Source organism: Megascapheus bottae, chromosome X, assembly GCF_031878675.1.
Source record: "Megascapheus bottae isolate mThoBot1 chromosome X, mThoBot2.hap1, whole genome shotgun sequence".
NCBI lineage: Eukaryota > Metazoa > Chordata > Mammalia > Rodentia > Geomyidae > Megascapheus > Megascapheus bottae.
In genome coordinates, this window is record NC_143547.1 from 80534846 (window position 1) to 80593588 (window position 58743).

Sequence of the window (58743 nt, forward strand, 5' to 3'; positions counted from 1 at the left end):
TGCCACTCCAGGTTTTCTGGTGGTTAATTGGAGAGAAGAGTCACACAGACTTTAGTGCCAGGGCTTTGAACCTTGATCCTTTCAGATCTCAGCCTCTTGAGTAGCTAGGATTACAGGCATGAGCCAAGGGTGCTTGGCTTTGACTCATATTTTTTTTGCCAGTTCTGAGGCTTGAACTCAGGGCCTGAGCACTGTCCTTGAGCTTTTTCCTTAAGGCTAGCACTCTGCCAAATGAGCGACAGCACCATTTCTGGCTTTTTCTATGCATGTGGTACCAAGGAATTGAACCAGGGTCTTCGTGCGTGCTAAGCAAGCATTCTACCACTAGGCTAAACTCCTGGACCCTCCACTCACATTTTTTTTTGTGCCAGTCCTGGGCTTGAGCTCAGGGCTTGAGCACTGTCCTTGGACTTTCTCAAGGCTAGAGCTCTACCACTTGAGCCTCAGCACCATTTCGGGCTTTTTTCTATGTATGTGGTACCAAGGAATCGAACCCGGGTCTTCGTGCATGCTAGGCAAGCACTTTAACCACTAGGCCAAACTCCCGGCCCCTCCACTCACATTTTTAAGCAGGCAAAAAACGTAGAAATTTATAGCCAGAAAGTACATGAGAAGATGGTCAACATCACTAATCACAAAGGGAAATGCAAAGATGATTTTGACACTCCTAGTAGGGTGGCTACAATCATCACTCAGAAAATAATACGTATTAGTGAGTTTGAGGGATTGGAAAGTTTATGTCTTATAGATAGAAATATCAGATTGAGCTCACACCTGTAATCCTAGCTACTCATGAGGCTGATATCTGATGATGATGGTTCAAACGCTGCTTGGGCAGCAAAGTCCATGAGACTCTTATCTTCAATTAACCACCAGAAAACTGGAAGTGGCTGTTATGGCTCAAAGTTATAGAATGCTAGCCTTGAGGAAAAGAGTTTAAGGATAGCCCCCAGGCACTGAGTTCAAGCCCCACAACCAATAAAAAAAGGAAGATATGAAATTGGGTACGATAGGCCCAGAGAGACAACGGATGCATGTCTTCTCTCATATGTGGGGGGCAGGGCCAAGGGGATGGGGTAGACAAATGAAGAAAAAAGGAGTATGAGAATTGAGTCATAAAATTTTTCCTCTTCCAACTTCCCTCTCCCCCAAGTTAATTTGCAACATAGTGTCTCGTGAGCACAAATTGACTCTTACCTCCAATTAAGCACCAAAATTACAAAGAAACAGAGGTGTGGTGCAAACGGCAGAGCAATAGCTCAGAGACAGTGCCCTGGCCTTGAGGTCAAGCCCTAAGACTGGCACAATAAAAAGGTTGATACGTAGACATGAATGCATGTATGTATTTTTGTTGTTTGTTCAACATATATGGAGTAAGATAAACTCAACAATGAAACTCAATTTTTAAAATTTTTACTCATGGGCAAGGAGTTTGGCCTAGTGGAAGAGTGCTTGCCTAGCATGCATGAAGACCTGTGTTCAATTCCTCAGTACCATATACATACAAAAAAGCCAGAAGTAGGGGTCGGGAGTTTGGCCTAGTGGTTAAAGGGCTTGCCTAGCATGCATGAAGACCCGGGTTCGATTCCTTGGTACCACATATAGAAAAAAAGCCGGAAGTGGTGCTGAGGCTCAAGTGGTAGAGCTCTAGCCTTGAGAAAGTCCAAGGACAGTGCTCAAGCCCCGGACTGGCAAAAAAAAAGCCAGAAGTAGTGGTGTGGCTCAAGTACTAGAGCTCTAGCCTTGAGAAAGTCCAAGGACAGTGCTCAGTCTCCAACTTCAAGCTCCAGAACTCGCAAAAACTTTCTTTTTTTTTCCTGTAAATTTCAAGATAATCTTTTTTCATTTATTTAAGAATAATTTTTATATAATTTTTTATTGTGATTAATAGAAGGGTTACATTATATTCACCAGATAGAAGGTGCATAACTTCACAAACATTGATACCATTTCTCATGACATGGTCCCCATTTTCCTCCCACCCTCCCCCCCGCAAAAAGTTTCTTATTCATGACAAGCTGGTCCATCTTAACACTTGATCTCATTGCTACTTGGGAAGCAGAGTCTAAGTAATAAAATGAAAATTTTATTTATTGAAAATAAAGATGCATTGTATTCACAAAATGCTTTGCTGTATGACAAATCCTTCGTATAACTACTTAAAGTCAGTAAAAATATAATTAAAAATAATAAAAGGTATCTAAAGTTGGGTTGTCACTAGGATAAAGGGTTTGGAGCTTCCTCAAAACATTAACTATAAAATTGTCATGTGACCCAGTGAATCTGGACTTAATTAGGTATTTGTCCACCATGTTCACTGCAGCATTATTCTCAAGATCCACAAAGCAAACACAGCCTAGATTTCTCTCCACAGACCATGGATAAAAGCTGACATGTTACAGTCATGCTGTGGACTAATGACACTCTTTCACATTCAGTTGGCTGTGGTTCCTTTTTGCTCTAATCCTATCAACTAGGAGGCAAAACCAGAAAGATCATGAATTTTGAGCACAGCCCTAGAAAAGTGGCCAAGAGCCTATTTCAAAAGCGAAAAAAAAACCCCAGGAAAGTATGAGGACATGGCTCAAATGATTTTCTAGCATATGCAAGGTCCAGGTATCAATTTTCAGTAGTGCAAAATTAGAAATAAATGGGGGACACAGAAATCAAGGGATAGGCCGGGAGTTTGGCCTAGTGGTAGAGTGCTTGCCTAGCATGCACGAAGACCTGGGTTCGATTCCTTGGTACCACATACATAGAAAAAAGCCGGAAGTGGTGCTGAGGCTCAAGTGGTAGAGCTCTAGCCTTGAGAAAGTCCAAGGACAGTGCTCAGGCCCTGAGCTCAAGCCCAGGACTGGCAAAAAAAAAAGAAATCAAGGGATAACAGGGCAAACAAATGCTGCAGTGGTATTCCCTAGACCTTGTTGAAAATGAACTATATAACTTGTGAGTGGGGACCAGAGGGAGAAACTAGGAGAGAGTGAGGGAAGGGATAACAATGTCCCAAAAGAAATGTACTCACTACCTCATTTATGTAAATATAACTCATCTGTGCATCACCTTTACAATAGTAATAAAAACATTTTTTCAAGAAGATGTAAAACTTATCAGTTTACAACTGATACAAAATGTCAGGCCATTATGTTTAGTGAAGCGATTCTGTCACAAAAAGCACAGATACTATGGGACTCCTCATATGTGAGGTACTTAAAATTCAAAGAATGAAAATGTGATTGATGATTGTCAGGGACTGAGGTAGAGTTTGAGAAAGGGCTTAGTGTTAATGGGCATGGGGTCTTTGATCGGAAAAATGAAGAGAATTATGGAAACCTGATCTCCAACATGAAAACATTTTATGGTAGCAAGTTCCATGCTTCAAAAGTTGTTTACAGACTACCATTCTTTCTCCAGACTTTATCTTCACCAATACTTCAGGAAAAGATTGACTTTGAACCCATAAGTATATTCCCTGCCCACCTCATACCAGCCCATCATCCCCTCAATGATGGGGAACCAGAGGAGGAGGGACCTGAAGACAGGAAAAGGTACCAAGAAGTGGGCCTCAACTCATGGAGGTCACAAACCTTCTAAAACAACCACTGACCTTGTGTGACAATCAGGGTATTGAGTTTCCTGGAAAACACGTTCCAATTCTTCTAGCTGCCAAGGTACCAGCTTGTATCGGATGCATTATGACTTGGGCTTGCCCTGTAGCCTCTGCATCTCTTTGGGCAAGCAATCTGGCTTCTGAGGCTGCTGTTGTCTAGGTTTTTGGTGTTTCAGCTGTACAGGCTTTTGTGTCTGTTGGTGTCCAGGATCTTGAGACTGTAGCTCTTCAGGTCTTGAGACAGCAGCTGATCAGGCACTTGTGGAAGCAGATATTCACGTTCTTGATAGAGCAAGTGTTCCGGCTTTTGATCCAGGAGGAGTTCTAGTTCTTGAGCCTGCAGTTGTTCAGGCTCTTGAGGCAGCAGCTGTCTAGGCACTTGTGGCAGCAGCTATTCAAGCTCTGGATACAGCTGTTGTCATGGCTCTTGACACAGCTGCTCTTCCAGCTCTTGAAATAGCAGCTGTTCAAGTATTTGTGCTATCAGCTGTTCCAGATCTTGCCACAGCAGGTGTCCAGGCTCTTGAGAGAGTAGCTGGTCAAACTCTCGATTTAACAGGTGTTCAGACTCTTGTAGCTGCAGCTGTTCAGCCTTCTGTGGCTCCAGCTGTCCGGGCACTTGGAGCAGCAACTGCCCAGGCTGCTGCAGTGTGCCATGACCTACATGGTTCTCCTCAACATCATTGTGGTTCTCTTTGTATACTTGCGTCATATCACCTTCATAGCCCGGTTCACCTATGAGCCTCAGGTCACCCATGAGGCCTAGAACGCCTTCGAGAAAATGAGCACCTGCAGCTATTCCTTGTCCACATTGAATAGTCAACTCGACTTCCTTTACCAGCAGGAGGTAGAACTGAGAGTCAAAATGGAGATATCAGTCCTCCATGACTGAAACTTTACAGCTTCTGCAGACACTGTGTTGTCTGAGGACAGGCAACAGATGTAGCTCTGATTCTAGAACATGACAATAATCAGAGGTTTATGACATGAACCCCACTATGACGCAATTAGATGTCAGCCTGCAGTGCTTGAGTTGCAGTGGGCAGGGCTTGGTTAGTGTGTAAGTAAAGGGGTGTGGCCAACATGATCAAGGGAGGGTCTGGTGGAGACGTTTTTTGCCAGTAAGGGGCGGGGCAAATAAAGACCGCGTGTCCCAGAAAGGTACTTCTAGCAAGTGTACGCAGCATGGAACTAAACTTGAACCTGAAGCAACTACTCTACGAAAAGCCCAGTGAGGACTCTAAGAAATGAGCTGTTCCTTTTAGGGGACTGACTGCAAGTGGATAGTGGAGAGTGTGGGAGGGGGCGAGTCTTCATGAGAAAGCTACGATCTCTTGTGTGAACAAGCAGAAAACTTCTCTACATAGTATGGACTGGGAATTAAGTTGACCTGATTAGCTGGGAGCATAAGGGGACCTTGGATTTGTTTGCACAGCATTCTGAGTAGACATTCCCATTATTCAATAAATCCAATGTCACCCTTGAAAATCTGGTTTTTAGTAATGAAACCAGTCTAGTGTCCAAGAATAAAACCCTATCCAGGTCTTATGAAATCTCAGAATGCTGATCCTAGGCATGATTCTTCCCCCCTCATGTAGGGGTAGATGAAATCTTCAGAAACTATGATTGCTGTGCTAGTGTTTGGACCCAGAGCCTTGTGTAGGACACGAAGACACTCTTCTAGAAGCTATATCCCTACCCCCAGAAACTATTATGAATAATAGATTCCATGATTATTTCGTTAATCATACATAGTGTTTTTTTTTTCCCTGGACAAAATGTTAAAACAGCCTCACGTATCCATGACCTCAATAAGTCCCATCACAGGGTCTGTAGGCCCTGGGAAACACTTAAATTCCTTTGAGTTTCAAAACCAATTTCCATTTGAATTCTGAGTTAGCACCAATCTCCCATGGAATGTATGAATAAAATATGTCCAAGACAGGTGTAGCAGTTCCTTGAGGGTTCTGAACAACAAATTTAACAAGGAAATTGAGAAGAATGCCAGATTTTGATAAGATGCTATAGTGGTGAGTTGACCATTTTGTTTTCCTCTTATATCTCCCATCCTGATCGTAAGATAGAATAAACTATGAAATTGGGAATCAGCACAATGAAAACGCTCAAACAGAAGGTCTGACATGAAGGTGAGGAAAGGAGATGTCTGGTGCTTAGAGTAAGAGGAATGGGAATAATTGTTCTTTTTAAAAATATAAATTGTTTTCGGGTGGGGGGTGTGGGGGGGGAGGGAAATGGGTACCAAGACATGTGAAAGGGTATCAATGTATGTGAATTAATGCACCTTCTATCTGGCAAATATCATGTAACCCTTTTACTAATTACAATAAAACAATTTAATAAAAAAAATAATAAAAAAAGATTAAAAATGTGCATGTGAACAATAAACATAAAAAATATATAAATCGTTTTTTTGTTTGTATTTTCTTCTTTTCCCCTGGTAATCCACAGTAGAGGTCGAGATATTAGGAAGCCACAGTTACATACAATCCGAGGGAGGACAAAGTTTTCTAATAAGAGTAGCTGTGGTCCTGAGGTATGTTAACACCTGTTGATATTTTATATGTTTTTTTCTCCTTCTAGCTCTCCCTTTGGTTCCTTACTCAGATGAAATTGTGGGAAGTAGGAATCAAAACAAACCAAGCAAGTGAAAGTTCCATTTTTCTGGTGAATTGCAGAGAAGATAAACTGAATTATGATATGAGTAATATTTTAAATTATTATAAAAAACTGAAATCCAAGAAAATAGTCATGTAAAAGATACCATTGTCTTGTGCCTTTAATCCTAGCTACATAGTGTTATACCCTGAGACAGGGTCCCCAAAGAAAACCACCGAGGTAGAGGTGTCCGAAATGCAAAAGCAAGGTTTATTGTGGGTTACAAGCCAGGCAGGGAACTCGTCCAGGGGCACCCAACGCAGTGAGGTGGGAGGTGGAGTTGTTAATCAGGGTTTACAGTCTTTTTAAAGGCAAAAATCATAGGTTTACACCCAGCCCGGGAGTTTCCCGGGCTGATGAAAACTGACGGAAAGTTCTCACACCACCTGCGTCCCATTCAACTGCCAAAGAGTAGTTTTATAGTTTGGGAAACAAATGCTTCTAATTTTGACACAAAATAGGTTAGTTCCTAGAGCTTATGGACACCTGTGTGAACAATGGCTGACTAGGGTTCAGAAGTTCCTGTGTGGGTCTGGGGGTCGTTATCTCTACACATAGTAGGTTGAGCTATGAGGATTATGGTTCAAAGTCAGTCCAAGCAGGAAAGTCTATGACACTTTTAGCACCAATTAACCACCCAAAAGTGGACAGTAGATCTGTGGCTCAAGTGGTAGCTTTTTATTTTTGCCAGTCTTGGAGCTTGAGCTCAGGGCCTGGGCACTGTCCTTGCACTTTTTCTTCAAGGCTAGATCTCTACCAGTTGAGCCAAGCACCATTTCTGAATTTTATGTCTATGTGGTACTAACGAATTGAACCTTCGTCTTCATGCATGCTATGCAAGCACTCTACCACTAGGCCAAACTCCCAGCCCAAGTGGTAGCTTTTAGGGTAAAAGAAAGGCTAAAAGACAGAACTTGGGCCCCCAGTTCAAGTTTCAGTACACACAAAGAGAGAGAGAGAGAGAGAGAGAGAGAGAGAGAGAGAGAGAGAGAGAGAGAGAGAGAGAGAGAGAGAGAGAGAGAGAAAGAGAGAGACTAAGCTTTAAAAATGTACTAACATTGTAGTACTCAGTTACAAAGCAGAACCTGAGAAGGGATGTATAGCACTTTGCTTCACCCCTAGAGAAGTGTTCCTTTGAGTCTGGCTTACTTCATTTAATATGATCTTTTCTAAGTCTTTCCATTTCGTTACAAATGGGGCAATGACATTCTTTCTGACAGCAGCATAGAATTTCATTGTGTATAAATACCACATCTTGTTGATCCACTCATCAACTGAGGGACATCTGGGTTGGTTCCATATCTTTGCTATGGTAAATAGTGCTGCAATGAACATTGTTGTGGCAGTGGATTTAGTATGTCCTTGTTTCTGGACGATTGGGTACATGCCAAGTAGTGGAATTGCTGGGTCATAGGGGAGCTCTATGTTTAGTCTTTTGAGGAACTGCCATACTGCTTTCCATAGTGGTTGAATGAGTTTGCACTCCCACCAACAGTGTAGTGGTGATCCCTCCTGGCCACATCCCCTCCAGCATCTCTTGTTATTAGATTTCTTGATCCTGGTCATTCTAACTGGAGTGAGGTGGAATCTTAGAGTTGTTTTGATTTGCATTTCTTTTATGGCCAGATATTGTCGAGCATTCCTTCATGTGTCTATAGGCCATTCTTATTTCTTCTTCAGAGAAGACTCCTTTAAGTCTTTGGCCCATCTTTTTATGGGATGGTTTCTTTGGTGATTAGTTTGGGAGTGATTCAATTTTTGAGCTGTTGATATATTTTAGATATGAGGCCTTTGTCCGTTGTATGGTTAATGAAGATCTTCTCTCACTCTGTAGGCTTTCTAGTTAATTTACTAGCTATGTCCTATGCCATACAGAAGCTCTGCAGTTTAATGCAGTCCCACTTACCCAGACTTTCTCTGATTTGTTGTGTTTCTTGGTCCTTATTGAGAAAGTTTCGACCTGTGACAAGGAGACATAGTGTATTTCCTATTCTTTCTTGTAAAGTTTTCATACTAATACCTATTTTTGGTGAACCAAGTACCTTGATATAAGACCTGAAACCTTGAAACTACTACAGAAAAGGATTGAGAAACACTAGAACTTACGGTTTTGGTAAGGAGCTTCTTGAGTAGAAATCTAAGGGTTCAACAAATAAGACAGAAATGACAATGAAAATGCATCTAGGTAAAAAAGCTTCTGCACAATAAAGGACATGGTCATTGAACTTTTTGATAGCTTGCATAATGTAAAAGTATTAATAATACATGTGACAAAGACCTTATTATCAGAATATACAAGGAACTAAAAAACTGAACTCCCATTTTAACAAAGGAACAAAGGGGCTAAACAAAAGGGAAGAAAAATGAATGCAAATGGCTAATAACACATGAAAAGCTGTTGAATATCCCTGTCCATAGAAGAAATGTAAATTATGACATTGAGATTCTGTCTCACTCCAGTGAAAATGTTCATCATCAAGTACACAATAGCAACCAATGCCTCTGAGTTTGCTGGGAAAAAGGCACCATAATATACTATTGGTAGAAATGTAAACTAGTGCATCCACTATGGAAGGCTGCATGGAGATTCTCTAAAAACCAAACATAGAATTAGTCTATTATTGAGTTTTATCCAGTGATATCAGACTCAAATATTTATCTTTTTTATATATTTTTATTGTAATTAATAGAAGGGTTACATGATATTTGCCAGATAGATGGTACATTAATTCCAATACATTGATACCCTTTCACATGTCTTGGTTCCCAGTTCCTTACCCCACACCCTCAAATATTTTTTTAAATATTTTTATTGTATTTAATAAAAGGGTTACATGATATTTGCCAGATAGAAGGTGCATTAATTCACATCCATTGATACCCTTCCACATGTCTTGGTCCCCATTACCCTCCCCCCCCACCCCCCCTCTTGGTTTTCCCCCCTTCCCTGTCCAATTTCAAGTAACCAAATACAAATGTATCCAATATATCAGATAACAAAGTGAGATATTGTGACAATATGAGATAACAAAGGAACAGCAAAAGAGATGAGAGATAACATAGTATATTAAAGACAACAATCATTCATTGTATGGCTTTTGTTTCAATATCCTAGAGGTCCATTCAATTAGCTTCATACTATATGGCCTTATGTATCAAGTTTTTGCTCTATTGCAAATCTTTGCTATTAGAGCCCAAGGTTTCTACTGGTTATGATGAATGACCCTCAAATATTTATCTTAAAGACTGAATGTCCTGATACAACAAAGGCACACACGCACTCATTTATTGCAGCAAATTGCCCCATAATAGATGAATGGATTTAAAAAAATGAGATAATAGAATTTTATGGGGCCATCAGGCAGAAATAGAATTATGTCATTTGCTGTGGATGGTAACTACATTGAGCAAAGTAAGCCAGACCAAGAAAGTGTTATTTCTCATATGTAGATCTTAGATCCCAAAATACAACCCCCCAAATAATCACCCATGGAGACACATGCTCATGAATGCCTCAAGTTGAAAAGTGTTAGTGGAAAAGGGGTGAATGAAAAAGGGAACAGGGGACAAAAACAGTAAGAATACTTAATGTACATATCTGATAAAGGAAGAGGGAAATGTGAGATGAGTCTGGAGGGACAGAACTAGAGGGAGGAAAACGATGTAAGAAGTGACATGGAACAAGAAGTAATGGGCACTTCTATGGACTTGTTTAATTGTAACTGCCTTATACAACATTTTAAGCTCAAAAAATTAAATAAATAAAAACCAGCTTTACAGTCTTATGCTGTACTAATTTTTTTTCTGAGCTTTTAGCAATTGGTATTGGGTACTGAAAGCTGTACTATTTCTGGCTGGAAGTACTTGCACCAAAGGGAAAGTCAATAAAAATGACCTGTTTCATAATGATAACAATGACAATGATATATAAACATTATGTTGCGCCTATTACAGGCTCTTTATAGACCTCATTTATTTCTTACAGTACTGTGTGGCGCAAATACTTTTATTATCCTCATTTCCATCTTATCAATTGGAAACCCTGAATTTACAGGGATTCAATAAGACCTCCATGTAGTAAGTAGAAACTACTGGACCATATCTACAAAATGTTGAGAGATGAAGAGGAAAGGAGTTTTTTAAATGGCAAGATTATAGCGCTAGTGCCCGGTACATTCTGTATTCCTGAGCATGTATTGGAGGTGTTTCCGGAGGAAGAAGCATGACACCTGAAACTGACTAGTAGTGATGGGCACTCTATGCGCCTGCGCCTTTGTTCTCTGCGACCCCTCCCCCTACATTTCCCCTCCTTCATCCTATGTTGGATGCCTCCACCCAATAGCACTTCGTCCCTCCCAACATGCCCCTCAAGCCACGCCCACTACAGGGTTAGCACCCAGGGCAGACCCCATGGCGGAATGCTTGGTAAGTAGGTTCTCTTTGAAGCTACTCTTTAGGCAAACCTTATTTCAGACCCTTCGCCGAAAAGAGGGCAATACCGGGGTGAGGTGGTGGGAATTAAGGGTCCCCTAACAACAAGCACTCCGGGCTTTAATCCTCAGCTCATGGCAAAGGCCAGACATTAAAACACCCGTGGGCCTTCAGTAATCCGGAGACTGGAGGAGCCTCCTGGGGAACTAGGGGGTATCAAATGGTCACTTCTGTTGGTCCTTGATTCCTCTCTCTTAAGTAACTATCTAAGAGGGAGCCCTCAACCTCATGCTTTAGGCCACACTCTCATCCTCTTCCTCCCTCTGGGTTTCCTCCCATATAGCTTCTAGGATGACCGTTAAACGGCCCTCAGCCTGCCCATGCTCTTCTCCCAGCTAGACGTGGGCCCCGTGGGCTTGGCTCTCCCATGCTGTCTTCATGTTGTCTACCTGCCATCTTTGGGCTTATGTTGGCTTAATGTTCTCCTTTAGAAGCTTGCTTCTCTCTCTCTCTCTCTCTCTCTCTCTCTCTCTCTCTCTCTCTCTCTCTCTCTATCTCTCTCTCTCTCTCTCTCTCTCTTTTCTCTTTCTTTCTTTTATTCTTTCTTTCTTCTCTCTCTTCCTTTTTCTCTCCTCTTTTCTTTCTTCTCTTCTCTTTCTTCTTCTTTCTTTTTTCTTTCTTTCTTTTTGGTTGATAGTACGGCTTGAACTCTGGGCCTGGGCACTGTCCCTGAGCTCTTCAGCTCAAGGCTACCATCCTACCCCCTTGAGCCACAGCCCCACTTCCCATTTTCTAGAGGTTAATTGGAATTAAGAGTCTCATGGAATTTTCTGCCGGAGCTGGCTTTGAACCTTGATCCTCAGTTCTCAGCCTCCTGAGTAGCTAGGATTACAGGCGTGGGCCACCAGTGCATGGCTTTCCTTATAAAAAAACTTTTGAAAAGAAAAGAAACTTCCATTAGTGGCATATTAAGATTATATACATGTTATTAATAATTTTTTTCTTCTGCAGGGCTGAAGCAAAGTGTTACACATCCCTTCTCAAGTTGGGCTTTGTAGCTGGGCGCTACAATGTTATCACAACGGGTTAGAGAAAGGTATACTAATATATGTGCTTTAAATGAACATTAGTATTCTTGTTTTAAAATATTTCACTTTCATTCTTGTTTGTTTTCTATACTTTCTTTTCCTTTTATGTTCCTAATAGAATAAGAGAATCCTATCATTTTTATAACTAAAATCTAAGATGACAATGATTAGCATGTGTTTAAACTACATGTTTGAAAATTTATTGGGATGATTAGTTTATAATTATAGTTTATGACTTTATGTTCTAAATACTGTTTTTTTCTCATGCATTTTTTGTTATAATAAAGTTGATGTACAGAGGGGTTAAAGTTATAGAAGTCAGATGAAGAAAACATTTGTTTACCTTTTCCTTTTCTCTTCTTTCTTTCTCTCACTTTCTCTCTCTTGTTCTTTCTCTTTCTTTTTCTTTCTTTCTGGGTCCTTCAGTCTCTCTCAGTATTCTTCTCCCACCCCACCCAAAAGTTGTACAGAACATTTTCAATAAAATGTCTAGTGAGTATGACCATTGTAAATACTATTTCTTTTTATATAAAATTGTTTTGAACAATATAGTGAAAGACAATAATCTAAATGCTATTTTATACACTCAAAGAGTTATTTGGTTGCAGAAAATTTGTACTGAAATGTGTTATAAAATCCAAATTTCTTTGCACTTTTCCCTATTTCCTTAAATATAAATAAGGAGAACAAGCAACACATTCTACAGCCGGGTGCTTTTAAGTCGGCAAGGACCATTGGCTAAAGTATGGCTTGCAGCTCATTGGTTCAAGAAACTCAGAAAGTCTGATGCATTAGAATGTAATCTGGAGACAGCAGTTGCAAGAATTATTGCACCTCAGGTATATTATGGGTTAGAAAACAATACTAAATGTTAGCCATGACTTCTGGAAGGAAAGCAATTAGAATACATGTATACTATGAAATAATATTTCCAAGACAATTTTAATTGTGAAGTGACTTCTTTTAATTCTGATGTATTTTGCCATCTGATTATTACATGTAAATACATGTATATTATTAATAACAAATATTGAAAATAACAAATATTAATAATCAGTGAATAAGAAACACCAATAATTATTGCATATATTAATAAAATAGAAAATGTTCCATGTATTTATGAAAATAGATTGGTCTCTGAGGGATGAAGACTATGTTTTATATTTTTTAACATTTCTTTATTCGCTAACACAATACTATATACATACTACCTACCTAATAAGCATTCTTTAGGAATAAATAAGGGAGTGAATGAATGAGTGAGAACAGAAACTATGAAGGATGATTATATCTAAAATAGTATGGAAAGATCTTATAAACAGTAAAATAGTACTATAAAAGTTATTAGAGTTTGAATTAAGTATTAATATTTTTAAAGGTATAGCATCTATTATTTCTATTTGAACTGAAAGGCTGCTATGTGTTTGTCACTAGGCTAGACTTTATATTTGCTATTTTATTTAATTTTCATAACTAGGCCCAGAAATAAACGCTTTTAGACTCAATGAAGTGTGGGTAGCTATTAGGAACCTTTGAGTTGGTAAAATTTATATTTAGTTGTTCATTAGTTAATAGTTGTGTTACTTTGGGCATACCATTTAACATAACTGTGTCTAGGTTTTTTTCTCCTGTAAATAGATGTTGCCAAAATTAAATACATTAATGTATGAAAAGCTCTTTGGACAATGGCTAGCATCAAGTAAGTATGTAACAAATTGTAGCCATTTTCATTAAGATAAAGTTAAGGGTGGTTGTGTTAAATCACAATAAGCAAATGAGCCAAGGCTTTAACCCAGGTTTGTCTGACATCAGAGCCTTGCGTTTTTTCCATAATACTGGCAATAACACACTTCACTTAAGTGCTGTATGAGATTACTTTTGGTCAATAGGCTAATAAATGTTTATTATTTTACAATGTCAGGTAAATGCAACTGAGTTTAAGAATATGATGCTTTTTAGAGAGAAGAAAATGTTACAATTTTCAAACAGGACTAACAAATCTAATTTTTATTTTAATATTTTGAAACTTTTGAAAAGGCGAAAATTGCACTTCGAACTTATGGACATCTTCTTTTGGGAATTGTTCGAATCTATAGCAGGAAGGTCAAGTACCTTTTGGCAGACTGCCAAAAGGCATATATTTCGGTGAATGTGACATTTCGTGCAGGTAAACTTGCAACTTTATTTCCTCCTTCTTAGTTCCCTCTGTAATTTTTATTTGGGATGAGCTCTATTAACTGTCAGCATGCTGTACTTCTACATGATAAAGTGAATGTAAGCTTCAAGTTGATGAAATGTCACCATAGTTAAGGATAAATTATATTCTCTCACTTGTTCCTTTCTTGTGTTTGTACAAGATTTTATTGTCCCAAAACTTGCAGTATTCTTGTTTTATGTAAGAAATATACCTAAGCCCACCACATATATAAGAAACTAGTATTCTGTTTTCTAATGGTTACTCTAGTTTGTCATATATTTTTGCATTCATGAGAGAAATTAGAAATAGTGTGACAGGCTGTAAGTACCAGAAATGTCATTGTCTTGAAAATTCTGTATATTCAAAGTTGCCTCCTATTTATGAAACATTATCAGAATTCCTAAGCTTTCCAAAATATGTGAGTTTTCCATGTACAGTGTCTTCAAATTTTAATTTACACAGCATTTGTTCAACATTGAAGATAATCATTATCTAGTGGAAAGGTCATTTAAAGTCAGGTCACAAGCTTAGCGAATAAGGCATCTTTGTCATTGCCATTTTCTGAATTACTTTTTTTTGCCAGTCCTGGGTTTGAACTCAGGGCCTTAGCACTGTCCTTGGACTTTCTCAAGGCTAGAGCTCTACCACTTGAGCCTCAGCACCACTTTTGGCTTTTATCTATGTATGTGGTACCGAGGAATCAAACCCAGGTCTTGGTGCATGCTAGGCAAGCACTCTACCACTAGGCCAAACTCCTGGCCTGAATTACTTTTTTTGTGTGTGCTTATTCTGGGATTTGAAGCCAGGGCTTGGACACTTTTCCTAAACCTTTTTGCTTAAGGTTAGCTCTCTACCACTTGAGGCACAGCTCCATTTTTTGGTAACTAATAGGAGATGACTTCCCTGCATAGGCTGGCTCCAAACCATAATCTTGAGAGTTCAGCCTCTTGAGTAAGCTAAAATTACAGACAAGAGCCACCTGTGCCTGGGTAAAATCATTTATTGTTTTGGAAGTTTTGGAGTTTGAACTATGGATCTCCTGTTGGCTAGATGGGGATTTTACCACTGAGGTTTGCCTCCAGCCATGTCTACACAGATTATTTTAGAGACAGTCTACCTGTCTGCCTAGTCATGTTCCTGCACTGCAGTCCACCTATTTTAGGCTTCACATAATACTTTAGATGGTAGGTACCCACTGCCATAGCAAGCTTCCTTCTATTGGGATGGAGTCTCTTGGGTGTTTTGCCCTGGGGTGCTTCGGACTACAGTTCTCTCAGTCTCAGATTTCTGTGAAACTAAGATGATAGGTACGTCCCACCACACCAAACTGTCTGTTAAGAATGCATCTTGTGAACGTTTCTTCTACCAAGGCTAGCCTTGAAACTCAACCTTCTTAATCTCAGCCTTCCAAATTACTTAGCATTATCCAATCATACCAATCTTATTTTCTGAATCTCTTACAATACCTGTGTAATACCTTACATATGAATACCTTAAACACATTTGGCCAAGCAGGACTGATATTTTTATATTATTTGCTTACAACATTTATAGAGGCCCCATGTAGATTTATACTCAGTTCAAGTGTGGCTCAGAGATAGACTTATTATTTCATTTCTATATTGCACAAATAATTATTGTTCTTATAGTGTGTGCCAACCATATTAGACTGTGGGACAAAAGAACACACAGGGAAGAAAGTTTCCATTCACTTGGATTAGAAATCAAACTATGCAAATGTTCTAGAACTTATTACAAAAATTGTTCAGTAAAGGAAAACAAATATGTTTCTGCAACACAAAATAATAGACAAGTTAATTTTAGGTAGGATCTGTAGGAAAAAACCTTTGGGAGAAGAAAGAATTCAAGTTCAGACTTGAAAAAGGAAAAGTATTCAGCTTCAAAATTGTCCCTGGGGGAATGGAATAATAGATGAACTTGCAAGAGAAAATCTCTTAGGATGAAAAACATGGGATTCTTTGAGGTAAGAAAAATTCTAGTTGTGTGGAATATAATGAGTGAAGAAGACCGTGTCCTTACATAACTCCTGCTCTTCTGGTAGGACTTAAAGGAGACTCAAACTTTTTGCTTCAAATTACATGTGTGAAAGAAATTGCTAAGTCATTTTAAACTGCATAGTTTTCTCATCTGTTTGCTTTACTTTTCAGAATATTTTTTATTAACTTTAAGAAGTTCGTACAAAGGAATTGCTATTCCTCAAAGTAGTTTATGAATATAATGCATCTTGATCAATGTAACCACTTTCAACATTCTGTCCAACCCCTCTGAACTTACCCCTTCCCTTACTTTTATAAAGCTTATGCCACTTGCTTTATAGACAATGGACTATAGAGGGCAAGGGGTGGATATAGGGAAACCAGCTAAAGAGAGTAAGCAGCAGTCTAGTGAGGGACAGTAAATATTTATTTGAGAAACTCTTATTTTATGTAGCATCTCTTTATAGAATATATTTTTGTATACTTTTCAGAATTGATTGACCTCCCAAGACAGCAGTTTGAAGCACAATATGATTCTATCACATTAAGAGAAGAATTTCATGATTTTGAATTTGAGAACATAAAGTAAATTACATTATTTCCTTTGATTTTTCTTAATGTTTTGCTGTTTTCATGTTCAAATTTCTTTCAGGTAAGGGGAATTTAGGTTCTGAACAGGTATGTAAATACATCTGTATTTCTGCATATATTTATACAGCTGACAAAGATTTAAAGTTAGTGTGGAATGTCAGATTACAGAAATAAAATGCATCATTGTAATTTGCAATATGAACAGTATACTTAAGAATTCATTCATAAGTGTTCACTGGATACTTTTCCTGTGCCAGGCACTCTTTCAGGAACCGAAGACAAATCATGAATAAAACACAGCTCCTGTATTCATGGATTAAATTTAGTTATTTGGATTACACTGACGAAAATCAAAGAAGTTTATATATAATATTCCAGGAGGGTATTAAGAAGTATTGTAAAATACAAATGCCTAAACTAAGTATTAGGGTGATTAGGAGAGAATGCCTTTGCTTATCTCTCTCTTTCTCTTTCTTTCTTTCTTTCCTTCTTTCTTTCTTTCTTTCTTTCTGTCAGTGATAGGGCTTGAACTCAGAGCCTTGGTGCTGTCCCTGAGCTCCTTTGGCTCAAGGCTGGTAATTTACCACATCGAGTCACAGCTCCACTTCTGGATTTTGATTGATTGATTGGATATAAGAATCTCACAGAGTTTTCTGCCTGGACTGGTTTCAAACTGTCATCCTCAGATCTCAGCATCCTGAGTAGCTAGGATTACAGGTGTGAGCCACCAGTGCCTATCAGTGAAAGAATTTTATGATTAGTTAAGGACACATCATTCAGTAAGGTCAAGAAAAAAATGCACCAGGCAGAACAAATGACAATGGTCCTAAGTGAGAATGCATGTAATATCGGGGTGGAGAAGAAAGGCTAGCTGGTAGAGAAATGTGGTCAGAGAGATAACAGGAAGTCCAGGTCATGTGGGATGTTGCAGATACAGTTACACTTTTATTAAATAAGGAAACATGGGTTTTGAATAGAGAATCGAAGCCTAACAAGATCTGACTTGAGCTCACATGCACCCCGTCGCTTACTGTGAGAGCAAGGAGATAGAGAACCTATGAGAAGATTATTGTAGCAAGAGGACCAACTGAAAGAAGATAGTATCTGTGATCAATTCTCAGTCTTCATCTTAGGAAAGTTGTAGCAGTCAAATTCTGGATATGTGTAAAATGGCAGAGCCCTCAGTAGTTGCTGATGAATTGAACAAGGCTCTGAGAGAAGCAAGTAAAGGAAGATTCTGATTTGGGGCATGAAGATCAGGTTACCATCTAATAAAATTAGGACCCCCAGGGAATGCTAAATTCAGAAAGAGGAGAAACAAGTTAGGTTTTAGCTAATATATGACTTTGCTTTGAGTGTGTATGTTAGATTTCATATGTTGAAACATAATCCCTAATGTAATGGTCTTAAAAAATGGGGATTTGGATGATAATTAAATTCAGAAGGCCTTTGTGGCTGAGATCAGTGCTTTTGTTAAAGATGCCTAAAGCATATCCATTTCCACCTTCCATCACTTAAGAATATAACAAGAAGGTGCCTGTATTTGGAACTGGCCCTCCGTAGACATTGAATCATCTGGCAGCTTGATCTTGAATTTCCCCATGTCCAGAATAATGAGCTTAAGTAGTTTCTGATGCTTATAAATTATTCAGTGCAATGTATTTTGTTACAATATCTTCAAGTTTAGGAAGGCAATTTTCTAGGCTCCAGCAATTAGGGTCCAGTGAGGTTATGCTTCCTGGCTCACAGGTGGCACATTTTTCCTCATGTCGTTCCATGGTGAAAGGAAGGGAGACAGTAGTGGGAAGCCCTGTCAGGGCAGTAATACCATTTGTGAAACCACAGCCCTCATGACTTGGTCACCTGGCAAAAACCTAATAGCATCATTTTGGTGATTAGGATTCACATGGATTTGGAGAAAACACCTATTAAAGCTGTAGTGCTATGGCTTGAACAACAGGTTCAGCGCTGAGAATCAGCAGTGGGTTTGGCAGCCTGGAAATGATTTGTGAATATCATCTATGAAAACTTGGCATTACAAAAAGTGTTTAGGCCAGGGACTGATGGCTCATGCCTGTAATCCTAACTACTCAGGAGGCTGAGATGTGAGGATCATGGTTCAAAGCTCAGCATGAAAGTCTGTGAGAATCTTATCTCCAATTAACCACCAGAAAGCCAGAAGTAGTGCTGGGGCTCAAGTGGAAGAATTGCTAACCTTGAGCTGAAGAGCTCAGGAACAACATCCAGGCCCAGAGTTCAATCCCCACCACTGAAAAAAAGTGTTTAAACTCTCCTGTGTCTTTATTATAAATCTTGGCTTGTTTTAATTTTTTTCTTTTTATATGCTTTCCTCAAACTTATATTTTTCTTTAGTGAACTGGATGTTTTAGAATGCTTATCTCACCACCAAAGCAGACCCGAAGAAATTACCCTTAAAGAAGATTATGATTGTGTTCTATATTTTAAGGCTGACAGCTTTGGTGAGCAGAAATGAAAATTATATCATAATCATTTTTAGCTGTATTTTTATGTTGAAACAGCCAGTAGAAATCTCTATAGAGTAGACATTTGATTTTTAAAGTACAAACCCCAATAAAACTTTTCTTGCTATTTTTTTAAAGCAAGGATATCAATGTTAGGTCTTAAGATGTTCTTCCCATCTTTGTATACAGGACTTTAATGAATTCCTACTGTATGTTAAAGGCTGTCATAGACATCCATATTACAGTTTTAAGGGGCAGTACCTGACCTCAGGGATCTCCAGACTTGGAAGAAAAACAAACAGATGCTTAGTTAATTGATGTAAAAGGATTTCTTGCTGTGCTACACAAAATAGCTTCAAATATCATATTTCTTCTGTTATTTGATGTTTATCAGGTGTAAAATACAGATGTTGGTTGACTTGAGGATCAGCAGGACAAAATAATCATCACATGTTTATGAAACAACATTGGACTTTTTATGTGTTTTTTTTTCCTGTGATACTGGGATTTGTTTGAACTCAGAGCCATTTCTAGCTAGACAGGGTATGACCCCTTTTGTTAAATATACAGCCCCTGCTGCTTTGGTTACTTTCTTTTTTGCTCTCAGTCCTGAGGCTTGAACTCAAGGCCTGGACACTCTCCCACAGCTTTTGTGCTCAAGGCTAGCACTCTACCATCTGAACTGCAGCTACCATTCTGGCTGTTTGGGAGATTTCTTTTGGTTTTCTGCCTGGCTTGGACTCTCAGATCACTCAGCCACTCAAGACAAGTAGCTAGGATTACAGATGTGAGGCACCAGTGCCTGGAATGCTTTGATTACTTTTGGTCCCTGAAAGGGTCTTGGGTTTTCTTTTATAAAACATGTGAATGAATTTTTGAGCTATTATTTTGTTGCAAGTTTCCTATGGCGTTACTTCTAGAATGTTCTATTTCACATGTCCCCATCATTAATGCATTTTGTCTTTTAATAGTGCAGATATCCTTACCAATTTCTTCTTTTGTTTTTCTTAATTGTCATGGTGATGTATAGAGGGGTTATAGTTACATTCATCAGGTAATGGGTACATTACTTTTCTTTCACTTTTAATCTCTGTTTCATTTGCCTTTTCGACTGTTGTCAATATCTGACATTTTATGCTCTATTTTAAAAAATAAGTTCCTGGTGAGTCTTTCTATTTTATTTTTCATCTTCAGGACTTAATTTTTGAGGAGTATTTCTATTTCTTTAGTGAAATTCTTTTTTCCATATATTTTTATTGTAACTAATAGGAAGGCTACAGTATCGTCACCAGATAGAAGGAGCATTACTTCACATACTTTGACACCCTTTCTCATGTCTTGGGTCCCCATTTCCCTCCCCCTACCCTAGCCCCTCATCTTGTTTTCCCCCCTTCCCTATCCGATTTCAAATAACCAAATATACATGTACAAAATATATCAGATAGCAAGGTGAAATACTGTAACAATATGAGATAACCAAGGCACAGCAAAAGAGATGAGAGATAACATATTACATTAAGGACAACAGTCACTCATTATATTGCTTTTGTTTCTATATCCTGGAGGTCCTTTCATTTAGTGTCCTACTATATGGCCTTATGCATCTAGGTTTTCCTCTATTGTAAATCTCTGCTAGGAGAGCCCAGGGTTTCTACTGATTATGACAAATGAAGGAAACCATAGAGCCTATGATCCTTTGAGTATGGCTGACTTCACTTAATATGATTTTTTTTCTAAGTCTTTCCATTTCCTTACAAATGGGGCGATGCCATTATTTCTGACAGCAGCATAGAATTCCATTGTGTATAAATACCACATCTTGTTGATCCACTCATCAACTGAGGGGCATCTGGGTTGGTTCCATATCTTTGCTGTAGTAAATAGTGCTGCGATGACCATTGTTGTGCTAGTGGATTTAGTCTGTCCTTGTTTCTAGATGATTGGGTAAATGCCAAGTAGTGAAATTGCTGGGTCATAGGGGAGCTCTATGTTTAGTCTTTTGAGGAACTGCTATACTGCTTTCCATACTGGTTGAATGAGTTTGCACTCCCACCAACAGTGTAGTAGTGATCCCTCCTGGCCACATCCCCTCCAGCATCTCTTGTTATTAGATTAGTTGATCCTGGTCATTCTCACTGGAGTGAGGTGGAATCCCAGAGCTGTTTTGGTTTGCATATCTTTTATGGCCATAGATGTTGAGCATTTCTTCATGTGTCTATGGGCCTTTCTTATTTCTTCTTCAGAGAAGACTCTAAGTCTTTGGCCCATGTTTTAATGGGATGGTTGTTTCTTTGGAGATTAGTTTGGGAGTGATTCAATATTTTTAGCTGTTGATATATTTTAGATATGAGGCTTTTGTCTGTTGTATGGTTAGTGAAGATCTTCTCCCACTCTGTAGGCTTTCTAGTTAGTATGCTAGTATGTCCTTTGCCATGCAGAAGCTCTGCAATTTAATGCAGTCCCACTTATCCAAACTTTCTCTAATTTGTTGTTTCTGGGTCATTATTAATAAAGTTTCGACCTAGTGTATCTCCTATTTCTTCTTGTAAAGTTTTCAGTGTATTTGCTTTTACCTCCAGGTCTTTGATCCATTTGCAGTTAATCCTGGTGCAGGGTGACAAAGAAGATCCAACTTTAGTTTTCTGCATGTGCTTAACCAGTTCTACCAGCACCACTTGTTGAAGAGGCTGACTTTTTTCCATTCTATTTTTTGGCTCCCTTATCAAAGATTAGGTGGCCATACGTCTGTGGGTTAATATCTTAGTCCTCAGTTCTATTCCAGTGGTCTTCAGGCCTGTTCTTGTGCCAGTACCAAGCTGTTTTTGTCACTATAGCCCTGTAATAGGGCCTAAAGTTTGGCATTGAAGTTCCTCCTGCACTGCTATTCTTTTTTTTTTTACCAGTCCTGGGCTTGAGCTCAGGGCCTGAGCACTGTCCTTGGACTTTCTCAAGGCTAGAGCTCTACCACTTGAGCCTCAGCACCACTTCTGGCTTTTTTGTATGTATGTGGTACCAAGGAATCGAACCCGGGTCTTTGTGCATGCGAGCCAAGCACTTTAACCACTAGGCCAAACTCCCAGCCCTGCACTGCTCTTCTGCTGATAATTGTTTTTTTTTTAATATATAGGGTCTTTTGTTATTCCATATGAAGTTTTGAATTGCCTCTTTCTTTAGTGAAATTCTTTTTGCACTGACTTTATGTGCATCTTTGAGGTCTATTAAGCATTTAGTAGTTTTGTCTTTGAGGTCATTCAGCTACTCATTTCTATTTTCTTGGTAATCATTTTTTTTTGAGGTGAGGGGAATCAGTTGTGTGGCTTGAACTCTGGGCCTGGGCGCTGTCCCTGAACTCTAGTGCTAGTGCTAGTGCTAGTGCTAGTGTTTTACCACTTTGAGTCATAGCACCACTTCTGGTTTCCTGGTAGTTAATTGCCTGGGCTGGGTTTGAACCCAGATCCTCAAATTTCAGCCTACTGAGTAGCTAGGATTACAGGCATGAGCCACTGGCGCTCGGCTTTGGTATTCATGTTTAAATCCATATTCTTGTTGGATTTTGGTTTTTAGTTGTTGTCTCTTTGTGTTTATGTATTTTCTTTTTAGTTGGTTTATGTCAGTTACCCAGTTGAACAGATTTCATTGTTTTATCAGCACACATTTTCATTGCATTGCAATCAGTTTCATCCCCTTTGTCACACTCACATTCCCTCTAAGGAAAAGCATCTCCAGTAGGTTTCTTTGCTGTTTTCTAATCTATTTTAACCCTATTGGGTCTTCTTTATCCTCCTCTCAGGCATTCCTTACTCCTAGTAATCCCCACGCATACAGAGCCTATTTCTTTTCCTTCCCCTCCTATTTCCCTGTTTTTTAAATTGTCAGGGTTATATGTAGAGGGGTTACAGTTACATTTATCTGGTAGTGGGTATATTACTCCTTGAACCTTGATACCCCTTCCTGTGCTTTTTTCCCACATTCTCTCTCCCTACCCCTCCCAATCATCTTGTTTTTCCCCCTTCCCTTCCCTATTTGAAATAAAGAAATGTATATACACTATATCAGGTACCAAAATCAGATACAGTAACAACAAGTTATAAACCATGAGGGGGAAATAAAGAGAAAAGAAATAATTTCACCTAGTACATTAAAAACAACCACCACCAAGATAAATTTCTTGTTTCCATATCCTGGAGTTCATTTTGCTCACCTTCTTCCTATGTGGCTATATGCACATAGCTTTTGAGCTATTGTATCCTCTCCTAGGAAAATCCTAGACGTGTACAAATTATTACATAGGACCCTCCTATTGATAATCAGGTTTTGTGACATTTCTCTGTGCTATTCTCATATACGCTTGCAGTAAGTTACATTTCCGCTCTCTCTTTCCTGAATGCTCTCCTAACTAACTTGATTCAGGGTTTATGTTTAGCCATGTAAGTTATTATGTATATATTTAGTCTTACATACATGAGCATGAAAATCCTTTAGATCTAGCTATCACATATAAGTGAAACCACTGAGATTTCATTTTTTTTGCTTGTCTTGTCTTGCTCAGTAGGATATCCTCTACTTGCATCCCATTTTCTGCAAATGAAATGGTTTCATTTTTCTTTATGGATGCAGACTATTCCATCATATTTATGTACCATATCTTAACCCACACATCTATTGTTGGGCATCTCAGGTGATTTCCTCATTTGGTTACTGTGAACAGTGTTGCAATAAACATGGATATGTTTTTTTTTTTATTTTTTGGCCAGTCCTGGGCTTGAGCTCAGGGCCTGAGCACTGTCCTTGGACTTTCTCAAGGCTAGAGCTCTACCACTTGAGCCTCAGCACACTTCCGGCTTTTTTCTATGTATGTAGTACTGAGGAATTGAACCCGGGTCTTCGTGCATGCTAGGCAAGCACTCTACCACTAGGCCAAATTCCCAGGGATATGTTATTTTAAGATACTAATATAGTCTCCTTCACAATTAAGCCTGGAAGTGATATGGTGGGGATCAGGTGAAAAATCTATTTTTAGAGTTTTGAGGCATTTTCATACTAATGTCCACAGAGGAATCACTAGTTTACATTTCCAACAACAGTATATGCAGGATTCTTGTTGTCAACATGCTGTCTAGCACTTTCTTCCTTGGTGGCTTTGATTCTGGCTGAAGTGTTGTAAAAATATTAGTGTTGTTTTGATTTCAATTTTGTTTTTTTAATAATTTTTTATTGTGATTAATAGAAGGGTTACATTATATTCCCCATATAGAAGGTGCATAACTTCACAAACATTGATACCCTTTCTCATGACTGATTTCAATTTCTTTATGGTTAAAGATGTTGAATATTTTTCCATGTATGTGCTCATTATTTGCATTTTTCTGAGACATCTCTTCAGTTCACTTGCCATTTGTTGATAGGATTGCATGTTCTTTGATCAAATTTCTTGAGTTTTGCTGCATATTTTGGATACAGATGTTGAATAGCTAGCAAAGATTTCTCTCCCATTCTGTTTGGTTCAGACGGCTATTGCTTTGTTGTACAGAAACTCATTCATTTATTTTTTGCCAGTCCTGGGATTGAACTCAAGGCCTGAGCACTGTCCTTGGGCTTTCTCAAGGATAGAGCTCTACCACTAGAGCCACAGAACCACTTCCAGCTTTTTTTTTCTATGTATGTGGTACCGAGGAATTGAACCAGGGTCTTCGTGAGTGGTAGGTAAGCACTCTACCACTAGGCCAAACTCCTGGCCCCAAAACTCATTTATTTGATACATTCCCACTTCTCAACACTAGTTCTATCCTCTTGTATTGCTATTTAGAAATAATTTAATATGTCTTTATCTTCCAGCATTTTCCCGTAATAGATTTAAACTTTTAGATATTACTTTGAGGTTCATGAACCAACTAGAATTAATTTTCCGTACAGAGACATAGAGAGCTAATTTCAGTCTATTGCAAATGGATACCAATTTTTTCCAGGAAAATTTGTTGAAAAGAATGTCTTTTTTACTTCATATATTTTTTGGTTCATTTGACAAAAATTAGTTGGCTGTGTGTGACTTTATTTCTGGATAATTTTTGCTGTTAAATTGTTCTTTGTGTCTGTTTTGGGCCAGTACCATGCTGATGTTTTATAAAAATGATGGCTCTGTAGTATAATTTGAAGTCTGGTACTCTGATACCTCCAGTGGTTCTCTAATTGCTGAGAATTGACTTTGTTACTTGGGTCTTTTTTTGCCTCTAGACAATCTTTTGTATTGATTTCTGTAATTTTGTGAGGAATGATAATGACATTTATTTTTGTAACAGTTCTGGGGATTTAAATCAGGGCCTGGATGCTATTTCCTGAGCTTTTATGGGCACTGCATTGATTTGTATATTGCTTTTGGGTCTATGGCCATTTTCACAATATTAATTCTGCAAATCTAGGCAATCCTGCAAATCTTCTTGCATTCTCTTCCCCATAAATGTATATATATATATATATATATATGTATTTGTGTGCATCTCCAAGAGCAATTATTTTCTCAAAAAATTTTGTTGTAGGGAGTTATAGCAGGGTTATAGTTACATGCATATATGGGTACATTACTTCTTTTTCCATATATTTTTATTGAGTAATAGAGGGGTTACATTATATCCACCAGAGAGAGGGTGCATTAATCCACAACATTGATACCCTTTCTCATGTCTTGGTCCATATTTCCCTCCCCTCACTGGTACATTACTTCTTTTTTCCCATATATATTTTTATTATAATTAATAGAAGGGTTACATTATATTCACCAGATAGAAGGTGCATTACTTCACATACTTTGATACCCTTTATCATGTCTTCCCCATTTCCCCCTCCACCCACCCCACCCCTCATCTTGTTTTCCCCCTTCCCTATCCAATTTCAAATAACCAAATAAGCATACATACAATATATCAGATAACAAGGTGAAATACTGTAACAATATGAGATAACTAAGGGACAGCAAAAGATATGAGAGATTACATGGTACATTAAGGAGAACAATCACTCATTTTATGGCTTTTGTTTCTATATCCTTGAGGTCCTTTCATTTAGTGTCCTACTATATGGCCTTGTGTATCTAGGTTTTACTCTATTGTAAATCTCTGCTAGGAGAGCCCAGGGTTCCTACTGAGGACAAATGAGGGAAACCATAGAGCCTATGTTCCTTTGAGTATGGCTGACTTCACTTAATATGATTTTTTCTGTCTTTCCATTTCCTTACAAATGGGGCGATGCCATTATTTCTGACAGCAGCATAGAATTCCATTGTGTATAAGTACCACATCTTGTTGATCCATTCATCAACTGAGGGACATCTAGGTTGGTTCCATATCTTTGCTATGGTGAATAGAGATGCAATGACCATTGTTGTGCTAGTGGATTTAGTCTGTCCTTGTTTCTGGACGATTGGGTAAATGCCAAGTAGTGAAATTGCTGGGTCATAGGGGAGCTCTATGTTTAGTCTTTTGAGGAACTGCTATACTGCTTTCCATAGTGGCTGAACAAGTTTGCACTTCCACCAACAGTGTAGTAGTGATCCCTCCTGGCCACATCCCCTCCAGCATCTGTTGTTATTAGATTAGTTGATCCTGGTCATTCTTACTGGAGTGAGGTGGAATCCCAGAGCTGTTTTGGTTTACATATCTTTTATGGCCATAGATGTTGAGCATTTCTTCATGTGTCTATGGGCCATTCTTATTTGTTCTTCAGAGAAGACTCTAAGTCTTTGGCCCATGTTTTAATGGGATGGTTGTTTCTTTGGAGATTAGTTTGGGAGTGATTCAATGTTTCTAGCTGTTGATAGCTTTTGTCTGTTGTATGGTTAGTGAAGATCTTCTCCCACTCTGTAGGTTTTCTAGTTAGTATGGGAGCTATGTCCTTTGCCATACAGAAGCTCTGCAATTTAATGCAGACTCACTTTGCCAGACGTTCTCTGGTTTGTTGTGTTTCTGGGTCCTTATTAAGAATGTTTCGACCTGTAAAAAAAAAAAAAAAAAAAAAAGAATGTTTCGACCTGTGCCAAGGAGACCTAGTGTATTGCCTATTCCTTCTTGTGAAGTTTTCAGTGTATTTTATTTTACCTCCAGGTCTTTGATCCATTTGGAGTTAATCCTGGTGCAGGGTGAGAAAGAAAGATGCAACTTTAGTTGTCTGCAGGTGCTTAACCAGTTCTACCAGCACCACTTGTTGTAGAGGTTGTCATTCTTATATTCTACATTTTGGCTCCCTTATCAAAGATTAGGTGGCCATAGGTCTGTGGGTTAATATCTTAGTCCTCAGTATTTCTATTCCTGTGGTATTCAGGCCTGTTCTTGTGCCAGTACCAAGCTGTTTTGATTATTATAGCTCTGTAATAGAGTCTCAAGTTTGGTATTGAAAAATTCCTCCTGCGCTCTTCTTTCTGCTAAGAAGTGTTTTTGGTATACGGGGTCTTTTATTATTCCATATGAAATTTTGGATTGCCTCTTCTATTTCTTTAAAGAATGACATTGGGATATTGATGAGTATTGTGTTGAATTTGTAGATAGCCCTTGGCAAGATTGCCTTTTTCACGATGTTAATTCTTCCAATCCAGGAATATGGGAGGTTTTTCCATTTCCTCAACTTCGCTTTAATTTCCTTTTTCAGGGTTTTAAAGTTTTCATCAAAAAGGTCCTTTACATTCTTAGTTAATTCCTAGGTACTGTATTTTCTTTGAGGCTATTGCAAAAGGAGTTGCTTTCTTGATTGTTGCCTCATTCCTCTCATTATTGGCATATAGGAAGGCAGTTGATTTTTGAGGGTTAATTTTATACCCTGCTACCTTGCCACACTTTTGAATCAGCTCAAGTAGCTTGGTAATGGAGTCTATAGGCTTCTTTAAATACAGAATCATGGCATCTGCAAAGAGGGAAAGTTTCACTTCCTTTTTCCTGTTTGGATCCCCTTTATTCTTGCTTCTTGCATTATTCCTCTGGCTAGGAATTCTAATACTATGTTAAAGAGGAGTGGAAAGAGTGGGCATCCTTTTCTCATTCCTGATTTTAGAGGAAATGGTTTTAGCTTTTCGCCATTAAGTATAATGCTAGCTGTGAGTTTGTCATACACAGCTTTTATTATACTGAGGAATGTTCCATGGATTCCTGGTTTGTCCAGTGCTTTTAGCATAAAGGGGTGTTGGGTCTTGTCAAATGCCTTTTCTGCATCTATTGAGACAATCATGTGATTTTTGTCCTTGCTCCTGTTGATGTGTTGAATTATATTAATTGACTTGCATATGTTGAACCAGCTTTGCCTCCCTGTGATGAATCCTGTTTGATCATAGTGTATAATTTTTTGATGAGTTGCTGAAGACGGTTGGCCAGTATTTTGTTGAGCAGTTTTGCATCAATATTCATCAAAGAAATAGGTCTATAGTTCTCTTTCTTTGATGAATCTGTCTGGTTTTGGGATGAGGGTTATACTGGCTTCACAGAATGAGTTTGGCAAAGAGCCTTCATTTTCAATTCATTGAAGATATTGAGGAGTATTGGTGTGAGCTCTGCTTTGAAGACCTTATAAAATTCAGCTCTGAATCCATCTGGCCCTGGGCTTTTCTTGGGTGGAAGGTCTCTTACTGCCATTTCTATTTCAGTGCTTGAAATAGTTCTGTTTAGTTGAATTAGGTCTTCTTGGTTCAGTGTGGGTATGTTAATATTGCCTGGGAATTCATCCATTTCTTCTAGATTCTCAAATTTGTTGGCATAAATGTTTGAAAAGCATTTCCTCACGATCCTCTGGATCTCGATAATTCTGTCATGATATTACATTTCTCATCTGTGATTTTATTTATTTGGGTGTGCTCCCTACTTTTTTTTGGTAAGATTTGCTAAGGGTCTCTCAATTTTGTTAATTTTTTCAAAGAACCAACTCCTTGTTTTGTTGATTCTTTCTATAGTTTTTTTTTACTCCAATTCATTTAATTCTGCTTTGATTTTAATAATATGCATCTTTCTAATGGGATTAGGGTTGGGTTTTTGCTCTTTTTCTAAGAGCTTAAGGTGCGACATTAAATTGTTGGCTTGCGAATTTTCCTATCTGTTAATGTAAGCACTTTAAATTTTCCTTTGAGTACTGCCTTTGCTGTATCCCAAAGGAGCTCGTATTTTGTGTATTTCTTTTTGTTAAATTTCATAAACTGTTGAATTTCTGTTCTGATCTCCTCGATGACCCATTGGTGATTCAACAATGTGTTGTTCAGTCTCCATGATTTACAGGATTTTTGTTGGTGGAGACTGGTGTTCAGTTCCAATTTGATGCCCTTGTGGTCTGAGAGAATGCAGGGAATAATTTCAGTGTTTCTGAATCTGCTCAGGTTTGCTTTATGCCCTAAAATGTGGTCAATTTTGGAAAACATTCCATGTGTGACTGAAAAAAAACATATATTGTGATGTTTCTGGGTGAAATAATTTGCAATGTCTTTTAGATCGAGTTGGTCTATATAGTTCTTCAATTCTGAGGTTTATCTGTTGAGATTTTGCCTGGTTGATCTGTCCATAGGTGAGAGTGATGTGTTAAAGTCACCAACAATCACTGTGTTTTGATCTATGTGTGGTTTTAGTGAAAGTTAAGTTTACTTGATGAAGTTCGGTGCTCTGGATTCAGGTGTGTAGATATTTAGGATGGTTATGTCCTCCTGGAGGAGATTGCTTTATTAGTATGCAATAACTTTCTTGTCTTTTCTAACTAATTTTAGTTTAAAGTCTATTTTATCTGATATGAGGATGGCAACTCCAGCCTGTTTATGGGGGCTGTTAGCTTGATAAACTTTATTCCAACTTCTCACTTTCAAAAAATATTTTTTGGGTAAGATGTGTCTCTTGAAGACAGCAGAACGATGGATCTTGCTTTTAGATCCAACTAGACAGTCTATGCCATTTAATTGGAGAGTTAAGTCCATTGATATTGAGAGTTAGGATTGAAAAATATTTACTAGTTCCTGCCATTTTTAAAAGCTTTCATTAGGTCCTGTGGCTTGACAGTTCTTGCGGTACTTAGCTGGTATGATTTTTAAGTGCCATTTTTTTTTATGTCAGTGTCACATTTGTGTTGGTTTTCAATGTGAAGAACATCTTTGAGAATTTTCTGCATTGGTGGTTCGGTTGCTATGTAATGTGGCAAATTTTCCTTGGAATGGAAGGTTTTTATTGTTCCCTCAGTTATGAATGAGAGCTTAGCTTGGTACAGTATTCTTGGTTGGTAGTTATTTGTCTTATTTATCTTTCCAATCTCTTCTTGCTTGCATGGTCTCTGCTGAAAAGTCTGTGGTTATTCTGATTGGTTTTCCTTAGTAGGTGATTTTTCTCTTCTCCCTGGTTGCTTTTAGGATCCTTTCTTTGGTCTCTATTGATCCTGTACAGATTATAATGTGGTGGTCGGATGTCCTTCTCTGGTCAGGTCTGTTTGGGGTTCTAAAAGCTTCTTGTATCTGGATGGGCCTGCCCTTCTGGATATTTGGGAAGTTCTCTGAGATGATTCCCTGAAGTATATTTCCAATACCATTGACCTCTTTCTCCAGGCCTTCTTCAATACCAATTAGCCTTAAATTAGGTTTCTTAATTGTATCTTGGACTTCCTGAAGTGTTCTCTCCTATTTCCTATATTTGGTTTCACTCATTTTCTGTTCTTTCTGTATAACAAGTAGAGTGTCTTCAACCTTGGAGATTCTTTCTTCTTCATTGTCTAACCTGCTATCAATACTTTCTACTTTATTCTTCATCTGCCTTGCTTCCAATTGCTCATTTTTGATTCCTCGAATCTCTTGTTTTAGATTGTGTATGGACTTTTTTAACTCCTTGTTTTCCATTTGAGTTATTAGCTCAGCAGCTTTACTCTCATTGGAGATTTGTTGGAGTTTTTTCAGCTTTTTGTTGCAAATTCTATGAATTCATCCATTTTTCTATGTAAATCCGTTATTATGGCCTCCTTTATGGCTTCCTCACATTCATGTATCACCTTCTTTATGGTTTCATCTCATTTAGGTATGGCTTCCTCATGTATCTCTTTCTGTATGTTTTCAAACTTTTCATTAATCATGTTTATCAACTGCATTCGTATAGCATTTAGAGGACTCTCCTCTAGTTTTGCCATTGACTGCTCCATTGCCTGTTTATATTGGGTGGAAGATACTATTGCTTAATTTCCCATTTTTCTTGAGTTTCTTGTTCTACCCATTTGAAAATGGGAACAAGATTAATACTGCACAAGATTACAATTTTTAAGACAGAACCAACCTAGAGCTCTTTAGCTGGCCAGACAATAGATGTTCATAATTTTAAATTGGTATTATCACTCTCTCTCTTTTTGTGCAGTAATAGACAAATCTAATACCTCCACTACTCAGCATTTTATGACCAAAAAAACCCTCCTCAATCCAATCTCTATTGTATTTAAGTCCCTCTGGACCTATATTATAATTGAACACCTAGATATACAGTATTGCTTAACAACCATCAACTGTAAATCCATTATAAAAGTTGAAGGATGAACAGAGGACTAGATATAGAAAAATAGTATGGAAGACAAGAGGGGAGGTAAGAAAATAGTAATGTAAGAGTGTAAGATTAATATAGTAATGAAGGAAAGGGATAGCATAAGGATAACTGACCTAAGGTGATAGTAAGGTAAAATAGTTGAGTACAGTTTGTACCCGTGCTGTCACTATGTTTCTGGGAATGACCACAATGACAAAAGGAAAGCAGGGGAAAAAAAGAAAAAAAAATTGAAAAAATAATAATATAATAATATAATAAAAAAGTTGGAGGTAAAATGGCAAAAAAATAAGAATACATAAAAATGCAAATGAAAATAGGTAGAAACAAAAGAAAAATGCGGGTATTCTTCAGTTTGTGAGTGTGTGGGTGTGGGTGGGTGTTGGTGTGGGGGATGGGGTATGAAACTTGTGTCTCCACTAAATTTGGGATCCAAACACTTCAAAAAGTCCTTTTCTCTTGTGATTCGGCTTTGTGGTTTTTATGATCAGTTTGCTTGATTAGGCAGAAAAAAACCAGTGGGGTCCCGAGCGGGTTTGTTTCCCAGGAGTGTGGCCCCGCCCAGCAGGAGGAACTTCCGCTTGCGCCATGGGCGGACATCCGGCTAAGCTGCCTCTGGGAAATCCTTTGCCCTTTTGAATGATGGCGCTGCAGGCACCACTCCTCAGGCTCCAGTTGGTTTGGCAGGGTCTTTGACAGCAGTCAAGATGGCGCTGCTCTCGGCTGGTGGGGGAGGGGATTCCTTCCCAATGCCATTCTGCCAGCAGAAGTGGAAACGTCCACGGAGTTACTCACAAATTGCTGGATTTTCTGGTTTCGTGAAGTTGGCAGGTCCGCGCCACAGCCGGGTGATGGCTCTGGGCTTGCACAGGATCTGTGTGGCTCTGTCTGGAGCCAGCAGGGCTGCGCTGCCGAGAAGCGCTGTCTGCTCAGGTGCCGGAGGGAGGCTTTGTCTCTGCAGCGGCTCCGAGCAGCTGGCGCTGCTCCACGCTGTCTTCTTGCGCCGGTTTTCTGCCTTTCTCCTGTCTGACTGAGATCTCTGTGGTGCTAAAGCTTACTTAGGATGGATCTTTGGGTATGAACTTTCCCCTGCAATGCTAGATCTGGTATCTTGGTGAGAGCTCGGAAAGACTCACACTGAACGGCCTCCATCTTCTGCCGATCTTTTGGTACATTACTTCTTAATGAGGAGGGTTTTTTTTTTGCCAGTCTTGGGCCTTGAACTCAGGGCCTGCGCACTGTCCTTGGGCTTCCCTCAAGGCTAGCATTCTACCATTTGAGCCACAGCACCATTTCCAGCTTTTTTCTATGTATGTGCAACTGAGGAATCAAACCCTTCCCTGATTCAAATAAGCACATAAATATATGTACAATGCACCAGGTACCAAAGTCAGATACAGCAGCAGCAGAGTTTAAACCATAAGGGAAAGAAAAAAGAAAAAAGAGGAAAACAAAGAAAAAAGGGGTAAAGAAATATCTTCACATAGAACATTAAAGACATCAACCACAAGGATAAATCTCTTGTTTCCCTATCCAGAAGTTTTTTTTTACCTTCTCCTATGTGGCCATATGTATATAGCTTTTGAGCTATTGTGATCCTCTGCTAGGAGAATCCTAGATGCTTGCTAATTATTACGAATGAGTTATACCATGAAGCCTATGTTCCTTTGGGTCTGGCTAACTTCACTTAATATGATTTTTTCCCCCAAGACTTTCCATTTCCTTATAAATGGGGCATTGTCATTCTTTCTGATGGCAGCATAGAATTCCATTGTGTATAAATACCACATCTTCTTGATCCATTCCTCTACTGAGGGGCATTTGAGTTGGTTCCAAATCTTAGCTATGGTAAATAGTGCTGCAGTGAACATGGTTGTGCTGGTAGGTTTAATATGGCCTTGTTTATGGATGTTTGGGTCAATGCCAAGGAGTGGGATGGCTGGGTCATAGGTGAGCTCTATGTTTAGTTTTTTGAGGAATTGCCATACTGCTTTCCATAGTGGTTGAACAAGTTTACACTCCCACCAATAGTGTAGTAGCATTCCCTCTGGCCACATCCCTGCCAGCATCTGTTTTTATTGGATTTCTTGATAATGGTCATTCTAACTGGAATGAAGTAGAATCTCAAAGTTGTTTTGATTTTCATTTCCTTTATGGCCAGAGATGTTGAACATTTCTTCATGTGTCTATTGACCATTCTTTTTCCCTCTGATCCTTATCTGTTATATGGCTAGTGAAGATCTTCTCCCACTCTGTGGGCCTTCTATTTAACTTGCTAACCATGTCCTTTGCCATACAGAAGCTCTACAGTTTAATGCAGTCCCATTAGCTCAACCTTCCTTTGATTTGTGTGTTTCTGGGCCTTTATTAAGAAATTTTTAACCCATGTCAAGGACCCCAAGTGTTTCTCCTATTTCTTCCTGTAAAATTTTCAGGGTATCTGTTTTTACCTCCAGGTGTTCGATCCATCTGGAGTTGATTCCCATATAGGGTGACAAATAAGGATCCAAATTTTATTTTCTACAGACGTTTAGACCGTTCTGACAGCACCATTTGTTTAAGAGGCTTTCTTCCAGCCAGTATTTTTCACTCCTTTATCAAAGATTCAGTGGCCATAAGTCTGTGGGTTGATTTCTGGGTCTTCAGTTCTATTTCATTGGTACTCAGGCCTGTTCTTGTGCCAGTGCCAAGCTGTTTTTATTACTATAGATTTGTAGTAGTGTTTGAAGTTTGGTATTGATATTCCTCAAGTGCTTTTTTTTCTGCTAAAGATTGTTTTTGCTATCCAAGGTCTTTTATTATTTCATATGAATTTTTGGATTGCTTCCTCTATTTCGTTTAAGAATGACATTGGGATATTAATGGGTACTGCATTTAAGTTTTAGATAGGTTTTGGCAGTATTGACATTTTCACCATGTTAATTCTTCCAATCCAGGAGCATGGTAGGTTATTCCACTTCCTTAGATCTGCTTTAATTTCCTTCTTCAGATTTTTAAGGTTTTCGTTATAGAGGTCATTTACTTCCTTGGTTAAGTTAATTCCTAAGTATTTTATCTTCTTTGAGGCTATTCAAAAGGAGTAAGAGCAATTGTTTTTGTTTTTGTTTTCCTATAACTTTTTCTGCAGAAGTCCTAGGATCCTTATGTCTTAGCATATCAGACACACTTGTTTAAGAACCTCTACAAATTTATCACCTTTTATTTCACTTTTCACATGGTAATTCTACTCTATCCAAGCATCTTATTTAAAATAAAAATTGAATGGAATGATAGTTTTTCTATATGTCAGCTATTTTTTTATTGCATAGGATCTTTTTATTGCCATCCTGGGGCTTGAACTCAGGGCATAAGCACTGTCCTTGGGTTTTCTCAAGGCTTATGCTCTACCACTTGAGCCACAGCACCATTTCTGTCTTAATTTTTTTTTAAATTTTGCCAGTCCTGAGCCTTGTACTCAGGGCCTGAGCCCTGTCCTTGGGCTTTCTCAAGGCTAGAGCTCTACCACTTGAGCCTCAGCACCACTTCCAGCTTTTTTCTATGTTTGTGGTACTGAAGAATTGAATGTGGGTGTTCGTGCATGCTAGGCAAGCACTCTATCCCTGCGCCAAACTCACTACCCAGCCACTTCTGCCTTTTTCTGTGTATGTTGTACCCAGGAATTGAACCCAGGGCTTTGTACATGCTAGGCAAGCACTCTACCACTAGGCCACACTCATGGCCCCTGGATAGGATCTTGTTTCATGGTTTAGACTGTTCTGAATTTACTATGTAACTATGGTGTGCTTTGATCTTTTGATCTTCTTGCTTCACCCTCCTGAGTTCTGCAATTGTAGACTTCTACCACCATGAACAGGTCAGTCCCAGTTTCTTGTGATGTTAATGGCTCAGAATATAGTGTGTTTTCCTAAGTGTTTCTTGTATTGATCAAGGCCAGTTTTTTTTGCTGCTGTTTTGGAGCTACCAAGCTGTGCTTGAATGATGTGAAACATGGTCTTAATTCTTTTTCAAAATATCACTCAGTTTTTCATTATTTAAATAATCAATTCAGCATAATGAAGATTTTTTTTCCCAATTCCTCCTTTCAAAAAAATGTAGGTTTACAGAAGAAGGTTCAATGTAAGTCATGGCTTATGCTTCACCCCTCCCACCTACTATTAACATGACTTGTTTAAGTAAAGGGAAACCAATTTCTGACTCCTGTGATTTTACACTCTTGGGCCAAGCAGATCCAAAAAGCAAAAGAACACATCAGAATTGAGTTTTTGGCTTTATGAGTTTATTTGAATATAGTATAGAGAGAGCTGGCTTCAGATACTCTGTCATTTGTTTGAGTATGTGAATCTGTGAATTGTAAAACTTTTTACTGATATGGTTATTCATCTGCACAATGAGCAGTATAACAATCTTCTGTTACATACTCCAATGTATGTATCTTCTCTCAGTTATTGTTCCTTGACCTTCTTTATGCTTGATCTCCAGGTCCTGACATTCAATAAATATTTCTTGAATGAATGTGAACAACATTCATCCACCAATTATGTTTTCCTAACAAGGCAGATATTGTCCTTATTTTAAAAAATGCTGCTTTAACTGTTTTAGCAACCTTCCTTGCAATAAGTAAGAAAGAATACTTGGTTAGGCAGAATTTGACTTACCTAAAGTAGAGGAAGTTATTCTGCTTCCACAGTCTTTCTTCCTTCCTAGACTTTATTACTTAGTCTAGTGGCTGGTGCCTACAATCCTAGCTACTCAAGAGTCTGATACCTGAGGATTTCAGTTTGAAGGCAGACTGGACAGGAAACTCAGTGAAACTTGAACCTCTGATCAACTACAAAAAAGTTGGAAGTAGAGCTGTAGCTCAAGTAGTAGAGTGTTAGCCTTGAGCTAAAAAGCTCAAGAACAGTGCCCAGGCCCTAAGTTCAAAGTCCAGGACTGGAAAAAAAAGAATTAATTAAAATATATCAAAAATATATCATAACTATACTTTCAACATAAACTTTTGACATTTTTCCTTTGTATTGAGATGAGTATTTAATTAAAATGTAGTTTCTAGCTAGGTGCTGGTAGCTCATTCCAATAATCCTAGCTACTTAGGAAGCTGAGATTTAAGCATCATATTTCAAAGTCAGCCTGGGCAAAATAGCCCACAAGACTCTTAAATCCAATTAACTACCAAAAAACTCAGAAGTAGAACCGTGGCTCAAGTGGCAGAGTTCTAGCCTTGTACAAAATATGTCAGAAACAGGCTCTGAGTTCAAGTACCAGGACGGGCAAAAACAATCAATCATATACATATATACATACATACATACGCACATACATATGTACGTACACACACACACACACACACAAACACACACACATATATATGTATCTGCTGACTCACCAAGTATCTTTAGTTGCATAATTTAAATAATTTCTTCTATTTGTCTTCTTGCTTGGAATGAGGCTTCTTACTCGTAAAGTATTGCTCTATGACTAACTAGCATTAATGATATTTATTTAGGGGGAAATCCTGAAACTCTAAGAAGTCATAGCTTAATTGATGACAACAAGTTGCTGAACTCTAGTTTACTAACAGTTGAAAATAGTTCTGAAAGCCAGCTTCAACAAAAGTCTTTCATTTGGGACTTTGGAGATGGATTTGGAGATGAAGGAAATGCAGAAGCAATGATAGGTTTGTTTTTCTAATCATATAGAGATAAAGTATCTATTTCAAATTATTGCTATATATTAGTGGGTTTATTCTTGGAGCACAATTAGTTTTATCAAAGTAGTTTCCAGGTTGTATAGGGCAACTAACTTTGACATGACTTTCTAAAGAAATCTATGATATAATTAGACTTAATCAAATCTTCAACACAATGAGGTTGCAATTTAGTATGTGTTCTTATATATATTTTCCCATATATATATATATATATATATATATATATATATATATATTGGCCAGTCCTGGGCTTGACCTAAAGGCCTGAGCACTGTCCTTGGACTTCCTCAAGGCTAGAGCTCTACCACTTGAGTCTCAGCACCACTTCCAGGTTTTTTCTATGTTTGTGGTACCGAGGAATCGAACCCAGGTCTTCGTGCATGCTAGGGAAGCACTCTACCACTAGGCCAAACTCCCGGCCCCTCTATATATATTTTATTGTAATTAATAGAGGGGTTACAGTTATATTCACGAGATAAAATGTGTATCACTTCACAAACATGGATACTCCTTCTCATGTTTTTGTTCTCATTTCCCTCCCTCCCCCTGTGTTCTTTTTTTTTTTGCCAGTCCTGGGCTTGAGCTCAAGGCCTGAGCACTGTCCTTGGACTTTCTCAAGGCTAGAGCTGTACCACTTGAGCCTCAGCACCACTTCCGGCTTTTTTTTTCCTATGTATGTGGTACTGAGGAATCGAACCCGGGTCTTTATGCATGCTAGGCAAGCACTTTAACCACTAGGCCAAACTCCGGGCCACCCCCCTCCCCATGTTCTTATATTTTCTAAATTAGTCATTGGTGTAGATGAAGGAATAAGTATATGCCTTACAGAATGTGTTTTCTAAATATATTTAGAAATCAAAATGATGTGTAAAATCAATGTGTTTACATTTCTAAATGTATTTACAAATCATGGTCTCAAATATCACAAATTGTGAAGCAGCTATGCTAAATTATCTTTCTAGTATTCGTATATTTGTATTATTATATTAGTATAACATCACAGAACTATTTTTGGCAAATTGGGAAAATTATATTGATATATTGTATAGATTATAAAGTGTATCAAATGTATTGTTAGAATTTTAGAGTTTGTTTAAAACAAGTTTACCTGTTCACAAAGCTTTTCATAAAATAATGAATGTACAATTTTAGTGAACACATAACAGTTTAAGTCTGTATGACAAAGGAATTTGTTGGATTTTAAAGATAAACTACTGCAAGGCTACCAGAGTGATCTGTTGGAAGAAATTAATTTCAACGTGAAAGTTTCACTGACTGCTGGTTCTCCCAATATTACAGTTGGTATGATAAATCTCTTTTGGTATATATCAAGTGAAATATAATTAGTACTCAAATTAAGCCTCAGAACTTTCGAATTTGATGTATAGTGAAAGACATTAAGTAAAGTCATTCATTTCCCTTATTTTGACTTCAGATTGTATAGAATAGTGTATTGAGAAATGTTCATTAAAAGGCATTTAACCAGAATTAAATTTAGTTTGAAAGTACATTTAAATACGTTGCCAAAATAATGTCCTTTAACTCCTGAGAATTATATACATGCTATATGTGTCATTTATGTGTTATCTACAACACGCATATAATCATATAACGTAAAGTTTGAGGCTGGTGGCTCCTGCTTGTAACCTTATATACGAAGGAACCTGAGATCTGAAGATTGCAGTTCAAAGCCAGTCTAGGCAAAAAGACTGTAAGACACCTATCTCCAATTAACCAGCAAAAAGCCCCAAGTGGAGGTATGCATAAGCTGTAGAGCATTAGCTTTTAGTGAAAAAGCTGAGCCAGAACGTGGGATCCTGAGTTCAAGCCATAGTACTAACATAAGCACAATAAAAATATCAGTTACATAGTAAGAAAAATTTATCACTAGATGTGATATGACAATCAGTACACAATTTGAGAGAAATTACAATGTGGTGATATTTTCCCAGCTTAAAATTCTTAAAAATACCAGGGATAAGTTGAAGTGTGCTAGATTGAGTTTCCTTCAGAATTAAGTATAGTTAGGCTGGGCAACAGTGGCTCATGTCTAAAATCCTAGTTACTCAGGAGGCTTAGATCTGAGGATCATGATAAAAGCCAGCCTGGGAAGGAAATTCTGTGAGACAATTATCTTCAATAAACTACCATAAAAAAGCTGAAAATGGAGCTGTGGCTCAAGTAGAACACTACCTTTGCGAGAAAAAAAAATACAGGACAGTGTTCATGCCCTGAGTTCAAACCCCAATACTGGCACCACAAAAAGTAGAATTATCTCATTTTGAATCTTCACAATTTTGATGATTTATTACTTTTCTAGCTCAATAATAGAAATTGAAAATTTAATGAAATAGTTAAAACATTATAATTACTGATTAGGAAATGATTCAACAAAATATAAGTTTTCCAGCAGATGCACTGTAATTTATTGGAGGTGCTATCATATTTTGTTTAAATTTTTTATTGTAATGTATAGAGGGGTTAGAGTTACATTTGTCAGGTAGTAGGTGCATTACTTCTCACACATTGGTACCCCTTCTCATGATTTTGTCTCCATTTCCATCCCCCCACCCCTCCCAATCATCTTGTTTTCCTCTTTCCTTTCCTATTTCAAAAAATTAAATAAATGTATATAAAATACGCCATGTAACAAAGTCAGATACAGTAACAATATGAGATTAACTAAAGGGCAGCAAAAGAGAAGAGAAATAACATAGTACATTAAGAACAACAACCACACAAGATAAAGCTTTTGTTTCCATATGGTGCTACCATCTTTTTAATGCTTCTATGAAGGCCTGGTCTTAGATGTCACAGGTGCAAAAAAGTAACATACAGCTAACTCACCCAAATATTGTGGCTAGCAGACTATATGAGTCTCTTTACCTCTCTGAACTTTATGAATCCAAAAATTCAGATAAGACTTTAGTTACCTCTATAAATTTTGAATTACTTTTCATTTTCATTTATATATCATCTTCTACTTTGCAACTTTAACCCTATGTTTTCTACTTACTTTCATGGTGATATTAATTAGTGGAACCAGCTAATCCAGAAGATGAATTTATTCCTATTACTGACATAGTGGATGAAGCATCATCAATTGAAGAGCAAGGATGTACTCTTGAGCCAATTGTCATGCCAGGTCAGAGTCATTTGTGTTACTTTTGTCTTTGATATACTAGTACCTTAATTCCCTAGAAGTATGTCAATAATCCGGTAGACACTATAGAAAGGTTTTAGTGTAGTAATAGCATTACTAGTAGAAAAAAGCGTGAAGGGGGCTGTGAGTGTGGCCTAATGGTAGAATGCTTGCCTAGCATGCTCATGCTCAAAGCCCTAGGTTCAAATCCTCAGTACCACCTACACAGAAAAAGCTAGAAGTGTTGCTGTGATTCAAATAGTAAAGCACTTCTCTTGAGCAAAAAAGCTCAAGACAATGCCCAGGCCCTGAGAGAGAGAGAGAGCGAGGAGAGCGAGCGAGAGCGAGCGAAGCGAGCGAGAGAGAGAGAGAGAGAGAGAGAGAGAGAGAGAGAGAGAGAGAGCGCAAATCAATCTTGTTCAAATCATATATCTGCAACAGGAAATTGGATAATTTAAAAACTGAGTTCACCTCAAGGTATTGAGATGTTATTGTGTATTGGGCAAAAAGCAATGAAGGAGATGACTCTCTTACATTTGAAGAATTTTGGTCAGCCCCAGGCATTCCTGCAATTCCAGCACATAGGAGGCTGAGGAAGGAATGTCATGAATTCAAGACCAGCCCAGGCTGCACAGCAAGGGGCCCAGTTTAGAACACATAATAAAGCCTCATCTGGGAAAAAAAGGAATGAAAAGAAAGAAAAGTTTCAACTTGATTATGATTAATACATAATCAGTAAATATAAAAAAGGAAAATAAAGGGCTAGGAATGTGGCTTAGTGGTAGAGTGCTTGCCTAGCATGCAGGAAGCCCTGGGTTCAATTTCTTGGTACCACATATATAGAAAAAGTCAGAAGTGGTGCTGTGGCTCAAGTGATAGAGTGCTAGCCTTGAGAAAGCCCAACGACAGTGTTTATGCTCTGAGTTCAAGCCCCAGTAATGGCAAAAATAAAAATATTTTCTTGGGGCCAGGAATTTGGCCTAGTGGTAAGAGTGTTTTCCTAGCATGCACGAAGAACTGGGTTTGATTCCTTGGTACAGAATACATAGAAAAAGCTGGAAATGGTGCTATGGCTCAAGTGGTAGAGCTCTAGCCTTGAGAAAGCTCAGGGACAGTTCCTAGGCCCTGAGTTCAAGCCCCAGAACTGGCAAACAAAGCAAAACAAAATGATAGAGGTACAATGCTGTTTTTCATTTAACTGGAAATGTTTTACACATTTTTGGCACTAAAATGAGTTTGAATATAATATATCACTAGGTCTTTTAGGACACATCTAACTTTAACACTATAATAATATTACATAATTTGAGTTTATAAGCTAAGGTATGATAGAAATAAAATATTCAAAGTTTTTTTTTCCTTGACTTTAATTCTGAGCCTCCACAGTAGTAGTGGAAAAGTCAATCCTCTGAGCTGTCCTCCCTGAATTAACAAAGATAGTACTAAAGTTTGGGGAAAATGTGAAGGACAGGATATAAACCTCTGGTCACAGTCAAACCACTTCATTGTACCAACTACACAGCCAGTACAGCTACACAGCCAGCTGCTTGAGGACCTTTTGTTCTCAGGATTCTACTAAAGCAGATTCCTGGGCCTCCTAGCTCCATCCGAACTCAGATTTGTATCTGGGAGATTTAATCCTCTCCATTTCAGCTTTACTAAACAAAAGCTAGCTTCAGTTTTCTTCCTTGTACATTTCCTTAAAGGGATTAAATCTTATGTACCTAGCTAGCTGCCTACTCTGAATTTATATATGATTTTCACTAGGAGAGGAAAATTAAACAAGATCAATACAAATTAGTGTTTCAAAAAGTTATACTTAGTTGGGCACTGGTGGCTCAGAGCTGAGGATTGAGGTTCAGAGCCAATCTCGGCAAGAAAGTCCATGAGATCATACTTCCAATTAACCACTAAAAAGCTGAGTAGACATATGCCTTTAGTGGTACAGTGCTAGCCTTGAGGAACAAAGCAAAACAAAGTATCTAGTACAAACCCCTGGATTTCTCTCTCTCATCTCTCTCTCTCTCTCTCCTCTCTCTCTCTCTCTCTCTCTCTCTCTCTCTCTCTCTCCTCCCTCCCTCCCTCCCCTCCCTCCCTCCCTCCCTCCCTCCCTCTCTCTCTCTCTCTCTCTCTCTCTCTCTCTCTCTCTCTCTCTCTCTCTCTCTCTCTCTCTCTCTCTCACACACACACACACACAGAGTTATCCTAGAACTCAAATTTTTTACAGAGCCTCCAAATAGTTTAACTTCTCTCTCAGTGTAACCTCTGCTCCATGTTTGCTCATTTGGACCTACTGGTCCACACAGTAGGCAACAAATCTCTCTTAAGCATTTTTTGCCAGTCCTGGGCTTGGGCTCAGGGCCTGAGCACTGTCCTTGGACTTTCTCAAGGCTAGAGCTCTACCACTTGAGCCTCAGCACCACTTCCAGCTTTTTTCAATGTATGTGGTACCAAGGAATTGAACCTGGGTCTTCGTGCATGCTAGGCAAGCACTCTACCACTAGGCCAAACTCCCGGCCCATCTCCTAAGCATTTTTATACAAGAGCTTCAATAATTAGCAGGTCTTGGTCTCTCGGACAGTCTATCTGTGCAAACACATGCAAAGTTTATTGTCAGAGAATAGGAGGATTTTTCTTCCAATTTGATTTTTGCAGGAACAGTGTGTCACATACTTCTTAAATAGGTACTGTCTGAATATAGTGGTACAAGGTTGTACAACCAATCACACTTGTGATTATTATATTTAAGCCATCACTGAGAAAAAGAAGAGCAAAAGGAAGAAAAAAGTCAGAGATCAAGACACAACTATTAGTAAGAAAGAGATGCTTAAACGTATTTCTTCCTTTGAGAACACACCAGCTCATTTGAGATTTTTAATGCCTAAGGGAAGATTAGTTGTCTTGAACAAGACACAAACTCCAAAGACTCTTCTATCAACTCCTTGCCAGTATTTAATTCATGATGACTTGAAAAATGTAAGCCTCCATTCTTTTACAATAAGTATACTGTTTATAAATCAATCATCAGTCCATATTTAGAACAGAAATAGAACTTGTGAAATGACACCCTTCATTTTAATTTGAGTATGTGAAGATGGATTATATTTTTTACTTTAGCCCACATATACTTGTGTTTTGTTGTATTGTTTTACTAATACAAAAAGGAAATTAAAATGCATCTTTTTACAGTTGTTTGCAAGTTTCCGTCAGCCCAGTCGCTTGAAACGTGAAACGTCAGTACAGAAGGTGCCAGTAAAGGAAAAAGTGAAAAACAGAAAGAAAGGTGAGATAACCTAATTCTGCTTATATGGAGGAGAATTTCGTGGAATCAAGGACTCTTATACTCCAGAACAAAAATGAGACCCAATATTCTATATTTTCAACTATAAATACTATATTTAGAAGAGTAGTATAACTTAAAATATTAACTTCAATTTGACATTTTTCCCTGTTTTGTTTTTGTTTTTTTTTTGCATTAAGAATACCCCCAGTGAGTGTATTAAAAGGAAGAAATAAATCCAGAACTTAGAAGACTGAGACCTAGAAGATTATAGTTCAATATCTGCCTGTACAGAAAAGTTCACTAGACTCTGATAGGTGCTAGTGGCTCAAACCTGTAATCCTAGTCACTCAGAAGGCTGAGATCTGAGGATCACGGTTCAAAGCTAGCCTGGATAGAAAAGTCTGTGAGACTCTTTAGCTATAAGTACAAGAAAGCTAGCAATGGAGCTGTGGCTCAAAGTCATTGTCAGCTTAGGAAACTTGAGGCCTTGAGGTCAAACCCTAGTCCTTCAAACTAATAAAAAGATGAAGCTGTGAGGCATGTAGGTTTTACAACTACATGCTTTTGGTAGGTGAAAATACAGAGTACAATAGTCTTAGGCTATCCCAGGAAAAATGTCATCGAGACCCCCATCCTAACAATGAAGCTGAAGTTTGTTGCTCACACCTCTGTTCTCTGCTACAGATAAGCATGGTTGGGAGGATTTAGTACTGAAGACAGTCCAGGCAAAAAGCATATAATGATTCTCTTTAATACAACTAACTTGAAAAATCAGACAGGCATAAGAACTGTGTTTATACAATAAAATTAACTCAGGCATAGCTATCACCATCCACTGATCATGGAAGACTAATTATCTTGATTGTTGGATTGATTATAAATACAGCCTGCTTATGTGGTGAATGATTCTCCTGTCCCCATCACGCTTCATGAAGACACTAGAAACCACTGATAATGCACCCAAGTCAGCTTGATGTACCCATGTTGTCTTGTGAGTAAGTGTGTGAGTGTGGAGGGGCTGGTGGTGAGGATGAGCTGTGAGTTGACTGGAAGGGGAAGGGAAGAGACTTCAAGGAGACCAAAGAAAGTTTGAGCACTCTTTGCTTGTATCTTTGGATTTCAAATCGTTTACCTGAAGACTTCTTAGGAAACCATATCCCAATTCCAATCTGAAAATGTGTTGGTGAAATATTCTTTACTTCCTTCCTAATTCAGAGATCTTGAAGAGGAAAAGCACAAATACCCAGGAAGAGCTTAATCAGCCCCAAATTAAGAAGCATGTGACTGACGTAAATATAGATCACTCTCATTGTATCGAGGTAAATATGAACTTTGTGGTAAGATAATCAGAAAGAATCATAATGTTGTTCAAGCATAGCTATAGAAAAGGAACATTGAGATTTTGATAAATCTTCTTACATGTGCAGTGCATGTTTCATCTCTTATCATTTTTCAAGTTTTTTAAAAAAGTAATAGTGGTAACAGCAGATCTTACGGGAGTTTCATCTGCAAGGAACTCTTCTCTAGGAGTTTGGGTTAGTGAGTTACAAAGTAGTTTTACACTGAAATATCATTTTGTGTGATACGTCCAAAAATGATTTCTACACTTAAATCTGTCTATGAGCAGAATACCATGAGGCCCTCTATTTACCGTGTCATAGAATCTTTTTAGGAGCCTAGCCAATAAATCTTTGTTTTACTTATCATCCTAAATTAACCCTTCTTTCCTTAAATTAGTTATGTTTTATTTTTTTAATTTTTTTCATTGTCGGGGTAATGTATAGAGTGGGTTATAGTTACATTCGCCAGGTAGTAGGTGCACTACTTCTCACACATTAACACTCCTCATGTTTTTGTCCCCATTTCCCTCCGCCAACCCCCTCCCAATCATTTTATTTTCTCCCCTTTCCTTTCCTATTTCAAATAAACAAATAAATGTACATACAATATACCAGGTAACAAAGTCAGATACAGTAACAATATGAGATTAACCAAAGGGCAGCAAAAGAGAAATAACACAGTACATTAAGAACAACAATCACACAAGATAAAGCTCTTATTTCCATATCCTAGAGATCCTTTCATTTAGTCTCATCCTATATGACCTTATGAACCTGTTTTGAGCTATTGTAATCCTCTGCTTAAATTAGTATGTTTTAGACTTTCTCATTATCTTGTCTTGTAATCTTTTTATCTTTCTTTTTTATTGTAATTAATAGAAGGGTTGCATTATATTCGCCAGATGGAAGGTGCATTTCTTCACAAACATTGGTATCCCTTCTCATGTTTTTGTCCCCATTTCCATCTCCCCTCCCCCTCCCCGAAGCTATCTTTCTTTTGTTAAATATATTTTTATTGTAATTAATATAATTTTTGCCAGTTGTGGGGTTTTAAATAATTTTTTATTTTAGTGTATAGAGGGGTTACAGTTATATATTCCAGATAGAAGGTGCATTACTTCTCATACATTAATATCCCTTCTTATGTTACATTCATCAGGTAGTGGGTACGTTACTTCCTGAACATTGATACCCTGTTCCCATGCCACCAGTGCTTTAAAATGTCAGACAGAATATTCTGGAACTCTCTATGATACCATGTTGGAGTCCATACAATCAAAAACACTGAAGAAATAGCTGGTCTTCAGAGCAGCATATAAAACTAGACAAACAGAGGGCACGTGATATAAAGGTGACACAAATGTTACTGAGTGGGCTGGTCAGAGCCAGCCTAAGAAAAATTACCAGAAAAGATCATCTCCACCATTTCTCTGCTCCCAAACCTTTTATGGCCAAGGCATTTTTTTTGGTCAATCCTAATGCTTGAACTCAGCGTCTGGAGGCTATTCCTGAGCTTTTTTTTCTCTCAAGGCTACTGCTCTGTTACTTGAGGCACACTTCTACTTCTGGCTTTTTGTTGATTAATTGGAGATAAGAATCTCATGGACTTTCCTGCCCTGGCTGGCTTCAAACTGTGATTCCCAGATCTTAGCTTGCCAAGTGCTAGTGATTACAGGCATGAACCACTGATACTCTGCTGGACCATGCTTTTTATCAGATCAATCAACACCTTTCCTATGCCTTTTATGTTCTCAGTCTCTAAGGTGTTAGTTCGTAAGGGATTGGAGTAGATTCTTATAAAGGGATTTCAATTTTGCACTTTTCAATGCTGAGGTATTTCTGAAGTGGTTAAGGTTTCAAGACTGAACAGAACAAACCGATTGAGATAGCTCACAGGACAGAGAGGCAGCGAATCCTCCTCCCCCTCCCACCTCCCCCCTCTCCTCCCCTCCCCCTCCCCTCCTTCATCCTCCTCCTCCCCTCCCCCTCCCCTCCTTCCTCCTCCTCCCTCCCCTCCCCCTCCCCTCCCTTCCTCCTCCCCCTCCCCTCCTCCTCCCCTCCTTCCTCCTCCCCTTCCCCTTCCCCTTCCCATTCCTCTCCTCCTCCTCCTCCTCCTCCTCCTCCTCCTCCTCCTCCTCCTCCTCCCTCCTCCTCCTCCTTCTTCTTCTTCTTCTTCTTCTTCTTCTTCTTCTTCTTCTTCTTCTTCTCATAAGGAGGAATCCTTGAAATCTGAAAGTTTCCTAAGCCAGTTATAACAAATCAGTACTCACCTATTACTTTTAGAACTTATATATGACCATGATTTACAGTGCAGTGTTTTCATAGGTTTATATTTAATTTTGTCAATATTGACCAGGACTAGGAGTGTCTTGCCTGAAAGTGGCTCTTGCTGAGTTTACTTTTGGAAGTATAGAAAGGCACCATCATCAATAAAGAATGCAGAATGTCCTGTTTGGGTCTTCTCATTTGTATAGAGAGTATAGGTACAAATCAGTACTAATTGATGTAATTAGTATTAGTTTGTCCTCATCATTGTGAGAGTGTAAGCTCTACTTGCCAGGATTTGATGTCATGGTTATGCTTCATGTATCAGCTAATACTGGGTTTGGCAACAGTAAATATTTAGCACGGATTGCTTAAATAAGTTGTTTTCCAATCACTCAGCAGAATTTACAGCCCAGTGAAAAAAAGGAGGCAAACACATCTAATCAAAGAGCACACCAGATATTAAAGACATTGCGGGTAAGATGCTTAAGTTGTAAATTTTTCATATGTTACTGAGGTATGGTAAACAGGTAGTAAACTATACATGCCGAAATATAGAATGATATATTAGGTAAGTTTGGACTTATGTATATACCTTATGTATATATTACACTGTCAATCTCAGAAGTTTCCCGTGTTCCTTCCCTTATCCTTCCCAAGCAGCTATTGATGTACTTTTGCTTCCTGTCATTCTTATCATTTTCTGGAAGTTTATGAATTCATTCTGGTTTCTACACACTCTTTCCAAAGTGTTCCTCCCAAATCCATTCCTTTTTTCCATTTAAGATTACATATTTTGGCCGGGAGTTTGGCCTAGTTGTAGTGTGCTTGCCTAGCATGCAGGAAGCCCTGGTTCGATTCCTCGGTAACACATACATAGAAAAAGCTGGAAGTGGTGCTGTGCCTGAAGTGGTAGAGCTCTAGCCTTGAGAAAGCCAAAAGACAGTGCTCAGGCCCTGAGTTCAAGTCCTAGTACTGAAAATAAAAAGATTACAGATTTTACTCAAATGTCTTGTGGATATTTCATTATCTGCTTTCATTTACGTGTGAGACAACAGCACACTGATCTGGACATTCTACACACAGGTAGGGCAATCAGAGCAGCCATTAAATCTACTGCCTAGGCAGCAGAAGCATGAGGGCAATGGTTTGGAATCCACCAGGACGCAAGGTAGACTTGGTCTGTCATTGAGCAGATGGGGATATCCCTTAATCCCTATTTGTGGTCTGATCCCTCTCATTCCCCTCAGACAGTATTTGTGTTCCAAGACTAGAACCTCAGTGGCATCTCCAGAAAGAAGCCTTTCACTTCATGTCTCGTGCCTAGTGGTCTCTAGTTCTGTGAGACTGTGGAGTGGACACAGGGTTTACCTCCTCTCAAGGAACTACATTTTCAGTGTCTCCCTTCAGTCTACCCAAGACTCTCTAGTGCGTCAGAGTCCTGACTTTTCTCAAGGGTCTACAGCACAAATCAGTTTGTTTTTTTCCTATCTTTTTTTTTTATTGTAATTAGTAAAAGGGTTACATGATATTTGCCAGATAGAAGGTGCATTAATTCACATACATTGATACCCTTTCACATGTCTTGGTACCCATTTCCCTCCCCCCCACACCCCCCACCCGTCTTGGTTTTCCCCCCTTCCCTATCAAATTTCAAATATCCAAATACAAATAAATTCAATATATCAGATAACAAAGTGAGATACTATACCAATATGAGATAACCAAGGGACAGCAAAGGAGATGAGAGACAACATAGTACATTAAGGACAACAATCATTCATTATATGGCTTTTGTTTCACTATCCTGGAGGTCCTTTCAATTAGCTTCACATTATATGGCCTTATGTATCAAGATTTTGCTCTATTGCAGATCTCTGCTAGTAGAGCCCAAGGTTTCTACTGATTATGACAAATGAGGGAAACCATTGAGCCTAAGTTCCTTTGAGTCTGGCTTACTTCACTTAATATGATTTTTTCTAAGTCTTTCCATTTCCTAACAAATGGGGCGATGTCATTCTTTCTGACAGCAGCATAGAATTCCATTGTGTACAAATACCACAACTTGTTGATCCACTCATCAACTGAGGGACATCTAGGTTGGTTCCATATCTTTGCTAGGGTGAATAGTGCTGCAATGAACATTGTTGTGCTAGTGGATTTAGTATGTCCTTGTTTCTGGATGGTTGGGTAAATGCCAAGTAGTGGAATTGCTGGGTCATAGGGGAGTTCTATGTTTAGCCTTTTGAGGCACTGCCACACTGCTTTCCATAGTGGTTGAATGAGTTTGCACTCCCACCAACAGTGTAGTAGTGATCCCTCCTGGCCACATCCCCTCCAGCATCTGTTGTTATTCGTTTTCTTGATCCTGGCCATTCTAACTGGAGTGAGGTGGAATCTTAGAGTTGTTTGGATTTGCATTTCTTTTATGACCAGAGATGTTGAGCATTTCTTCAGCTTCCTTTACTCTAGTCACTTTGCGCTCTCTCTCTCTCTCTCTCTCTCTCTCTCTCTCTCTCTCTCTCTCTCTCTCTCTCTCTCTCTCTCTCTATCTCTCCCCTCCCTCCCTCCCTCCCTCCCTCTCCCTCTTCCTTCCTTCCTTCCTTCCTTCCTTCCTTCCTTCCTTCCTATCTTTCTTCCCTTTTCCCTTTTTTTGTGTCCTCATCCTTTTAATCACCTTTCTATTCTTTTACCTTCACTATAGATTTGTGAAGGGAACATAAATAAATCTTGTGAAATAATCTACTAAGGGTTGTTCCAAGAATATTTAAAACAAAAAAAGTGCCCCAAAGGAAAAAGCCACCCAAATATCATCCATCTCTCAGGAGAATAAAGAAATGAAGGTTGACTATGTTACCTCTAAAGGATGATGCCCTTAGGCTGGATCTTTGGTTAAGATAAAGCACAAAGGAGCTTTTCCCTTATTACTCAGTTAGGTGTTATGGTCTGTTAAAAACTTATGATATTTCTGGACAGGAGCTTGGCCTACTGGTGGAGTGCTTGCCTAGCATGCACAAAGATCTGGTTTTGATTCCTTGGAACCACATACATAGAAAAAGCCGGAAGTGGTGCTGTGGCTCAAGGAAAGCCAAGGACAGAGCTCAGACACTGAGTTCCAGCCCCAGGACTGGCAACAAAAACTTATGATATTTCTAAAATCTTTTTTTTGTGTGATAAACATATGGATACTAACCTGTATATATTAGCATAGTTATAACTAAAAAGCACAGATGTTATAACTAAAAAGCACAGATGTAAGAGTCATACTCCAGCTATTAGACTTCATTAATGGAATTATCTTCAGCTATTATTATATTTTTATGTTTGGATTATTCCTACTAGGTACACAGATGTTCTATGCTGAATAACTCAACACGTTTTTAATCATTTTTAAGAAATTGAGAGATATAGTCACAATCCCCCATCACTGAGGCTCAAGTGAACTTCTACATATACTTCTAAAGTTGTTTTGCAGTTTTGGCCACTCCTAGGTAGCTTTAATGATAAGAAACCTCACTGGCTGACCATTTTCATGTATTTGAAGCCTTCCAAATTCTAAGGATATTTTTTTTTGCCTGTAATTCTTTCTCATGTTTATTCTCAAGGAATTCTGGTTTTGCCCTTACCTGTAACACTTGAATGCCTCCATTTCCTGATTTTTGCATGTCCCATAGAAGGAATTTTTTTAGAAGTGCTAACATTTGAATAACACACTTTAAATTTATACATTCCTTTGGAATTTCTATGCATTTTGTCAATGAACCAATTTGTCCTAAGTGATCAATGACTATTTTATAACTTCGTTATATAGTCATTTATGTGTATCCCATAGTAAATCACTATTTTTTGCCAGTCCTGGGCTTGAGCTCAGGGCCTGAGGACCCCTCTTTGGACTTTCTCAAGGCTTGAGCTCTACCACTTGAGCCTCAGCACCACTTCTGGCAAGGAATCAAACCCGGGTCTTTGTGCATGTGAGGCAAGCACTCTATCACTAGGCCAAACTCCTGGCCAATAAATCACGTTTGATCAATGTTAATAGTTGGTTTATCATGAATCAAGAGCCTACTTTCCTTCTAAGGTATTTGCTTCCCTTTCATTTCGTCTTTTCCAATTGTTTTCCCCAGGAATCCAACAAGAAGGGAAAGGAGTCCTTTAGTCTGAAGGAGCTCTGTAAGAACAGTAACCGAAAACAAGCAGCTGCTGCATTTTATAGCTTGCTTGTCCTAAGAAAAGAGCAGGCGATTGAGGTGAGCCAGAGTGCTCCCTATGAGGATATTATAGCTACAGTGGGACCGAGGTTCCACGACCTGTGAAGGAAATATACAACATACAGGCTGCATCACCACTAGTTTCTCTGTGTAGATGGTTCAGTGTGATGCGGAAGCCACGTGGAAGCAGCTGAGTGTCTGATCCATTTGATAGACGTGCTGACTTCCTAGTCTTTCTGTAAAGTTAGCACACTCACCCAGAGTTGGAAACCTATATGTTTACAGAATTGTTTCTTAGATGATTTAATGTATTACTTCTACCATTTTATTAATTTGAAAGTTATATTTAAGATTCATTTAGGATATATTTCTAAACTATTATATAATATAGCTTATGTTCAAGGATATATTATAAGTCTACTTTACATTAAATTCTCAGTGTTATGGCTATTAACATTACTGGATAAATTTTTGCGTACATGTTGATATTTTTCTTGTGTTTATACCTAGTGATAAAATTGCAGGGTGACTTAATAAATTTATGTTTAACTTCTTGATGAATTGTCATGCTGTTTTATTTCTTATTTCCACCAGTAGTATGTCAGAGCCCTGGCTTCTCTATATGTCCTTTCACAAATTTGTTACTGCCCTTGCTGCTGTTGTTTAAAACTAGAGCTATACTAGTGTGAAGTGATATCCATTCCCCTTCGGGATAAGGAAATGAGCATGTGTTCATGTGCATTTTGTAATATTTTGATAAAGGTATCTGTTTTATAGGGGATATTAGTCTGTATCCTTTCTTCTTGTTTCTCTCCCCCCCCCCACAAGTCCTGGGGCTTGAACTCAGGGCCTGGGCACTGTCCTTGAGCTTTCTCAAGGCTAGCACTCTACCACTTGAGCTACAGCACCACTTCCCACTTCCATCCTTTTCTGTGTATGTGGTAGCAAGGAATTGAACCCAGGGCTACTTGCATGCTAGGCAAGCACTCTATCACTAGGCCATACTACCAGCCCCTGTATCCTTTCTTTTTACTGTATTTTTTTTTATTTTGTATAAGAGTCATGAGAAATGCTTCCTATTCTACTTTTCAGAAAACGATTAGGTTTATATTATTTGTTCTTTTAAAATTTAGTAAAAAGAAATGTTAGGCACTGGTGGCTCAAACCTGGAGGCTGAGAAATAAAAATCCTGCTATCTTTCAGTAATGCATTTCCTGTGTCATTCCTTTGTATTTAGAGGATGTGTTTTAAATCATTTTGATTCTGTTAACTTTAGAGCTTACATTTGGCTTTGTGAATGATCCATGAGTATTTAAGATATATTTTTAATTGTTAGAAAGCAAAAATGTAAATTTAACATAGCTGCTTAAAATATTGCCAAGTTCTTCCAAACTTTCTTCATTTTGTATCTCCTGGTCACTGAGAAAGGGGTGCTTGCTTGCCACCATGTTGTGGATCCATTTATTTCTCCTTTCAGTTCAGTAAGGTTTTATTGGTGTATGTTTTCATGCAGACTTATTTAGAATTATTTTATCTTCTTATGAAGGGAACCACTATTATAGCACCATAATTTTATTTCTGATCATTTTTTTGCTCTGAAGTCTATATTTTTAATGGTCTCATAGCTATTCCATATATTCTTCATTTAGTGTTTGCATAGTATATATGTATTTCATTTTTTAATATAGTATATAGTATATTTAATGTGGCTTTCTTATTGCTCACATCTTTTATATATACAAATGATCTCTTCTGATTTACTTACATGATTTCCATTTAATGTTATTATCACTCACTTTAATTAAATCTGTCATTGTGTTTTCCCCATTTATGCGCGCTATTATATGTTTTTTTTGGTCAGTGGTGGGGCTAGAACTCTGGGCCTGGGCGCTTTCCCTGAGCCCTTCAGCTCAAGGCTGGTGCTCTATCACTTTGAGCCACAGCACCAACTTCAGATTTTCTGGTGATTAAGAGGAGATAAGAGTCACACAGACTTTTGTATCCAGGCTGGCTTTGAACTGAGATCCTCAGATTTCAGCCTCCTGAGTAGCTAGGATTATAGGTATGAGCTACCAGCACCCAGCTTACTCTGTTCTTTTTCAGCCCTTCTCCATTTTATTCTTAGGTTACTGAAGGATAAAAATATCTGTTATCACAGAATTTTTCCGGGTGGCCTCACATGGTATCAGGTCCTATAGTTCGGGTGTAGATGAAAGTCCTGACCTAACCTATTTAGTATTATGGATTACCAATCCTTTTTTCCCTTCTGGTCCTGGGGCTTTAACTCAAGACCTGAGCACTCTCCCTCATTTTTTTTGTTTTTGTTTTCTTTTTTGCTCAAGGCAAACACTCTAACACTTGAGCCACTTTGTGTCATTTATTGGAGATTTCAGTCTTGTGGACTTTTCTGCCTTGGCTGGTTCCTGCCTGAAGTGCAGAACTAGAATCTTCAGATCTCAGCCAGGATTACAAGCATGAGCCACTGGTGCCTGGTTTTGCATTACAAGTCAATGTACAGCACTAACATCTTATTACAGCAGCAGATAGAAATGTTGTACAAAAATGGTTATTCAACTTCACAGATTCAACCACTTTTCTTAAGCTTCCTTATTTAACCACATTATTCCGTAAGTTACTACTAAGTTACCTTGACAACAAGACCAAGCACAACCTTCACATGGGGGTGGGGTGGGGATTACATGTCTCATTTGTGTTTTAATCAGGGAAGTGTTGCCACCTGGTCTGAAGAGAAAAGCAGTAGGGAGAGAAGACTTATCTAAAGATTCACTACTACTGACTGGCTGAACTGGTGAGGATTTTACCATGGAAATAATGTGCATCTACCTCGTTCCTAGAAGCATGGTGAGGATTAGGTGAAGTGACATTTACAAACCTTCACAAGTGACTTTAGCATGCAAGCCTCACCTTTCCTCACTTTTGTTCACAAGGGCCCAAGAGATGAGAGAGATAGTCTCTAGCAGCATGACAATAACATGAAGTGTTTTCATGAGAATAACACTGACTATGTGGTTTTAGACTGGCAGGGATCTGGTGAATAAGCCTCTGTGGCTGCTGCCTGTGTAAGGCCTGTGGCAGGAAGTATGCCAAGAAAGTGTGGGTTTTCCTCAGCGGAAACATTTTCTCTCTTGGCAGAGTGGGTTGTTTTCTTACTAGATGTGAAAAAAATGAAAATATCCTACCAGTGTCCTTAGATTCAGTCCTATCTGATTTCATTGCAAGGAGTAACATTGTAAAGCAGTAAGCAGGTGCATGATGGGGTTCGCCTCACCTGTCCATCCCTGTATTCTGCTGCTCAGGATGGTCATGGTGTCATGGTAAGTCAGTGCAGTGATTAATGTTGGTTCCTTGCATGTGGCAACAGAAGAATTTGGATAAGAAAGGAGATGTAGCCGGGCTCCAGTGGGTCACACCTGTAATCCTAGCTCTTCAGGAGGCTGATATCTGAGGATCGAGGTTCAAAGTCAGCTCTGGCACTAAACACCATGAGACTCTTAGCTCCAATTAACCACTAGAAAAGTGGAAGTGGCACTGTGGTTCAAGGGGTAGGGTGGTAGTCTTGAGCTGAAGAACTCAGAGAGAGCAGCCAGGCCCAGAGTTCAAGCCCGATGATCGACAAAAAAAAAAGGTGTAGTGAAGGTAACAAGAAACTTTATTAAGAAAGGAGGGCAGAAAGTGGATTCTTACATAGTTCCTCAGTTTATTGTTATGTATATTTAGGCTAGATTCCCACTACCACTGATCCTTTCATGCTGCTCACTGCAATAGCTTAGTATTACTGGAGGAGATTCCTAGCAATCAGCATTGTGGTCTCTTGTCAGGATCTTGATTTTTAGGTCCCCTGCATCCCAAACAGAGATGTTCAGGACACAAACCGTAGCAGTACAGGAAAGGGAAAACACATCCACCAGGAGATGCATAGCTGGGCTGAGATAGAATGCTGCCGCCCCAAGAGCACTGTTCCTACCCGACTTGGTTGGAGATAATTCATAAAAGTGAGTAACTGGGTGGAAGTTTGGACAGTTCTTCATATGACACAAAATGTGATAGGCTGTTGATTGTCAGGTGGAACTTACATAACAGATGTGCCGCTGCTCGTGCTCAGGTTCTCCAGGGTGGCTGTGTGCATGCTCCTTACGGAGATTGGGTAGTTTCAAACCTAGGTCCTGAGCATCCTGAGGCTAAAAAAAAAAGTCATTGTAAGGTCATTTTCCCTGTCCCCTCCTAACCCAAATTTTCATAGTAGGTGAAGGCTCTGCTTTGACAGATCTTTGCTCCATTTGTGTACCAGCTCCAGGAATTTATCAGCATTTTGAATTTGCACCTTTATTTCACCGTTTGGGGGACTTTACACAGGACAGAATCTATGGACAATTCCATGGGCGAGCTTTTGCAAGTGGCCCTGGTAACCATAGACAATAGTTCCGCCTGTTGTCATGGCAACCAGGGAACCTGTAATATCTGCCTGCCTCAGTAGGAGATGTAAGATACAAGCAGGGAGATAGAAGGGTCCTGCAGTCTTCCAGGCTTGAGACAACACTGGTGAGTTTGTAGGCTTGTCAATGGGAAAGTGAAAGATTTGGAGATGTCCTTTTTGCATCCAGTGATAGGGTTTGATGGGAAATTTGGGATGGGCAAGTGGATGAAAGGACACCACAGGCTGTGAACATTGATGCCTTAAAGCCTGTTGAAACCACTGTGATGTGTCCACTGTTGTCTACCTGATCTTACAGTTGGGAAGCTGAGAATCAGACACATCACCCAGGATCCTAGGATACAAGAAGCTGAGGTTTAGACCTGTGTTCCTATTGGTTACCTCCTCTTCCTCCTGGTCCTTTCCTGATCGTCACAGTACACGGCTCTTCCTGTTTCCTTTCTCTCTTCTTATTCTTTTATTTTAGCCTTCTGTTCCCTATCTTGCTGAGGGTTAGATTCCATGGATCTTAAGGTCTCTTTAATTACACAGCCCCAAAGTTAAAAATGATCAATTAATCCATGATTAAACAAAAATTCAGGAAAAGTGAACATAACACTAATGAAAAAAATGCAAAAGATTCCTGAGTTGTCCACCTCCAGAATGGGGTCCCATACCCTTTCACCCAAACTAGCCAGTGTGCTTTCAGTTTGATTTATTGGGGTCATGGAAGGGGAGAGGCTGAGCATTTGTAAATCTCTGATTTGGACATGTGTTCTCATGTCCAGTAAGCTACGTTTCCATGGATAATCTAATATTGTAAGGGAGAATTTTAGCAGGAATGATCTTAACACTCACCTGTATCATTTCTCTAATTTTGCTAACATTGAGGACAATCCTGGCCTTGTATCCTATTTGCTTGTCCTATTTTTCTAGTTACACAGGTCTCTCTTGCCTACCACAGAAATTCACTCTAGAGTGTCAGAAAATGTCTGATGTTTATTTGCATCCAATATTCTTATTTAAAGGCTGTTTCCGTGCCTTAATCAAGGATCCTACTGCAAAATAGGCCTGACCTACTGAAGAATTAGGACTGTGGATTTCAGACAAATCCTTGAATTTCCAAACAGTGAATTTCATGTATTTAAACTGTCATTTGTACAAGGATATTATTCTCAGGATTAATCCAGACAGGCCTATAGTTGTGAGGCAAAATAGGCTATGTTGGAAACGTGTTTCTTGATTACAAGAGTCTGCCCCACTGGGAAAATAATGCAGTTTGGGGCTAAGAAAATATTGACTACTACACTTTCCTTCCTCATCTCACTTAAAAACTTCTGCCTAAGTTTTAACTATTTGTTGCATTTGGGGGGGATTGAAGCTAGTATTCCACATATGTTAGACAATGGCTAGTTACCACTGAGATATAAACCAGCTACAGAGTGATGGCCTTGTAACTAAGTGAGTGCAAAATTATCTTTCACATTTATTTCTTTAACTATATGTGTAGTACTTTCTGTGGCCAAAACATTGTTCGTAATAGTTTCTTCAGGCTCAGGATGTTGTTTTGTGGTAGAGTGCCTGTGTAGCATGTGCAAGTTATTGGGTTCAAACCGTAGCACTAGAAAAAATGATTTCTGAATCCTAACTAGTCTACTTTCACAACACCATGAGGACGGAAGGACCTCACATAGTGTCAGCATTCACAGGTTTCATAAAATCAAGGCAGAGATTTATTTACTTATGTATATTTCTTTATTTCCAGTCCTGGGGCTTGAACTCAGGGCCTGAGTGTTGTCCTTAGGCTTTCTCAAGGTCAGATGAACAACAGCACTCCTTCTGCCTTTTTATTTTGTTGGTCGTGGGGCTTGAACTGGGCCTGGGCGTTGTCCCTGGGCTCTTCAGCTCAAGGCTACCATCCTATGCCTGATGCCACAGCCCCACTTCCGTCTTCTGTTTTTGTTTTTTGTTTTTTTGCCAGTCCTGGGCTTGGGCTCAGGGTTTGAGCACTGTTCTTGGACTTTCTCAAGGCTAGCATTCTACCACTTGAGCCTCAGCACCACTTCCAGCTTTTTGTTATATATGTGGGGTACCGAGGAATCGAACCCGGGTCTTCGTGCATGCTAGGCAAGCACGCTACTACTAGGCCAAACTCCCGGCCCCCTGTTTTTTTTTTTTAATGTATGTGGTTCCAAGGAATTAAACCTGGATGCTCGTGCATGCTAGACAAGCACTGTTCCACTAGGCCAAATTCCTGGTTTAGAGATTTATTTTTGTATAGTAGCTTGGTTTTATTATGAAAGAATTGTGTTTTCTTCTTTTTTTTTGCCAGTTGTGGGCTTCAGGTTGGGGCCTGAGCACTGTCCTTGGACTTTCTTAAGGCTAGAGCTCTACGACTTGAGCCTCAGCACCATTTCTGGCTTTTTTCTATGTATGTGGTGCCAAGGAATCGAACCCGGGTCTTTGTGCATGCTAGGCAAGCACTCGACCACTAACTAGGCCAAACTCCCGGCTCCAAGAATTGTGTTTTCAAAGGTGATATTGGGTCCATTACATAATGAGTAAGTCTAGCTAGAACACTGTACAAATAGAGCCCAGTTCATGGAGGACAATTCCCAGAAGCAGGGGTATGGTCAAGGAGTAGAGCACAGCCTTGAGGAGAAAGAGCTAAGTGCAAGTGTGAAGCTTTGAGTTCAAAGGTCTCGTACTGGTAAATAATATATTAAAAAATAAAGAAGGCAATGCCTATTCTGTTTGCAGTGTGCTTTCCAATTTCAG

General features: G+C 38.8%; 1 protein-coding gene across 1 annotated transcript; it reads left to right on the top strand.

Moving 5' to 3' along the window:
• The first annotated feature begins 12287 nt into the window (after nucleotides 1-12287).
• On the top strand, nucleotides 12288-45066 carry LOC150041433 (double-strand-break repair protein rad21-like protein 1). The gene is made up of 11 exons (XM_090327158.1): nucleotides 12288-12298; nucleotides 12485-12641; nucleotides 13840-13969; nucleotides 16488-16581; nucleotides 18961-19067; nucleotides 37092-37262; nucleotides 38502-38597; nucleotides 40333-40440; nucleotides 43187-43413; nucleotides 43627-43720; nucleotides 44936-45066. The coding sequence occupies exons 1-11, from the start codon at nucleotides 12288-12290 to the stop codon at nucleotides 45064-45066; spliced, it is 1326 nt and encodes a 441-aa protein (XP_090183284.1).
• Nucleotides 45067-58743: the final 13677 nt, after the last annotated feature.

Coding starts and splice junctions, on each gene's coding strand:
- LOC150041433 (XM_090327158.1), top strand. Junction 12,642..13,839: donor CAAGAATTATTGCACCTCAG/GTATATTATGGG, acceptor ACTTTTGAAAAG/GCGAAAATTGCACTTCGAAC. Junction 43,721..44,935: donor AGTGAAAAACAGAAAGAAAG/GTGAGATAACCT, acceptor TTCCTAATTCAG/AGATCTTGAAGAGGAAAAGC.